Here is a 72,089-nt window from a genome sequence, read left to right as displayed (position 1 = left end):
ACCCTCTTATTCAACAAAAATTAATTTAAAATATATTTTTCAAAGAATTTATTTATTTATTTATTTGTTTATTTATTTGAGAGTATGAGCAAAAGAGAATAGGAATGGAGGAGAGGCAGAGAAGAAGCTGACTCCCTGCTGGACAGGGAGCCCAATGTGGGGCTCAATCCCAGGACTCCAGGACCTGAGTTGAAGGAAGATGCTTAACTGGCTGAGCCACACAGATGCCCCTATAATATTTTAAATTGAAAAACAAAAGCTACTTTTCTTTTTTTTTTAAGATTTTATTTATTCATGAGAGACACAGAGAATGAGAATGAGAGAGAGAGAGAGAGAGAGAGAGAGAGAGGCAGAGACACAGGCAGAGGGAGAAGCAGGTTCCATGCAGGGAGCCCAACATGGGACTCGATCCCAGGACTGCAGGATCATGCCCTGGGCTGAAGGCAGGCACCAAATCACTGAGCTACCCGGGCTGCCAAAAGCTATTTTTCACCCTGGTTATAACTTCTAACTATAAAGGATGTGGGAAATTAAATTATACAGATATACACCTAAAGTTTACTATCTTAAATGGATGTTTGGGAGTTGCCAGATTTCAGATATTACCTTTATTTGTAATGGTATTGTAGTTGTTATTAATGAAGTCCCTCATTAATGAATTCAAGGACTTTTATTAAACAGCTAGCCTGCTTTGTGAACACCATGAATTTTATCTGCTCCTTAGCCATTCCAAATAAATAATATAAGTAAAAGCAAGGTATTTCCAAAGTAATCGCTACTTCAAAATCATCTCCTACATAACCATTCTTTTCCAGAACTAATTGATTCTTCCAGACCTTCTTATATAGAAGTTTTAGTGCTGATTCTATATGAAAAATAATGGTCTCAAGAAATTTGAGTCTCCTTTTTTTCCCAAGTAATATTCTGTTGAAATCTTGATTATTCAAGGTGGGATACAACATAGAGGAGAATCATTATAAACAATTATCTAAAACTAGGATAAAGACTGTCTATTAAAACTTTCTCTGTGTTTGCTAAAAACAGACAAAAAAAAAAAACCAAAAAACTATTGAAGTGCAGAGTGGCTATTTTTGGTTGCTGTCCAGATGGTAGCAGGAGGGATAAAGACTACCTCAGGCAACTTCCCCAACCCTGTCCTGCTGAGAAAGTTTGGATTTGTTTCTTTCCTATGTTCATGATTTGTCTTTACAGAACACAAATAGAAAACCTTTACATGATTTCTCTTTCCAGCCAGGAAATGTCCTGCCATATTATTTCACTATTTTTGTGTGGCTGTTTTTGGCACATTAACAACATGACAAGGATTAAGGACACAACACCCCACAGTATGAATTTAGCAATAGAAATCAGTAAATTTTCAGCTTTTTAACTTACAGTCTATTATTCTTGTACTAATGGATTCTCCTCTTATTAATAGCTATATGTGAATTTCCCTGTCAGGAAGGCCCAGGAAACATTTTGCAGTTGAAAGTTTCAAAATATAATGTTAGGCAGAGATCTTAATTACATTTTAGCTTATTTTTAATGGGATTTTACTACTAATGTATCTAATTGGTTAAATAATTAAAATTAGGGGCACCTGGGTGGCTTAGTGGTTGAGCGTCTGTCTACCTTTGACTCAGGCTGTGATCCCAGAGTCTGGGATCGAGTCCCACTACAGGCTCCTTGGAGGGAGCCTGCTTCTCACTCTGCCTATGTCTCTGCCTCTCTCTGTGTGTCTCTCATGATTAAGTAAATAAAAAATATTACTTTAATTAATTAATTAATTAATTAAAACTAAAACACAGTGGAAAGTCAGTCTCTGGTTCCTATGTACTGGAGCCTATTTTCTGAAATCCAACAACATTCCCACCATAACGCATATAGGCAAGCACTGCTTTCATAGGATTTATGTCTTCTTCCAGAGATCTCTTTTAAGGCATATGCAATAAAACACAAGCATATTTTATAGGTTTATCTCCTTCTTTACACAACCGAACACACGCTTTACATACTATTCTGCATGTTGGAGACCTTCCTACATCAGAACAGAAATATCTTCCCCATTGTATTTGACAGGTGCATAGCATTTTGTTGTATGAGTGTGGATTAATTTATGTAACCAGCACTCGAAAATTGATTACATGGTTGTTTCTAATCTTTTGTTAATATAAATGATGCAACAATGATTAATCTTGTATATGTCATTTCAAGCATGCTATTACTTTCTTCAAGTGAATCTTCAGATAGGAAATGTATTTCCATTAGCAAATGTTAGAGATATTTCCAAATATCTCTATATATTTTCAGTCCTAAGAATTTTATCAATCTGCACATCCACCAGCAATAGCAATATATTAAAGTGCTTCTCTCCCCAGAGCCGTGCAAAGTAAATTAAATGTATTAATAAACATTTACTTTTTTTTTGTCAATTGATTATATCTATCATTCTCAGTTCTATAACAGCCCCAATGCTTTTTTTATGGTATAAAAGAAATTGTAATGCCCTCCTGTACTCTGCTGTAGTGAAATTCACTCTGTACCTATCTACATAATTTCAAAATTAAATCAGTATGCTGCAATAACTCTAATATAAGGAAAAAATAAAATAAATTATTTAAGAAAATGTGTTTCCATAGAAGTATACACATAGGCCTAAAAGAAGTCATAATTAAGTGGTCAGATGTAGGTACTAAGTAGAATTTATGTACTGGCAGAGATGTGATGTTAACTCAGACACCTCCCATGGAGGTGGCATGCCTGATGTAATATTGCAGAATTGTGGACCACTTTTGATAAAGATGCAAAAACAAATTAGGCATTTTTATTGATTCATAAGGTAGCTGTATTACTAAGATGTTCAGTGTAATATGAATCACCTCCTCTCGGTATTTAGTACAAATATAAAACCTGATAGAGGTTACTAATTCACATAATTATAAGCAACTCTTTAAGATATGAATGTCTGGCAAAATTTTGAAAATTGTATGGAACACAACCTTTTTTTTTTCTCCCTTTATGGGACTATAGCTCTGATTTCAGGAAATCTAGCATCAGTGCCACCTATTAGCTAAGATCTGTTGTCCCTTAAATCATTTCACTAACTAAAAATACTCAAAATTTCAATAGTCTCCTTTCATAAATAAAGCTAGTACAATGGATGAAAGTGGTATTTTTGAGGACTTTAAATTCTCTTTCTTTTATTACAAAAGAATTTGGTATTTATTCATATATTTAAAAGCCATTTATTTCCTCTTTGTAACCTGTTATTTTACCACTTTTACTCATATTTATTAAATAGTTGTTATTTTTCTAACCATTTTCCTGATATAATTAAGATTAGCTCTTTGTGTTAGAAGTTGCAAACCTTTCTTAGGTTTTCTTATTTTTAATCCTAAATGGTTTTCTTCTGCTGTTTTTACCCTCTAGGATCTAGGTTTATGTATTTCATTGTTTTCTCTTCTGCTGATTTTTAGATTATTTTGTTGGTATTTTTTTAACTTCTTCAGCAGACTGACTTTATGTTTCATTCTTAATTATTAGAGGAAGTATTACATTTTATAAATTTTCTTTGAGTACATTTTAAGCTGCATGCTAGACGTGTCCATTTTTGAATTTGTGCTAAAGGTCTAAAATCTTGATTCTTATTTCCTCCTCTCTGACTCAAGAATTGCTTAGAAAGCATTTTGAAATTTCCATAAATAAGGATTATTTTGACTTTGTATTTTGTGTGAGTTTCTAATGCCATGCACTGTAGAGACAAAATATTTTGAGTGGCCTGTCCTTTTTTGTAAATTATTTATAATATCTTTATGGTCTAATATATAAGAATGTACCAAACAGCTCTCTAAGATAGATAGATATATGACAGATAGATGATAGGTGACAGATAGATGGATAGATGGATGATAGATGATAGATAGATAGATAGATAGATAGATGATAAATACCTAATTAGTTGTAGTATTTATATAAGTATCATTGTTAATGTACCTCCTCAGAGTTTAGTGTTTATTTTTATTATACATATCAGTCATTATAAACAGTGATCAAAGTAACATGTTTACTCTTCTACATCTTTCCTCCCTCTTTCACTGAAAATTTTCTCAAATAAATAAAATCTTTAAAAAAATTGTAGAACTGAATACAGCTTCAGCAAACTCTACACCCCTATCAAACAGATTATTTTATGTATTAACTTAGAGTCTTAGAAACAAAGAAGAATGAAAAAGAAAAAAATATATATATTTGAAAAACTATAGTCAATTTTTCCTCAACTATGGTATGTGTGTGTGTGTGTGTGTGTGTGTGTGTGTGTGTGTGTTCATAAAGGTTCAATCAACGCAGTGACCTCCAGGCATTTGTAAAATACAAGGAAAATTACTTCTCTCTTCCTTCTAGTTTAATTATTGAAAAGCATAGGTCTTTAAATTAAAAAAAAAATCTGGATTTAAATCTAGCTTATCCGAAACTATTGAGGCCAGAAGATCACCTCTAATCATCTCTAAAGTGAAACATCTGTGAAATGCTAAAAGAAAATAACTCTCAACCTAGACTCTATGGTCAATGAAAATATTCTTTAGGAATAAAGACAAGAATAATGTCTTTAGATAAAATAAAATTAATAAATCTATTGCCTATAGAATTTTATTTATAAAATGTTAAAGGCAAATATTTGTGTTGAAGGAAAATGAAAATCTCCATATGAGACGATGATCTTAGGGAATAATGAAGAGCATCAAAATTGCAAACATCCAGGTATATGTAAAGGACTATTTTTTCTTTAAGCATGTTGTAAACTCTAGCTCATATTTAAAACAAAACCTATATTAATGTTTTTTTGGGATGTTTTAACCTATATAGATGTAATCCTTCTGACATCTAAAACATAAAAAATGAGGTAGGTGATAAATGGACTGAAGTCATTGTAAAGGTCTACGTTTTACTTTCGGTAAAGCAACATTCACTTTAAATAAATTGAAAATCTAAGTGTATATTGTAACTTCTATAGAAATTATGCATGACTTTGATTTTGTCTTCTTTCCTAATAACTGGTAGCTTAAATATTTCAATCCTTTATTCACTCTCTCTCTCCCTTGACTTTTAAATTAAAATAATAAAATATTCTGTTGATTTTATTTAAGCTAGTACAAAATATTTCATTATGATTTTTAGTATTTCAATATTTCTATGTTTTCTGCTAGTCCTTGTCATGTTAGTAATTTTGATCCACTTTTCATCTTCTATAGCTTTGTGTTGAAGGTTTCTTTTTTTTTCGTCTTATTAATCATAACAAATTGGAGCTTGCTGGGTTGAAGAAGTTCCCCAGGAGTGGCTTGAGAGTCTACATGGACTTCCTTATTTCTGCTATATCAGTGGCCATATGGATGATTCTTTATATGCTCATGTTATCCGTGCTCCTTTAGTGCAGCTAGAGCAGAATAAGGAGCAGGTGATTTGGTTTTCCACATCGAGATGCTCATGTGCAGGACAATGAATTTTCGTTGGGGATCACTGAGATGTTCTACTGCTAGGCCCATCCTCTTCCTCCCAGACAGATTGTGCACAAACTCAACCCTCACATGCATTTTTCAGTGTAGGGATTATATATATACATCTCTCAATTCCACTAAAAATAATGTTGACCATGGTTTTTGTTTGTTTTCTTATATTTCTGTTGTTGCTTTTTGTTGTTCTCCAGGAAAGAAAAGGGACAATGCTGACCTTCAGAGTGATGTTTACATGGGAATTCAATACTATTTTACTTTCATAGAAGTGCATTGCCTTTTTTCCCACTTAAATGAAGTTTTTGTTTTGAAAAAATATATAGCATTTTGGTTATTTTGCAATCTGGACCATCTCAAAAGAAACCACCTGTTTTTTGAGGAAAGGTTTATGCCCTAGTTTGAAATAGAACATTGGATTTAATTAGGCATCTTATTTTTAAGACATATACATTGACTCTATTTTAATAAAAAACATGAATATTTATGATGAATTAAACTCTCTTGAATGTTTGCTTCCAGTATGAGGTAAGAACCAATAATAGGTTAAACTGTCCACATTGCAGGAGAAAGAGTTTTTGAATGATTAATAATAGTATATGTTTCTTCATTTTCATTTTGCCTGCTAAACTTTTCCTGGTAGACTAAGGATCAAAATAACTCTTAATTATGAATCAGTCACCTAAATATGGCATTTTAGTTATTTTACCCAACTTACAAGATAAATAAGCCTTATTTTACAGAGTGTGCAAATGCTAGAGGTACAGCTCTATAACACATTTATAATATTTCAAATATATACTTTTTGTTCACATTTACAGCTGTCTCTTTGTAGAAGAGGGATCAATAATCATCTGACTGAGGTTTTAAAAGAGAAAGATAAAGAGCAAAACCCAGGGAAAGCTCACACTAACACATAATTGGAAATAGAATTTGAATGTTTTCCAAACAGACAATTGTAGCTTTCCTTACATGCTGCAGACATTTTCATTAAATAGATTCCTTGGTAATAAATTGTATATTTACAAGGGCTTTGTTTGCTGTGTCCCTTTGAGATGATACATCAAGTTCAGAAGCATCAATGAAAGTGACTTTAATATCCAGGAAAATACTGATGCAGCTGTTTGTTTTCCAACCATGCCAGTGACTCATAAATAACAAAGTAACACAGGCATACCTTGGGCAAAGTGGCTATATTATCCTTTCTATGACTCTAATGCCAGTAAATCAGTTACCGACTTCAGATTTCTTAGAAAATATGCCTGCTAGTTCCAGACAATGTTCAAGTCTAAACAATAACACCAGACACAAAAATCCTTTACAAAACAGGTGATAGTTCCAAGTTGAAGGAAGTTGAACTATTTTTTAAAAGTCATTCTGGATACTTTGAGTGATTTTAAGGTGTTAAGATCTTATTATTTAAGGAAGAAGAATGTTTAATCAGCCTCACCTGGAAAGAGTCAACCAAAATGGAATTAAACAACAGGAGCTATGCCTAAAACATAGAGAAAAGAATGATACCTTGAATTTAATAAGCCACTTTTCAAAGAGGTAAGCATGTTTATATATTTGTCTTTGTAGAATCTCTATTATGTTCGTAGAGGTAGACATTATTACTCAAGGAGAAATAGGTACTTTCATAGTAGTCATAGAGTCCTAAGTAGAGTCTAAACTAAAATATGAATATCAGCCCCCAATCTACTGTCACATTAAGAGTATACTGTATATTTTTAGATAGGTGAAAGTGTACAGCCACTGTCCACATCACTCCAAGGCTGCTTGACTAAGTAGAAAAAAAGTTGCCCATACGGGTTCCCGGAGAGGTTCACCTGCTTGGTTAGCTTTGCAAAAACAACCCTCCATCACCTTTATCAAATCTTCATAATGTACTTCACCCAAAAAGTATATTTCTCAGTTACATTCTTTAGTTTGCATGGCCTTCATAACTTTCTCTCTTTTTACTGTGACTCCTCCATTTCTTCCCCTTATTTTTATAAATATCACGTTGACAAATATCCTATTAGTCACAATTTCACTGCTAATTTTCCAGAAAAAAATGAATAAACTATGTCTCTAAATTTTAAAAAATGATTATGGTGAAAATATAACATTACATAACACAACATAACATATAAAATGAGAAGTTTGTTTTCCAAACATCCCAACATGGCTTTCTGTATTCTGTTATTTCTTTTTATCTGTCCTTGGTGATACGTACTTCCCTCCTTTCTTATTGTTCTTACTATTTTCTTATCTATGGGAAGAATGTTGAATATTAATTATACTTTAATTTGAAAAGTATTTCAACATTTTTCATCTTCCAAAGGTATTTTTTAAGATTTTATTTATTCATGAGAGACAGAGAGAGAGAGAGAGAGGCAGAGGGAGAAGCAGGCTCCATGCAGGGAGCCCGCCATGGGACTCGATCCCAGGTCTCCAGGATCATGCCCTGGGCAGAAAGCAGGCACTAAACCACTGAGCCACCCAGGGATCCCCTCCAAGGATATTTTTTATGACAAGCTTTCACTCCTGCTAAAAAGCTGCATTGATTTCAAGGCGGTTGGGAGAAAGGATTTCAGAATCAAGATGCTTTCCCAGTAATCTTGAACTCAAAGCCCACATTTTTGTGAGTTTAGCTGCCTGAACAGTAGGACTCTTTTCCTATTAGCTGTTCTAGTAGTAAGTACTACTAGAAAGTAGTTTGAAATTATCATGAATAAAGTTATTATAGTGGTGAATATCACCCTCCCTTAAAGAGAAACTTGTTGACCTTAAATATTTAATTTTAAATTAGTCTAAATATACTTTATAACCCAACATCTTATGTTTAAAGCTGCCATTTGTTTCATTTACAACAGCATATGGTTAAAGGAAAAATATTTGTGTGTGTTTCTTTAAGTAGAGTCAGAGCTGATGAGATGATTGGGTTAGGGAGGAGAAGTTAGTTATTGAATTATAAATTCCATAATTGGATCTGTCTGGTTCTCTGTCCTCTGAGTTCAATGCAGGGACATTAAACACTTCCACTCACCCTCTGGATCTGAGTGCTCTGTATCAGTCACATTATCAGCAGGCTTTTTACTGTTCTAAAACACTGAATCTCCGGGTACAGCTTACTATAAAGAAAAACTTTAAAAACACTGAATCTTCATCTATTTCTGTTAAATAAATTATATCATCAAAAGTCCTTTTTTTCTGGTAAGCTTAATATAAAGACATCAATATGCACAGCTGTCACCTTGTAGCTTTCATATTTTTATGTACAAAATCAGAGTGCTTTATCTGTGAGATTATTTCAGAAAGTAGCTATAGAAGATAGACCTACCTAATGAATGTTTTTTTAAAAATTCAAACTTTCCATTGTTAGAGTTTCAACAAAGAGACAAAGAGACAGATTATATATATATATATATATATATATATATATATATATATATATATAATTGGAGTTTTACAGTGTTCAGACATAAAATTTAAATCACATGATGTTTTGCAGTAACAATTGTTAAGGGCATTACTTATAGAAATATAATAGATATCTTTGAAGCTTTCTGTCTCTCTGTCTCTCTCTGTCTCTCTCTCTCTTTTTTTTTTTTTAAATTCATAAGAGACACACAAAGAGAGGCAGAGACATAGGCAGAGGGAGAAGCAGACTCCCTGCAAGGAGTCCCATGCAGGACTGATCCCGGATCCCCGGATCATGCTCTGAGCCGAAGGCAGAGGCTCAACCTCTGAGCCACTCAGCCATCCTGAACCTCTCTTTTAAATATTTCATTTAATTGAATTCTGTAGGAATTTATAACCATTCATATCTATTATCAATATCAGTTTCTAGTGTAGAACAGTATTTTTTTAAAGATTTTATTTATTCATGAGAGGTACACAGAGAGAGAGGCAGAGACATAGGCAGAGAAAGAAGCTGGCTCCCTGAGGGGAGCCCAATGTGGGACTCAAGCCTAGGACCTCAGGATCACAACCTGAGCCAAAGGTAGATACTCAACCACTGAGCCACCCAGGAGTCTCCTAATGTAGAACAGTCTTAAAAATGATAATACCAATTTGTTCTTGTATGTGCCACATGCATTTGATCATTTGTTCCATACTATCTAAATATAGACAGTATTATTCCCATTTCACAGACAGAGAAATTGAGATTCAGAAAAGCAGAGTAAGTTGCCAACATCACATGAAGTGTCTGCTTTGGGTTCATGATTTTCTCTATTGATTTCTTGTTTATAGTTTTATTGATTTCTGCTCTAATTAGTATCTTTCTTTTCTTCTATCTACTTTGAGCTTACATTGCTTTTTTCATCTCATTTTCTGATATGGAACCTAAGATTATCGTCTGTAGATCTTTCTTCTTTTCTAATACAGACATTCAATGCTCTAAATTTGCTTCTAAACAAGGCTTTGACCGCATTTCATGAATTTGGATAAATTGTATTTTTGTTTTCATTATTTTCAAACACTTTTTAAAATTTCTTTTGAGACCTCTCCTTTGACTTGGGTGTTATTTTGAAGTGTATATTTAATCTCCAAATATTTTGGAATTTTCCAGCTATTTTTCCATTTTAATTCTATCATAGACTAAGAACATATGTTATATGATGTCTAATCTATTAAATTTGTTAAGGTATGTTTTACAGCCCCGTCTGTCTCTGTGAATGTTTCACGTGAACTTGAGAAGAATGTGTATTTTACCATTAATAAACAAAGTATTTTATAAATGTCAATTAGATTCCTTTGATTGGTGTTGCTATTCAATTTAACTATATCCTTCCTAATTTTCTGCTATTTGATCTACCAATTACTGATAGAGGTGTTTGAACTGTTCAACTATAATACTGCGTTTGTTTACTGCTTCTTAAAGTAATATTACATTTTGCCTCACATATTTTGATGTTCTGTTGTTAAATGCAAACTAGTTATGGATTAACATGTCTTCGTGGAGAATCAATCACTTTATCATTCTGTTATGCCCTGTTTTCACCCTGATAATTTTCCTCATTTCAAGTCAGCTTTGTCTAAAATTAACATAATTACTACAGGTTCCTTTTGAGTAGTGTTACCATGGTACATTTCTTTTTTTAATTTTTAATCTCTCCGTGTTTTTATATTGACAGTGGATTTCTTACAGCCAATGTATAGTTAGTTTTCTTTTTAGAGCTACCTGAGAATCTCAGTTTCTTAACAAGTATTTTAGATCATTTACATTTAAAATTATTAATATCTACCATACTTTTAGCTATTTCTATTTATCACACTTCTTTGTTTCCTTTTTCTCTTTCTTATTTTTCTGTCTTCTCTAGTTTTAATGAACATTTGATATGATTCCATTTTCTCTCATCTTTTAGCATATCAAGTTTACTTATTTTTCATTTAAGTTTGGTGATTGGCCTAGAGTTTGCAATATACTTTCATAACTAATCTAAGCCCACTTTATTTTTTTTAAGATTTTATTTATTTATTCATGAGAGACACAGAGAGAGAGAGAGAGAGAGAGGCAGAGACACAGGCAGAGGGAGAAAGCAGGCTCCATGCAGGGAGCCCGACGTGGGACTCGATCCTGGTCTCTAGGATCATGCCCTAGGCAGAAGGCGGTGCTAATCTGCTGAGCCACCGGGCTGCCCACTAAGTCCACTTTCAGATAACACTGTGCCACTTCATGGCTGGTAAAGTGACACAGATTATTCCTAATATGTCCCTCCAGTCCCTTATAATATTGCTGTCATTTATTTCATTTGTCCAGAACACACATTATTTCTATTATTATTTTGAACTAATAGTTATCTATTATGTAACTTGACAATGAGGAAAATAAGATTTTATTTTACCTTCATTTATTTCTTTTTGGATACTCTCCTTCCTTATGTAAATCTTGAGTTTCTGATCTACATCATTTTTCATCTAAGAACTTCAGAGAGATGTTTAATATAAGGCAGACCTGCAGGTAACAAATTCTCTCAATTTTTGTTTGAGAAAGTTCCTTTTTCTTCTTCACTGTTGAAGAACAATTTTGCTACATACAGAAGTCTAGATTGGTTTCCACTTTCCACACTTTAAATATTTCACTTTACTGTTTTTTTTGTTTGTATGGTTTCTGATAAGAAATCTGATAAGTTCTTATTTTTTCTCTATAAATAAGGTGGGTTTTTAAAGGGTTTTAAATTTATTTATTCATGAGAGACACGGAGACAGAAGCAGAGACATAGCAGAGGGAGAAATAGGTTCTCTGTGGGGAGCCTGATGCAGGACTTGATCCCAGGACCCCAGGATCACCACCTAGGCCGAAGGCAGACATTCAACCACTGAGCCACTGAGGTGCCCACAAATAAAGTTTTATCTTGCCTTATTCCCCAGTTTCTTGGCTGATTTCCAGATTTTCCTTGTCTTTGGTTTTCTGAGATTTGAATATAATATACCTAACTATAGGTTTGGGAGTATTTACTAAGGTTTAGAATATAGTTCTTTGTTATGTTGATTGTTCTGATAATTCAAAAATTGTACTTTACCCCTGGGCATTATTCAAAATATCAGCTCTCCCCCTCATCATGCTGGTCTCTAATTGCTTACCCTAAAAACCTGATAAAGCTCCTAGAGGTAATACCCACAAAAGTGTGGCACCACCCCTGAGATTGTGCATGCAGGAATTTCTCACAATCAACCAGGTACACACTCAGCCTTTAGCAATTTGTCAGTTATCATTAAAGTGTTTCTTTCTTTTTCTTTCTTTCTTTCTTTCTTTCTTTCTTTCTTTCTTTCTTTCTTCTTTCTTTCTTTCTTTCTTTCTTTCTTTCTTCTTTCTTTCTTTCTTTCTTTCTTTCTTTCTTTCTTTCTTTCTTCTTATTTTAATGATTTTGTTTATTTATATGAGAGAGAGAGAGCAAGAGTAGGGGGAGGAACAGAGGAACAAGCAGACTCCCTGCTAAGCAGAGAACCCGATGCAGGGCAAGATTTCAGGACTCTGAGATCAAGGATTGAATCTAAGGCAGATGCTTAACCAACTGAGCTACCCAGGTGCCCCTTTAAAGTGTTTCTATCAGTTGTTGTCTCCAGCAGTGTCTGTTCCCAGTAAGCTTATCTTAACTATGAGTTCTGTGTATGCCTCTCTCCAGATTTCAAGGCGGCATTATGCCCTGTGACCTCAATTTTCCAATAGATCTAACAAAGAGTATTGAGTTTTAGCTTGTTCACCTTTCTTCTTGTTGTGAGGACAGGAATGATGACTTCCAAGTTCCTTATGTGCTATAGCTGAAACAGGAAGGCTGACCTAGCACTTTTGTTGAGTTTTATAACTGGCTATCAATATTTAGAGATTGAAGACGGTGAGCTATTTTAAGCTGAATCAAGTAGTCATATGATGATAACAAAAATAGTAACACAAAAATTTTCAATTTTTTTCCAAATTATAATTCAAGATTTTTTGTTTATTTCTTTACATTGGTCTTTTCATTTGTTGGTGTGTTTTATTCCTATTAATTTGTATATTCTATGAAAGCAGGATTGCTTCTTCTTATTATCATCATAATAATTAGCATTGGGTAAAATAAACATAGGTTGATCTGAATCAAATTGAAATACATTATGTTGAAATGTATGTGTTGCTCTGATTATTACCTTACCATTTCTTACAAAGATTGATACAGTAAGTAGATCTTTGTTTATTTGTGACAAATATAAAAAATGATGCTTAAGTTACTTTCTTCTATTTCATTAAGAAAAGCTATCATAAACCAAACAGGACTATCTAATTATATTTAACTTCTATATTATTGTGCTTACTCCTTCAATGATTATTAGATTTTCATAGGCTCAAAGAAATCCTTCAAGCTCAATGATATTAAACATATATAATAGGGTTAATGTTTATATTAACCATAAGTATAAATTATCAAATAACTTTTATATGCCCTTATTTGTTTGTACTTTATAAGAAAGAACTTTTTTACTTGTATCATTTAAGGGAGTGGGCATCTTGATGCCCTCAGCTTCCTCACTGCACTTTCATTCTCTGGGAAATGAAAGCAAAAGCTTTTCATATTTTCTTTGTTATTTCATTACCTCTTTTTGACATTTGGCATTTCTTAGTAGTTTCAGCAACAAATCTCAGTTCTTTAAAATAATGAAATCTTCACATATAGGTTATCAAGTATTCTAGAACAAAATGATAGGTTTTTTCTCTCACTCTAAAGAAGTATATATTTTTATTTTGATATATATGCATAATTTATGCATATATATATATTTATGTATATCCTAATTTATGGGACCATAGAATGCATGTATACACATACACCCATTTGGAGTAACATATTTACTTGTACTGGGATATACCTGTGTATTATAGGTATACCTCTTTGGATATAAGGCAATATGCTAGTCTCTGTTATCACAATTCCCAGTCATATTTAACTATGGAGACCACATTTTATTTATACTGATAAGTCTGATGCAATTGAAGGAAACATATTATAGAACTAATGAAATTCAATAACTAGTTTTATGTTCTGAAACTGGGTTATTTTATTTTTTTTCTTTGTGAACAGAGGTAGTTATATACTTTATGTATCTACCTTCGATTCATTTCTAAGCAGTTCAAAAATAGTTTTTTTTTCCTTCCTTTTTCTTTAAAGTTAAAAACAGAATTAATAGCATGTAAAACTTTTCTGAATATTACAAAACAGAAATTATGCATGTGGCCAATTGTGACAGGTGTGTTTGTACAAATACAACCCAAATGCAGCTTTATGAAATCATTTCTTTCTATTAAAATAGAATGCATCAAAAAAGAAAATGAAATATCTAAATCCATCTCTTTCCTCATGATTAACGAATCTAGCCTGTCTCTCATGAAGCACCATCTGTTCTCTCAAGCACATTTATAGATAACGCTTATCAAAACTGGAGGGGATTATGGGGAAGCAAAAAGAAACAACAATACAAGTAGCTTAATGAAATTCTATGACAAACTAGAAAGGAAGAACACATCATCTTTCAAAATAATATCTCTGAGCTTTCAGTAGGCAAAACCAATATTTGCCGAGAAATATTTATATATCTTAAACAGAAAGCAATCCCAGAGTTGCTGATGTAAATAGGACTTGGCCAGAAAGCTGCATTTATGAGGAAATTGAATGATGCTTTATCAATTATACCTAATTTTATATAAAGAAAAGAGTTACTGACAAAGTTAAAATATGAGTTACATTGTTGAAAACTTTCTTATATTACTCTATTGATGTAAATTACAGTTTGCATTGTATTTTCTTTCTCAGTGGATGAGATTCAGAATTGTTCTTTATATCTTGGCTTTGAGTTTCTTTACATCTTTCCATTCTGTAAACTACCTTAATATCTTGATAAGCTAACATAAATATATGACAAGATGTAATGATCTGTTTAAATTCTTAAAACACTACTTTAAGGTTATCACTATCCATCTACATTGTTTCTGTTCTTGCAGTGTCCTCTCATGAGGGAAGACTAGACATACTTACTCTGTGGGATGCGCAACGAATTGTGATCTGAAATTGCTATGAAAGGAAATCTCATGCATGCAGTCTTTGGACTCCCATTATGTCATATTAAAATGGGCTCTGGGCTGGAGCACATCCGTACCAAGAGATTAAGACTCTGAATATCCTGTTGAACTTTTAGTCTTATCTGGGAATATCACTTCCAGTTTCAGACACAATGTATCCTCTTTTTTTCTGTTTAAACTTGTATCATATGGTACCTGACCAGTACCACTCTATCTCTCCCCTGTGGGGAAGACATGGGGGTCCTTCTGCTACAGTATGAAAGGAGTGTGTGCACACCCATGGCCTTGCATCAACTACTGGTAGGGACCCAATGATCATTTGGTCTCATATCCTTTACTGAAGCTGGTCTTGCTCTTTCTCTTCTCTGTGTGGGTAAATCAATGTTCCATCTAGTGTTTGACTATGTTGTGTTTTCCTTGGACTCTAACACCAGGATGCAATGGGTAGAAGTGTTTGACCTTTACAATAAACCATAAATGACACTTGCTTAACACAAATGGTCCAAGGAAGTTTTATTAGTCAATGTATGGATTCTCATTTGCTTTTTTTCCCAGCCTCTTGTGATTGTGGAAACTAGTGTTGAGATAAAGCCTGGTCCGATTGGATTCCAAAGTGATAGCAATGAGTAATCCACCATGTTAATCTATAATGGATATATAACGTGAGCAAGAAATAAACCATGTGGGCTCAGGATACTGACTTTTTTGTGCTTTTTGTTTTTGTTTTTGTTTTTCTTTGTTTAGAGAGAAAGAGCATATGCATGCATGGGAGAGTGAAAGGAGGATGGCAGGTGGGGGTGCGGAGAGGATGAGGGAGAGAAAGAACCCTTAGCAAGCTCCACTTCTAGTGTGGGGCCCCATGTAGGGCTTGATCTCATGACCCTAAGATCATAACCTGAACCAAATTCAAAGTCTGATGCTCAACCAATTGTGCCACTCTTGGGTCCTGTTTTCTTTGGTTTTAACCATTGCTATCTCGAACCTTCATAAATGACATAAGAATAGAGCTTCCCATAGACATATTTGAAACAGTAATTCATAAGGAGCCCCATTTTCCATATTGCTCACTGAGTTCTATACTTGAGTCTTTGTTGTATATGTCATATAAGTTTTGTCAAACACATCAAGTTTATTTTAACCCCATACCCCTAAGCTTGCTCTATCTTTATTTAGAATGTTCTTATTCTGTGTTTCAACAATGCTCAATCTCTCATCTCAGTTCTGTATTCCAAAGCACCTTTCCAGAGGGATTGTTCTTGACCACTCTACTTAAAAAAAAAGGTCCCTTTACCCAGCCACGGTCAGTCACTTCACTTAACATTGTTTAGCTAGGGGATCCCTGGGTGGCTCAGCAGTTTAGCACCTGCCTTTGGATCAGGGTGTGATCCTGGAGACCAGGGATCGACTCCTACATCGGGCTCCCGGCATGGACCCTGCTTCTCCCTCTGCCTGTGTCTCTGGCCTCTCTCTCTTTCTGTGTCTATCATAATTAAATAAAATCTTAAAAAAAAAAAAAACATTGTTTAGCTACTTATGAGTCTTCCATTTGCATTCCACCATGTACTTAACAAGAGAAAGAGATGTCCTCTGGTCTTGTTTAACATTATATGTCCTAGAACAGTTTCTATGAAGTTGATGAAATCCCACATAGACAGACAGACACACATTCATACATTATTGAATGAATAAATGAACAGATTGCTTTGAAAATTAATATATTCACAGTTCATGAAGAAAGCATCACTATAGATGATTCTTATAATTGAGCAGCATCTACAACTTAAAATTAGCACTCTGGCAGAAGGAAAAGAAGACTGTAAGCCTACCAGCAGAGAGGTCAGTCTCTGCCTCAATACTGGCTTAAGACTTCTCTCTTCCCATTCCTCCAAAGAGAACATCTAAATGACAATTTTAAAAATGTTTTATTCTAAGTTTTAGCTGGCCATTATGTAATGGTGAACTTTAGAAAAGGGAAGAATGGGGACACCTGGGTGGCTCAGCGTTTGGGTGACTGCCTTCAGCTTAGGGCAGGATCCCGAGGGCTGAGATCGAGTCCTACATCAGGCTCCTTGTGGGGAGCCTGCTTCACCTCTGCCTGTGTCTCTGCCTCTCTCTCTCTGTGTCTCTCATGAATAAATAAATAAAATATTTTAAAAAGAAAAGGGAAGGGCAGCCAGGGTGGCTCAGCGGGTTTAGCGCCGCCTTCAGTGCAGGGCATGATCCTGGAGACTCAGGATCCAGTCCCACGTCAGGCTCCCTGCATGGAGCCTACTTCTCCTTCTGCCTGTGTCTCTGCCTTTCTCTCTCTCTGTCTCTCATGAATAAATAAATAAAATCTTAAAAAAAAACTGTTTGAGGCTCAGACATCTGTGTTTGACAAGTCCACTAGATAATGCTGATATACACTAACTTTGGAGAACCAAAATCCCAATATTTACTTAGTAAGCATAACTAGAAAATTTAGACCATAAAGATGCAATGAATTTTTAAAATATTTATAAAAGTTGTCTTATATCATGGTAATCAAAATAGATATGCATATACTATGACAACACTGTGGCTTCCAGTATTACAGAGAAAGCTCTTAAGTGAGACGGGTCCTGACAGGGTTGCCACTGGGGACTTGAAGGGTTGGCCTTTTATTGAAAGCCAACTAGGGAACCTAAGTCCTTTACCAACTCAATTGATATTACCATTGAGTAAGGACTAGTGATAACCCCTTCAATGGCTTTACTTTTTGAGTCCCTTAATTTTTGTTGGTCACAAGTTGCTGTTATAACAAGACCTCACCTCTGACACCTGGGCAGGAGGATCTGGTTTGTTTATCTCTAGTTTCCTATCATTTCCACATTTTGGGGGATTTTTGTGAGCCTGACTCCGTGGCCCTCTACCTAGCCTTGCCTGTCCCTTACTCAATGATGTCAATGAAAGATATAAGAACTAAAACAATTATGCTACTGGAACTAATTTGCCATCAAGATGCCTCATTTAAAGACAGTGGGGTTTGTGGAAGAACGTGTATTTAGGAGCATCTACATTAAACCTACTGAGAAAATACTAGCCTTTAGCTTAGAGCTTGGTTACAATGATGGAAAGAAACAATTTAATTGGTCCTTAAAAGCCCCAGAACAGGTAATATGTTAATTTGACATTGTCACAATTTAGGTTGTATCACTTACTTTCCTTTGTAAATGGGAAGACTGAGTCTGTTCAGTGGACCACAAATTTCTAATTTTTTTAAGAAAGTAAAAACCTCAGGCTCAGATCTAGAAAAACACATCTTTTTTTCTTCAGGAATAATTTGATAATTTTGTATTTAAAATTTTGATTTAAAGACTTCTGTTCTAGTCCCTCTTTAAGTTATCTCCACTCTGTACCCCCCTATATCTGTCTCTTAAAACTGAAATATATTAATTCTTTTAGGCAAATTTGAGCTCTTCATTGTATATTAAACTTTTTTTAAGTTTTTTAAATTTATTTCTTCTTGGGAGAAACAAAGAGGCAGAGACATAGGCAGAGGGAGAAGCAGACTCCCTGTGGGGAGCCTGATATGGGACTCAATCCCAGTATCCAGGATTCATGACCTGAGATGAAGGCAGACACTCAAACACTGAGCCTCCCAGGTGCCCCTATATTAAGCCTTCTGACACATTAAGGTTTTTATGCCTTTGGTTATTTTTACTGTTTGTGTGTGTGTGTGTGTGAGTGTTTTAATTGTTCTGTCTTCTAGGCTAATTCTAGTTTTTTGGCATAACACTAGATAGCACTGTTTGCACATCACTTCCCCAAAATTTTAAAAGCACTTGCTATTTGGAAATCTTTATTATTAAATGAATGTATTTCATTTTTACAGTTTTCCATAGATTCCAAAAGTTTTAACTTTTTTTAAAAAAAGATTTATTTTAGAAGGTGAGAGAGGGAGCATGAGCAGGGGAAGAGGCATAGGGAAAGGGAGAGAATCCTGAAGCAGACTCCCACCTGAGCATGGAGCCCAGTTAGGGTCTTGATCCCAGTACCCTGAGATCATGACCTGCACCAAAATTGAGAGTCGTACACTCAATTGACTGAGCCACTAGGGTGCTGCCATCAGTTTTAACTTTTAAATCATTTCCTATGTATGATATATTTCTTCATATTGGTTATAAAGAGTTTGCTGGCAGGTGCTTATATAGCTTTAAATACTAAGTGCTACATCTGAAAAGAGGAAAAGAACTGAGAATTCTTTACATGTAAATTATAATCTTTTATTATTTTCTAAAATATTGTTTATGTGAAAGTTCACAATTCTTTGTGAGGGACTATACTATTGTTCCCTAGATTAAGCATGGTTATCTTTCCAACCTGTGAGATCTTAAAAATTAAAAATAATTTGTGTGACTATTTAAACATTTAAGTCCCATGTTTTCTTTTAGAATATTCACTATAAAGTGAGATGACTAAGTGTTATATTTGAGTATGCCAATTCATGTTTATTAAAATTAGTTTGTCCAAGTGGCAAATCTTATTTCCTTACATATATTGGAGGATTAAATGCACATGAATCAGAAATTAACAAAAAGGAGAAGATGTCTTAAAATGACAATTCATATTATTTTACTGTGCTTTTTGTTGCTGCCAATTTTCTGGTGTTCTTTTTTTGTAACAAAATTACTGAATACATAATGGAATATATCAAGAAACATTTAGAAATATTTTATTTTTTAAATATGTTTTTTCTTCCCTTTTCCTTTTTCTTTTCTTTTTTATTTTATTCCAAAGAATCAAAGGAAGTTGATTTTTAGACATATGAGTTGTTTTTTAAAACACTTTAATATATGTTATACATGTACACATATAAGTATATATATATATACAGTTGAAGAACTAAGACCCAATATTCACTTACATACTGAACTATTATACTTGCAATTTTCCCCCAAAAAATGTTGAATTATCCCTTACAGTCCTGTTAGTAATATAGAACAATTTTTTTTGTTGTTTTCTATGTATAGATGAGAAAAGTGATGTCACAGTTATCTTATTTTCTTTCTCCTAGAGCTAGAAAACTGGCACATAGTCCCAGATCTTCTACCTACAAATGTGGGGCACTCTTGTTCTAAAGTACACCACTTCTCCCCTTAATGTATATATGACTGAAAGCTGTGTTGGGAGAGATTGCACAACCATGGCAACAAGACACTGAATAATCTTGTTTTTTAATCCATTTCTATTTTTGACTGTTAAGGTCAAATCAGAAGCTTGTCTGTAATAAAAATAAAAATATACTTTTTAAAAATATTTATTTATTTTAGAAAGAGAGAGAGAGACAGAACAAGAGCAGAGGGAGAGGCAAAGGGAAAGAATCTCAAGCAGACTCAGCCCTGTGCCTGAAGCCCACACTTGGCACTCTCTTTCACCACCCTGAGATCACAATCTGAGCTAAAATCAAGAGTTGGTTGCTTAAATGAGTCACCCGGGCGCCCCTGTAATAAAGATATAAGTACATTTTTATATCCGAGATATTTTTAGCACAAAATACTGCTGTCATAGGATAAGTCACATCTGATATGTAGATCATCTGCTGAAATTTATGTACTGATATTTAGCACAATAATGGAAATAATTTTTCGGGGGGGGTGCTCAGAGAGAAGAACTGTTAGTTTTTATAAACTTTAACTTTGCCAAGGAAAGGCAAGATACCATACAGCCTTAAACATAATGATTGACTACCTAAATACATGTTTTAGCTCCATCAGTTTGATATTTTTACAGCAATCAATTAAAACAATAATAATAATAAACATTTTGAAATGAAGAGTTTAATTTTAATTATCTCCACATATGTTACCAATAATGTTCTAGATCCTAAGATGTTTCTAATTTTTTCAAAAATGTAGGATAATGCTAATGTTCTCAGTGTCTTACTAAGAAGTTCTATTTAATTCATCTTTGAGTTCAAGAAATATTTATGGTATATAATGTGTGGGGCTGACAGTTCTCAAAATCATAGGTTTGGGGTGAGCTAACTCTTCTGTTTTGTGGGATTTTTGTCTTAACACTATGGTCACAAATAACTTTATCTTGTTTATCTCCATTTTTAAAGGCTCATTTTGCTGAGTTGTTGAGAATAGACTGGAAGACATGAAGGGAAAAGGCAGGAAGACTTATTTGAAGGCTGTAGGAAAGTCAGGTAGAAAGTGACTACCTGAATAGCATGAGAACTAGTCAAGTTTGGGATGTGTTCTGAAGAAGAGTCAGAGTAATTCTTGGAGATTGTGAGAGGAGAAAAATAAGGGAGAACTGAAATTGAGGATGTTAAAGTAGATTTGGGGGAAGGGAAAAGATCTTGGGTTTAGTTTTGCTGTTGTTAACTTTGTGATGCCTACTAAACATCAAAGGAAAGGTAGTAGTGATGAGGGACTAGAAGGCAAACTGAGGACAAAGCATGAGCTGACACCAATATATGCATGACATTCTTCAGGCACACCTGGCTGTCCTAAAACTAAGGAAAGGGAAAAAAAACAAGTGATTAACTAATAGAAATCACAGTTCTACAAGACCTGCATCTCCATCAGTTTACCAATGTCTTAGTTTTTTTAAATAATTTTTAAAATTATTTATTTATTTATTTATTTATTTATTTATTTATTTATTCATGAGAGAGAGAGAGAGAGAGAGAGGCAGAGAGGCAGAGACACAGGCAGAGGGAGAAGCAGGCTCCATGCAGGGATCCTGATGTGGGACTCAATCCTGGGACACCAGGATCCCACCCTGGGCCGAAGGTAGGCGCTAAACCATTGAGCTACCCAGGGGTCCCTACCAATGTCTTAGTGATTTACAAGGAAAAAGCATTCTTATCAATAGCCTAACTTTCAGAGACCCATAGACTCCATTTCCTGGAGCCCTACCATCACTCTTCCCTCCACAGTGATGTGGGAAACAAAGGCAGAAGGAAATGGAAATTTAATTAAATTTCTCTAAAACCTGCAGGCCATTGACAAAACAAACAAACAAACAAACAAACAAAAACACCTGAGATTGGCAGAGTATTAATATTCCTCCAGGAAACTTCCAACTGTCTTAATGTTAATGTCTTACTTAGAGGGAAAGATAACCTTAGCTTGACAATAGCCAGGCGTCTGGTATCCTGGAAGTCTTTAGTGTATCAAAGTCCTTTTGGATGCCTCCTGTGTCTTTACCCCTCTCAACTCCCAAGTATATAATCAGCCACTCCTCATAACCCCAGTGCAGCAGCTATTTCTGCCCACAAGTCTTGTCCCTGGTGCTTTAGTAAAATCACCTTTTGCACCAAAGATGTCTCAATTCTTTCTTGGCCATTGGCTCTCAACCCCAACAACACATTGTTCCTACATCATCAGGGTGGCAGATACAGAACTGGAGTTCAGAAGAGAGATTGGATATATAAATTTGAGAATTATTGGCAGAGATTTTATGCACAACTGTGACATAGCAGGGCATCAAGTGCATGGGGCTATGTAGGAGAGAAAAGAACAAAAACTGAGTCCTAACCCTTGCACCATCCTTAACTCTAGCCCTCAACTATTCAAATGTTTAGAAGTTAAAAGGGACAAAGATTGTCTCTTTCACCAAACTCTACCCATGTCCCCTGAACTTTTCACTAAATCCTGAGTCTTGATCTTTTCAGTTCCTCTCCACATTGTCCAGTTTTAGCAAGAATCCTAATAAGTCAATTGAGTTAGAATCCTTTGCTGTCACTCTCAATATCTAACTGGGTTCTTCATTCTCTTCCATCCCCTGGGTGATGTTTGATCACCTTGGCCTGCCTTCAGAAAAATCCCCTGAATTTGGTTTGGCCAGAATCCCCTCTTAACTCTAATAGATTCCTCTTAGTAATTTTCTATTCAGTGACTCCCACCCTGGTTTGTGGCTATAAATCCCCACTTGTCCATGTTGTATCTGGAATTGAGTGCAATCTCTTTCCCATTGCAAGATCCCACTGCAATGGCACTGTGTCTATTGTGAGGATCCTCCTGAATAAAATCTGCTTTACTATCCTTAACAAGGGTCATTGATACAGGAGAGCAGGTTTCTTGTCTCATGAGGTTGAAGAATGAATCTCACGTATAATGGAGAGTGAGTAAAGCAATAGAAGTTTATTAAGTGAGGATACAGAGAACACTCTCAGAAGTGCAAAGGGTCCCTACAGGGTTACCACTGAGGGCTTTTAGTGGCAGTCTTTTATTGAGAACTGATCAGGAAGCTTGTTGCTTTGAGATTCTTGTGTTGTCTTGGTTTGAGTAAGGACTGGTGATAACATCTTTAATGGCTTACTTCTTCTTTGGGGTCTCATTATTCTTTGTTGGTCACAGATGACTATAATAAAAAAGACACGCTCCCCACCCACACCTGGAGCAGGGTGGTCTGGCTTATTCCCTTATCTCTGGTTTCCTTACACCTCAGCATTTTGGGGATTTTTGTAAGCCTGATTCCACAACCCCCTACCTAGCCTTGCCTAACCCCATTTGTCCCTAACTCATCATGAGTACCGATTTTTAAAATCTCAATAGAAGGGGAGGAACCAGTAAAAATGCTTAGAAGGAGTAACAGTAAAGCAGACAGAAAGCTGACAGGATGTGAAGTCCTGCTAGCCAAGTGAAGGAAATGCATTCAAGAGGATGCAGTGGGACACCTGGGTGGCTCAGTGGTTTCATTCCTGCCTTTGACCCAGGAGTGATCCTGGAGCCCTGGGATTGAGTCCCCCTGCATGGAGCCTGCTTCTCCCTCTGCCTGTGTCTCTGTCTCTCCATCTCTCTCGTTCTCTGGTCTCTCATGAATAAACAAATTTAAAGAAAAAAAAAAAAAAGATGCAGTGAGTGCTATGGAGTATATGTTCATAAAGGCCTGAGAAGAGATGATATAATTTAGTAAAGGAAGGTGAAGAGATTCCTGTGGATTGATGGAAGTGACAGCCAAGTTGCATTAGTTCAAAGAGAATGGGAGAACTGGAGGTAATATGCACTGACCACAAAAGTTTTGTTACAAAGGATAGCAAGTAAGGGATACATAGCGAGGAAAACAGGGCCAAACAAAAAAGTTTTTTAAGATGGAAACTAAGAATTAGCATGTCATATGCTATCAGGAGTGATTCATTAGAGAGTGAAATAAATTATAGTAGAGTAGAAAGTAGGAAGAATTTCTGGAATGCCAAAAATAGTACTACTATAATTTTCAACCATTTTGCAGGTATTAAGGATTGGGCTTTTCCCGTCCCTGTTTTTCTTTTCCAAGTCTCTTAAAGTGGATTAAAAAAAAAATCTAAAATACTATTCTTTTCTCCCAAATAATGTTCTTCAAATTGTTCCAGCTATGTCCTTCATAACTACTGTCTCCTATTTATTTAATTAATGTTCGTTCTTTTATAAGCAAACCTATTTAGAGCATTTTCAGTCCTTTCATTTTCCTTATCAAAAATGCCTCTTCTGACCCTCTTATACAAAGATTCTGCAAAGTGCTATTAATGTGATATAAACTTTAATTTCCCCTATTGACATATTTAATTCCATTTACAAAAAAGAGGGAATAGGTAAAATAAGTGATAAAAATACGTTTTTGATTGGAAAAAGAGTATACTAATAAACTTCCCTCAATCCCTTAAACTGTGTTTATAATTATTTTTAGAAACTATATTAAAAATTGTGTTTTGGAAGAGAATGTTCTAATTTTTAAGTTAGTTAAAGCTATAAAAAAATGTCCTGATAACTTTAATTTCCTTCAAAGAAAATAATTTTTTCATACATAACAGCTTTCAATATTTATTTGAAATGGATTTTAATGCTTTATATTTTTACTCTCTGATATAATAACCAATTTCTTTAATATATATGGAGTGTAATTGATTTCTTCTGTGAAGGAAAATTTAGTTGTTTATGCACATTTTCTCTGTGAAACATAATTTAATTTATACCAAAAATAGTTGTGTGGCTTCTTTTGGATATAAGTGATTGAGCTACATGCCAAAGACACTAGGGGAACATCACTGTTTCAATAGAACGTCACTACACCATTACTTTCAGAGCACTTTGTAAAGTTTTATTTGACAAGAATATGAAGAATTTGTTTTTCTTATACATAGTATATTTTTCCTTTTTTTTTTTTTTTTTTTTTTTGAGAGAGAGAACATAGTGGGAGGAGGTCCAGAGGAAGGGAGAGAGAGAGAGAATCTCCATACTCAGCATAGAGCTTGATGTGGGGCTTGATCTATGACACTGAGATCATGACCTAAGCCAAAATCAAGAGTCAAAAGCTTAACCAACTAAGCCACCCAGACACCCAAATTTCTCAATTCTTAATTTAAAATTTCATCTTTCTTTTAAGGCTCAAAGAACAGGAAAGCTAAAACTTTCCTGGTGAAGAAGGCAGAAGAGGAGGAGAAACAAATTGATCCAGAGTAGGGTAGCATTATCATAGTGTTTGGAAAGAATAAATATTGGGGCAACATGGGCAGTTCAGTCAGTTAAGTGTCAGACCCTTGGTTTCAGTTCAGGTCATGATCTCATGAGGCATGGGATCAAGTCCCATATTGGTCTCCCCTCTCAGCAGAGAGTCTGCTTAAAGATTTTCTCCCTCTGCCCACTTGTGCTCATGCTCTTTCTGTCTCAAATAAATATATAAATCTCTTTAAAAAGCATGTATCATATGTAAAGCTGCAGGTTCAGAAATTAAATAAATATCCAATTCATGGGAAAACTGTTGCTAATGAATTATTATGCTTCTTAAGGAAAACTAGAGAAATATTCCTGGCATGCCTTGTAAAAATATTTTCTTTTAAACAATGGCATTTACCAAATTAACATGAGGCTGAGACAACTTTGAATAAAGGCAATTTTCTAATTGTTATAAAACAGACCAAAAGGCAAGTGGAATAATATTTCTGTCTTCACTGTCATGAATCATAGAGTAATTAATGGATTCTAAATAAAATTAGAAACTTATTAAATGGGATCCCTGGGTGGCTCAGCAGTTTAGTGCCCGCCTTCGGCTCAGGGCATGATCCCAGAGTCCCGGATCAAGTCCCACGTCGGGCTCCCGGCATGTAGCCTGCTTCTCCCTCTGCCTGTGTCTCTCCCTCTCTCTCTCTCTCTCTGTCTGTCTATCATGAATAAATAAATAAGATCTCTTAAAAAAACTTAAAAAAAAGAAACTTAATAAATGATGAGATTGAAAGGCCATACAAGTGTAGATATAGCTTTTGGGAAAGTATCTGATGGAAAGAAAATTGAATTTTTAAAAAGTGATTTGCAACCAACTTTAGAAGACAGCTAATATATGAAGTACTATATATTTTAATATGCCATAATTATGCAGATAATTTGAAAAAAGTGGTATGTCATAGACTGAAATCACAGTATATATTAAAAAATGAAATGCTATTTATCAAAGTTAAATGCAGAAGCATGAAAAGCAGACATCCTACTAGTTTTATATTTTTAAAAATTAATTATGACAATTTTGCATCAATGGAAGAAATTTTTCTAATGTATTTTTCATGTTTCTGTAAGATTGGCAATTTTCAAAACAGTGCTAAGTAAAAAAAAAAAAAAAAATAGAAAATGCATTCTGGGATCCCTGGGTGGCGCAGCGGTTTAGCGCCTGCCTTTGCCCCGGGGCGTGATCCTGGAGACCCGGGATCGAATCCCACATCTGGCTCCCAGTGCATGGAGCCTGCTTCTCCCTCTGCCTGTGTCTCTGCCTCTCTCTCTCTCTCTGTGTGACTCCTAAATAAATAAAAATTAAAAAAAAAAAAAGAAAATGCATTCTGATAAATTATTTTGATTATTAACAGCACTTTGGCCGGATTGTCATTATTTATTCTGGGTTGTCACAAAGGAAAGAATTAATCTCAGGAAATAATTGAAACACAAGATGTGTCAACATATGCTTCTGTTTATACATGTCTATTGAATGGTCAAGTTTTAGGACACTGTTTTCTATCTTTGAATTTTTTTATATATAATTTCTTTACATAGTAATATATCATGGTAAATATCAAAGTAACTCTTTAAAAAATGCTACAAAATAAAAAATGTTGACCTGCTTGGTCTTTTAAAGTAGGAGTGAGAGTTTGTTAAATATAATTTTAAAAAATTATGAAATTGAACACTTTAAAATAATTTGGAGAAAAAGCAAAGAGAAAACTGGAAATATTTTTCTTTGGGAACAAAAATAACATTTTTAAAAAGTTAGTCTTACATGGTTGGTGCACAACTTTTTCTTAATGAAAACAGAAGAAAATTAATATTTGTTTTAATAAGTTGATAAAATATTACTAAATTAAAATTTATGTTCTTAGACAGAAAATTTAGCAAAATTAAACAAGTTTCCCAATTACTATTGACATGAAGTAAGCTAAGTAATGAAGAAATGGACAAATGTTAAGCAAACTTTAAATACATTGTATTAAGCAGAGTTTTCCAGAGAAACTGAACCAATATAATGTGTGAGAATGTGTAAGAGACAGACTTATTTTAAAGAATTGTCTCACACATTGTGGAGACTGCCAAGGTTAGACTGGCAGACTGGAGACCCAGGGCCGAGCCATTTTTGCAGCTCAAGTTGGAAAGTTGTCTTTGGGCAGAATGCTTCTTGCTGGAGCTGGTCTGGGTTTTGTTCTCCTCAGGCCTTGAACTGATTGGATAGAGCCACCCACTTAATGGAAAGCAATCTGTTTTACTTTAAGTCCACCAATTTAAATGTCAGTCTTATTAAAAATGGCTCACAGAAACATCCACAATGATGTTTGACCACATATCTGGGCACCATGGCTTAGCCAAGCTGACACACAAAATTGACCATCACATATGTGATTTGGATATTATCCTAAAGAGTAGATTTTACCAGAATTATACTAAAATCAGTTTCATAAATGATCATTAGCTGTTAGAGTTCACATTAATACTTCATGGGGGAAATCCTAAAGGATTTAGAGATTAAATCAAAACTGAATTCTACGCATTCTATGTATTATAAAAACATAGGCCATGGCCTTTTGCTGGAGAAAAATCTAAAAAATATCTTATTGGAAACTCAAGTCTGGGCCCTTAGATTTGCCCAAAAAACTTGTCTCTTGATTTGTGTGGTATTCTTTCTCTTCAGCAACATTTCCAAATTATCCATCCTACCAACAAACTTTCAGTTTGCCTCCTATTCACGCACATAAAAAAAAAGAAAAAAAAGAAAAAAAAGTGCTGTCTGCTGAAAATGCCTTCATCTCTCTTATGCTGTATCCAAGACTGGATCTATTACATGCCCACGTGATAATGCCTCCTTATTCTTGTAACAATGAGAGAAATTCCATCCTCTTGTTAAAAGCCAAATTCCACATATGTCCCTAGGATTGCATTGACTCCTGCCTTCTCAAGGACCTTGTGCTATTCAGTTTCTTCTCAGGAGTATTTAACTGCTCCCTTTATACTCTTTTCTTCCCATCTATGTTTAAACATATTTGTGGCTCTTGTATAATTATAAAAATAATCCTCCCTTGAACATGCTTTATCACTGTTTGCCCAAATATGTCTTAAAGCTTTAGAAAAGAGTGTACAATTGGTTTTCCAACTTTCTCCCCTCTATCTCAGTCCTATATAGTTAGGACAACTGCCCTGTTGTCCACTGGACATCTCCATCTGTATGTCCTATGGATACATAAAAACAAACTGTACTAAATTGAACAAATCAAATAACTTTCCTACACATCCATTCATCTTTTCCTCATGTTTCATAACTCAGGGAATGGTCTCCCCCTTTACTGGAGCTAATAACTCAACATGAGCTCTCTTCTTTCTTATGTTCGTATCTATCTGAACCCCACATCCCATCAGTTTTGTCCATTAAATATGCCCATCTCAATCTTCATATTCACTACCCTCATACATCACCCCTCTTGTCAGAACTGCTGAATAACTTCCTAACTGACATCATCATCTAATCAAGAGTAGTTTATTACTGGAAATTAAAAAAGAACCATTATTGCTTTCTAATTCCACCTTCACAACACGTTTGTAAGAAAAACTTGTGAGGCAGATAAAAGTTGATACAATGAAATGAGCTTCAGATCAACCACCCTTTTGCGTTCACGCTTATTCATGAAGGAAACTATTAAAGTACAATACAGAGTCTTATCTAGTGCCCCTGAAAAGGCAAAAGACATCCACCAGACTTTCTGGATATGATGGCTTTATGCCTTAAATTAGCTACTTCTCAATGTTAGAGATGGGGTCAGTTGAAGAAAGCTCAACTCTTGGCCAAGATCAGTTCTAAACTAAGCAGTTTTAGAGCTAATCATAGGAGTTCCAAACTAAGCAGATGGTAAAATATCTGGTTTTCTAACTTTTGAATTCATTCTTTATTTTTGACATTTACTCACAAATCATTTTGTCCTTAGTATTTGTCAGAGGCCACCCTGAATGCTTCTGATGAATTATGATAGAATATATACAGTATCTGGGACTTTGTATTTACTGAAAAGTGGGAACATTTGTGTTCCTTGTCAAACATGCTTGGCATCATGGGCCAGTTTACAATTTTTACTTGAGTTGTCAACATCATCCTATAGGCTTTATCATCATCTGTCAGCTGCTTGTTTCTGCCTTAACTCATTAGCCTCACCATGGAGGTTTTCTTGACACATAGACCTATTTCCAGTTCTAGAAGTATTCACAGCTCTGTCTCACCTTCAGGCTTTCATTAATTTTTTCTTCTACTTTGAGCACTCATTTTTTTTTTTCATGAGATTACGCATCTTTCAAGTCTAAGCTTAAGTATAATTTCCACAATATGGTAGAGGTGAAATGTCTTTCTTTTATTCCCATAGTATCCTGTATATTGTCTATCACTGTGCTGATTACCCGCAGTTTTAATTTTGTATTTGTTGGCAGTCCCACTTGCTGGTGAGTGCCATTAGGATAGCATCTTTGTCCTTTGTCTTCATCATACTATCCCCAGTACCTAGCATAATGCCTGACACTGAGTGGATATTCAACAGACATCTCTTGTATAACTTCATGAGAATAGTTTTAGAATGTGAAGTATGATAGAGAAAAGGTCAATGGTAAGTAACCGGAAGAATAGGAACCACCTTTTATGTCAATTTATAGATTTTATTTGTTCATTTTATGGATACTATATTTTATTTTATTTGCTATTAGTGAAATAAATCTGGTGTGCTGATATATTTTCATTCTTGTTGATACTTTCCTTTTTCCTGCTGTCAAGGATTCAATAAGGTCAGTTCATTTAAAATTTAATGCATGAGGTGTCTAATCTCCATATGTTCAGATATTCAGTGAAATATGGTTTGTTTGATTTGCAGATGCCCTGATAGACTCATCTCTTTATTTTTTTAGGTTTATCTTTTTTAGAAAGAAATTCCAAAGCAACATATTTTTACTTTAATAGTGGTATAGAAGATTAGATTATGCAATTTTAAATATAAAAATTTTTAGTATGTATTTTTGCAACTAAGTTCTCATCAGCAAATAAGAAAATATATCTTCATGACCTAATACCTTATTCTAAAAATGGCCTAGATTTTCTGATGCTCAAATTCATTATAAAATAAAAATAGTGAAAAGACTTTTTGCTATGAATACTAAATGCAGGTTAAACTTTTAACTCACTATGAGCAGTAAGTAATCAGGTGACATCTGGTAGAGTCCATTAAAAAAAGATCTCTAGACTTTTTAGTGAATTAAGAAATGGGAGTGAAAAGTCATCAAAATTGAAATTTCTTAGATGATCATTTAATTCAACACATTTACTGAGCATCTTCCTTGTATAAGATATTAAACTTAAGTTTGAAAATACAGGTTTTGGGATCCCTGGGTGGCGCAGCGGTTTGGCGCCTGCCTTTGGCCCGGGGCGTGATTCTGGAGACCCGGGATCGAATCCCACATCGGGCTCCCTGCATGGAGCCTGCTTCTCCCTCTGCCTGTGTCTCTGCCTCTCTGTCTCTCTCTGTGTGACTATCATGAATAAATAAATAAAATCTTAAAAAAAAAAAAAAAATGAAAATACAGGTTTTAAGGAAGACCCAACTATAAAGTTAACTATTCCTATATATGAAATATTGAATTCCTAATTTGCTTTCTAATCATTGTACAGATTATATATGTCTCTTATTAGTACACATATAATATTTAAAAAACTGATAAGTACATGGATTTAAAACTCTATATATGCATTAACTCTTCATCCCATTATCATTTCACCACATTTTTGTTATATATAATTTTATCCAGTGCCATCTTAATGGTAAATTATCTTATAAACTCAGTCTAGAATACTTTTACTTGATGCAAACTCTAGTAAACAATTCCCTAATAGAGAGCACATTTGCAATGTTTCTTCCCCTGACATACTGCATTCCATCTGGTTTTCAGAGTAGGAGTTGTGGAAAAATGCCAGTGCACACTGCTTCTGTCCAAGCAATTCATTGATTTCTTTCATCTTCAGCTAGTTTGGGTAACTTGATGTTGTCCCCATGGCAATGGGTTGTCCTTTCAATCCCCAAGTGATTCCGGTTAAAAGGAAAGCCATTTTTCCCATATGTCAGCTCTAATAAATTAATAAAGGCAATAAGTGTCATGCCATCTGCACTTTAAGTGTGAAGGACATTAATCAGGGTAGGCCTCCCAGCTAGGTGTATCTTTAGTGTGTAGCCACCTGGAACACAAACAATGTCATGGATCAATGGAGGCTATCAACACAGTCAGGAGAAGATATACGTGATCTAGCCATCCTGCATTAGGTTAGTCTGTAGAGATTCCAGTTCATCACAGAGTTCCTTTTGTACTATACTGAACATCCATCCACAATTAATGATTTATATTTGAATAGGCAGCAGATGAGTTCTTGAAAGTTTCAATTAACCAAATAAGAAATTTGCAGGTTAATAATGATGGAAATATAGGAAACAAATGTAATTTAATACCATGTGAAAGGAAAAGTATAACACCAAAGTCAACTTGTGGAAAAATTAATGGTTAAGACTTTGGTTTCATTATACTGAGTTGACATTGTGCATAGTATCTTGATGAAAATGCTGAAATTTCTTTTATTTATTTATTTTTTTGAGAGAGAAAGTGAATGGGGGAGGGACAGAGAGGAGCTTAAGGAGCTTAATCCCATCCAACATGGGGTTAATCTCATGACCCTGAAATTATGATCTGAGCCTAAATCAAGAGTCAGATGCTTAACTGACTGAGCCACCCATGCATTTTAATAGCTAACATTTCTAATGTATGCATTTATAGATTCAAGGGGGTAATGCACCCTGATGTTTATAGTAGCATTATCAAGCATAGCCAAATGGAGAGAGCCCAAATGCCCATCAACCAATGAATGGATGAGGAAGAAGTGGTATATATATATACGATGGAATATTACTCAGCCATCAAAAATGAAATCATTTTACTTGTAATGACATGGATGGGGCTAGAGTGCATTACGCTAAGAGAAATAAGAGAAAGAAAGACAAATACCATAGGATTTCCTCACCTGTGCAATGTTTTTTTTTTTAAGATTTATTTATTTATTCATGAGAAACAGAGACAGAAGCAGAAACAGAGGCCCAATGTGGGACTCCATCCCGGATCCCGGGATCATGCCCTTAGCTGGAGGCAGAAGCTCAACTGCTGAGCCACCCAGGCATCCCTTATTTGTGTGATTTAAGAGAGAAAACTGATAAACATGTGGTAACAGGGATGGAAAAAAAAAGAGAGGGAAATAAATCAGAAGAAACTCTTTAAAAAAAAAAGACTATTTATTTATTTGACAGAGAGAGAGAGAGAGAGAGCACAAGCAGGAAGAGCAGCAGGCAAAGGCCGAGGGACAAGAGACTCCCCACTGAGCAGAGAGCCTGACGTGGGGTTTGATCCCAGGACCCTAGGATCATGACCTAAGCCAAAGGCAGATGCTTAACTGACTGAGCCACCCAGGTGCCCCCAGAAGAGACTCTTAAAAATATAGAACAAACAGGATTGATTGAGAGAGGTAGTTGGGAGGATGAGATAGATGGGTGAAGGATATAAGGAGAGCACTGGTTGTGATGAGCACCATCATATGTAACTGGTAAATGACTGAATTCTATTCCAGAAAACAAAATTGCACTGTATATTAACTAAGTAAAATTTAAATATAAGTAAATACATAATAGTGCTATCAGTTTCCATCTGAGTACTGCTTTAGCTGGGTTCCCACATTCCTTATGTTGTATTTTCACTTTTACTCAGTTCAATGTATTTTTTATTTCTATTGAGGCATTCCTCTTTGACTTGTGGATTAGTTGACAAAATATTATTCAGTTCCCAAGTGTTAGAAGATTTTCCTATTATCTTTCTGTTATTGATATCTAGTTTGATTCTGTTATCAGAAAATGTATTTGATGATTTCAATTCTTTGAAACTTGTTGATAATGGATTTATTGCTCAGGATATGATCCATCTTGGTATATGTCCATAGGTACTTACATTATATCTATTCTGTTTTTTTGATGTTAGCATGTTGGATAAATTCTGATTCTATCCTATTTATTGATGCTACTGTTAAGTTCTATATCCTTCATGATTTTTTGTCTCCTCCTCTCAATTGTTGAGCAAAGGGCATTAACTTCTCCAACCATAATTGTGGAAATGTCTATTTTTTCCCTTTCAGTTGTATAAGCTTTTTGCCTTACATATTTTAGCTCTCCTATTCTATCACCTATTTCTTTGCTGAGGCTGTATGTTTTCATGTATGTTTGTTTCAATCATGTTTATAACTGTTCTTTATTTTAATCATTTTTTGATTACTGCTTTGAACCATTTTCATGTGAATCTAACATCTCTATCATATCTGTGTTGCCTTTTCTGATTTGAGTTGAGAACTTCCTGGTTCTTGGTATGATGAATGATTTATTTAATGAATCCTGGACATTTTCAGTATATTTTGAGACTCTGGATCTCATTTAAATATTCTATTTCAGCTGGACTCTTCTAATACCAGTCTGACAAGGGGAAAGCTACCTCCTCTCGTACTGGAAGGTCAGACTCCCAGCTAGGCATTTGCTAGTGCATTGGAAATGGGAGATATTCCTGCCCTTCTTCCCACATTACACATGCACATGCCCCTTTGGCAAAATAAGTTTTTGTTTGTTGGGGATCATTTTTCTTTTCTTTCTTTTCTTTTCTTTTCTTTTCTTTTCTTTTCTTTTCTTTTCTTTTCTTTTCTTTTCTTTTCTTCTTTCTTTTCTTTTCTTTTTTTCTTTCTTTTCTTTTCTTTTCTTTTCTTTCTTCTTTCTTTTCTTCTTTTCTCTTCTTCTTCTTCTTCTTCTTCTTCTTCTTCTTCTTCTTCTTCTCCTTCTTCTTCTTCTTCTTCTTCTTCTTTCTTCTTCTTCTTCTTCTTCTTCTTCTTCTTCTTCTTCTTCTTCTTCTTCTTCTTCGTTGCTTTCCTTAGCTCTGTTGGGTTACCAGTTTCTCTAGCACCAACTATGGTATATATTTGCTAAAGAGACACCTAGAAATCAACCTAGAAATGACTTCTGTGTCATTCTCAGAGTCCTGACATTTCTAGCTGTTCTACCTTATATGTTCTATTTTTCAGAGTCTTTCATATTTATTTTATATATGACATCCAGGATTTTTACTTGGTTTCAGTGGGAGATGCAGGGAAAAATATTTCTACTCCATCTTCATTGAAGCACAACCTCACTTTATAATTTTTTAAGTTTCATGATATAACAAAACTTATCTTTGGTATGAATGCAATCATTTTTAGTTAATGTTGGATGATAGTTATGATAAAGACAGTGAGGCAGATTTGACTTCTATGATGTCATATCAAAAATATCTTTTGGCAAGTGTGAATATTTAATTAGTATACTACTAAAATGGCACTATCTTCAATTGTCAAATGTAATGTATATATAATTAATTATAAAGTATAATGTAATTACATACAATAATTATCACTTAGATAAAATTGTAGAATAAATGGAAAAGAGTCTAAGATGAACTACATTTCTAGATTGGAAAATGCCTCTAAAAGAAAGAAAAAGATGATGATTCAAGATCATAATCCATAGCCATATAGTCCACATTCATAAACCAGGTATCAATGATTTTGAATGGCTAGAAATAAGTGGTTACTACCACATATTTTAAATGGAAACAAACCTTAATATTTTAAAACTTTCAAGTTCCTATTAGCAATATGTCAGTATATTTATCATTTGTTTTACAAAGAAACTTATTTGGATTATCAGTCATATTTTTTAGCATTCAAGCATTTCAAGTTCCCTCAGGATATGAAACTAAATGAAAGCTTTCTATTTTTGCAGAGAAATGCCAAAGTTTTTATAATGAGGACATTTTTCATTTATGTACTTCTTATGATACCTTAAAAATGATGAAAGGACAATTATGGGTTTATTTAACAGTGCATTTCATACAATTTTATTTGAAAATTTTTGATTTCAAGATATATCATTACCTCTGTACAAAGTATCAATGATTCTAAATCATGTGTCCAATATGTAAAAAATAATTGGCCTTTTAAACTTATTTCTCCATAGATAAGGTTTCTGGGTGGCTTGGTCAGTTAAGTGTCTGAATCTTGATTTTGCTTCAGGTCATGATCTCAGGATTGTGAAATCAAACCTCATGTTGGGCTCCTTGCTGGGCATGAAACTGGTTTAGCGTTCTTTCTCTCTCTCCCTCTCTTTTGTTCTGCACCCCTGCCCCCATTCTTTCTCCCTCTCTCTTTCAAAAACAATAAAATAAATAAGATAAAATAAACTTGTGTTTCCACAGAAATAAAAATAATAGCATATCAGGGCATTGTTATAAACTAATTTTTTATCAACTGTGGTCATTGAGTATTTTTTTTCTCCAATAAAGACTATAAAGATTAAAAAAAAATGACCTAGCATCTTATAGGCTGAAATGTCTATGGAAAGTAATTTTTATGACAAATAGAAGTGATAAACTGGGATAATTCAATTATGTTTGTATATTATATATCACTTATATTAATAATAATGGCTGTTGAAGTGGCAAGGAGGAAAAAAGTCATCATTATTTTAACAGTACATCATAAATAAATGCAACTTAGAAAAAATTTTAATTTTAGTTCCTGAATTACTTTTATGAAATATTGGTTTCTTTTCAAGTATAGAATGGAGGAAAGAAGAAGGAGATGTTTTTCTTTGAAACACTTAGGTACAGAGTAACACTGTATCATACACATAAATATTTGGAAAAAATTAATAGCAAAGTAAAGGTCATTTTTAAGACAAAATTAATGGGAAAAACATTTCATTTATATAGTTCCATGTTAGTATTAATAGGAATATAAAGTGGCTTTGTTTTAAACAAAGTTCTTTGTTATTAGCTAAAATAATTTGTTTTTATTTATGATAATAAAATGATTCTTCAGTACTATTTTAAAAATTATTTATTTGAGATAGAGAGAAAAAAAGAGGGAGAGCACAGAGGAAGAGTAAGAGGGAGAAGCAGACTTTTAAGAGGGCAGCCCAACATGGGGCTCCACCCCAGAACCTTGGGATCATGACCTGAGCCAAAGGCAGATGCTTGACCAACTGAGCTACCCAGATGCCCCAGCTGGCTGGCTTCAGTGCTTTTGCTTTGAAAGCATTTTAAATTTATAATTCTTGTGAAACAAATTTGAGTGAGATAAAGGGCAGATATTTCTTCTGACATCTAAATCACTTAATTAATCATTCTAAATTTTTCACCTATCCAAATTTATTGGTATCTTTAAAAGTTACCAAGCCATGAAATTGAAGACATTTGGAAGTTCACTAACTGTCCAGAAAGTTTCCCTGAAACTTTGGAGGTTTTTAGCAGCCATTAATTGAAGTACTTATTCACAGATTTCTTTCTGTTACTTGATAAACTCATTTGATGCTCCAAGATAGAAGATGGAGGATGTGAGTAACTTAAGTCATGACGGTCTATGTATATAAAAGACACATACATATCTCAGCTCTTCCTATTGCTACTATGATATATAGATATTCTTATTTGTTTGTATCTGTGTTTTTATTTTCAGTGGAAATAATCTTTAAGTGTTGACATTCTTTTGGTTTCTATTCTTGACCATGTCACTTCTTTCCTTCTAGACAGTCTCCATGGATCATAATGTTACTTGTTATGGCTCTGGCTATCACTAATAGACTGATGACTCTCCAGCTCTTTAGTGCCTTCTCAGATTTCTTATAGACGGCTTTCAGCCAGCTACAAAAGAATTCCACTTGGACTCATAAGTACATCAGACTCAGATGTCCAAATATGACAATCATTTTACAAATTCTTATTGACTTATTATGTTATCCTCCTCACATAGCTCTTTTGCTGTCTCTACTGTCAGGCTATCACTAGCTGTACATTAAGACTACAGTAGTGAAAAGAAAACAGTCTTAAGCTGTACCACTGGTTCAAGTTCTGACTCCACCACTTACTAACTCACATGACCTTGAACAATTTATTTAAACGTTCTGATTCAAGTTTTTCATTTATAATATGAAGTAATAGAGATACACACATTACCTACCTTATAGTATTTTTTTTTATTTTATTTATTTATGATAGTCACACACACACAGAGAGAGAAAGAGGCAGAGACATAGGCAGAGGGAGAAGCAGGCTCCATGCACTGGGAGCCCAACGTGGGATTCGATCCCGGGCCTCCAGGATCGCGCCCTGGGCCAAAGGCAGGCGCCAAACCGCTGCGCCACCCAGGGATCCCACCTTATAGTATTTTTGTGGATATTAATAGCTTTTATCTGTACAATACTTCAAATAGTTTCATATATGTGTTAGCTATCAGCTATTATTACTATTATTTCTTGTCTGGATGACTAAAATAACATCATATTCTTACCTGTTGATTCCATGCCACTTCAGATCCATTTTACAGAATATTACCAGAATAGTTTCTTACAGTGAAATCTGACCATTCCACTTTCCTGCTTAAACTATTTATATGACCTTCAGTTATGATACAATTCTTTGAGAAGCCTACAATCCCTTTGGTGAACTGGCTCATGAATGTTTATTAGATTTGACTCCCGTCATTCTTTGGGCTATTCTGGGAAGCAGACTCTAAAGTGGAGTTCAGTGTTTAAGAGGTTCATTAGGAATTGCTCTCAGGATCAACATCTGTTAGGGTAGACACAGAAATGAGATTGAGCAGAAAGAAGTTGACCTGTGATACAATCACAGAGGAGGAGTCAGTTGAATTTACTGGAAATTCTGAAACTGAAATGATCTTCCTAGTTACCTATGCCAAATGAAGTTAGGAGGATGAGCATTTACACCCTGATGTCTCAGAATTAACGGTTGTGGGGCATGGGTTCTGTTGCTATCACTTATAATCACAGAGCAAAGAAATTCCTTCTAAATAAACAACTTACTCTAATATAATACAGAAGAGAAAGAATTTTTCCCATTGTATCCCCTTACCTCACTTTTAGGAAGATGGAAAAGAAAGTAATCATCTTTGGGCTGGTTCCTGATGCAAAACTTGGTAAAAATTCTCAATTTGGGAAGCCTGAATCTTTCATTTACAAACAAAATAATTACAGATAGGGTGTTATTAAGTATTTTACCTTATGGATAGAGGGAATCAAGAATCAGGATCCTTTATCTTTGCCATTGATATTATGAATCATGCAAACATTTTAATAATATAGTGTATATATGATCCTGTAGTGTCATTAGTGCATGCCATAGATCAAGAAAGCAATATTGTATTCGAGTAGTCAAGACATCTTCTCTTCTGCTGGATGAGAATCACCCAAAACTCTTTGTTAAACAGGGAAGCAAAAGGAGAAGCACATGAATTATTAACTTAAAATGCTGTTTTGCCAATTCTTCCTTGACTTGATATATCCACTTAGAAGTAGCTACAAAACTGCATGGTTTCAGTTTCAGGTTCTCTCACTAAGTAAGAAAATATTAAAGCCCTCCTACCTAAATCCTGCTAAACATACATTTTGGTATTAATTTTTCAATCCTTTTTTTTAAATAAAAAAAAATTTGTGAAACCGTAGATGACAATTTCTCAGAAAATAATTTCACTTGGCATGTGTTCAAATTATAAAACTACCTCCATTGTGCTAGAGCCAATTATAAACTATAACATGCAGTTTACTAAAATAATTATTGTGGTAAGTGAGATTCTTTTTCAGAAATACTCACCATTCTTCTCTACTTCCATGGAAAAAGGGTATATCACATTTTTTCATTTTGAGGCTTGGCCAAGTAACTTACTTGCTTTGCCATCAGAATGGGTGGGGTATTCTTGCCCTTTCAAGCTGAGCTTAGGTATTTAATTTATTTGGGCCAATGGGATTTTTAGCAGACATAATTTCTTGAAATATGTTTGAGTTTTACGTGTGCATTTGTCTTCCTTTGTCACCACAACAAAAAGAATGGGCCTGGGTTAACCTGCTGTCTCAAGGAAAACATGGGAGACATCTGTAACAGACCCACATTCAGAAAAGTGCAGTTTAGGTCAATCTGCCCCTGAACATTTTACGGACTAGTGAACTATGTAGATACTTGCATTTCGCTGAGATTTTGTGATTATTATCATTTAACATTTTTTATGACAATAGCTCACTCATAAAGTCAAACTTAGACTTTTCTGACCAAACTTTACAGTGTACATTTCTACCACAACTTTAAAAAAACTTATTTAAAAGTTAGTCACAGTATATTTAAAGAATATAAGTCTTCTGTATGTATTACACTCCAATTTCATATCAATCTTTTTAGAGAACTGCAATTTTACTCAGACACTATTGATGATCACCTAGATGTCATTGCTTTATATAAAATCAGAAAATAAATGCATGCATACTAGATATAATGATTTATAATAAAAGTAGATGTGCTAGCTGCTGATCCATAAATTACTTATTTACATTCTGTGCTTTGAGAACATATATTTTTTTTCTATTCCTCTTATCATCCTCCTGTCCCTCTTATTGTCCACCATTGTTTTCTTTACTTCAACACTACTTTAGTTTATCCCATGTAATTTTATTTAAAAATTTTTAAATTTGAATTAGTAATTATAGAAATAGTGATTGGATATTCTGTACATTGGAGTTAAAAAAAAATAACCCACAAGCTAAAAAAAAAAAAAAAGAAAAAAGAAAAGAAAACAGCAAAGATTAAATACATAAGGGATTCTGATAACTATCGTGTAAAGGAGGAAATAAATGCTTAAGTGCAGCTTCGGACCAGCTTTGTAGCTTAATCAGTATGTGAACTTACTTATCATTAACGTTGTTTTCATCATGCTATGCCCTGGAAAGTATGTCACTTAAGCCTAATTATGTAGATTTATACTGAACATTGCTTAAGTAAATGACATAATTATTTAATAAAATAAACATAGCTCAGTGTTAAGTTTCTCTGAATCCATTTTTAAAAATAGTCATAATATAGGACTAGTTTGTGGAGCCTGTCAAATCTAGGCTATTTGAGCTTTTGGCATCAAAGCAGAAATGGATCAAAACACTATTCAAGGATATACAAAATCCATTACAAATTTAGCAATATTGAAAATCTGATCATCCAAATATTAAAATATAAGTTGTGGCAAGTCTCCTTCATTATTCAATGACTCCTTGAGACTTCTGAAAAAGTGCTTAATTACCACATGGTTATTTAATTTTGTAATGTTATGTAATAATAACATAAATATGCATTCTCAAAAAGTCTAAATATGGAAACCTGTTGATTATACTAAACTATTTTTCTGTTAAAATTAGTTACCCATGAAATACTATTAAAAAAACACAAGAAAATACATTCTTGTCCTCTATCAATACCAAGGGCAATTGTTTGTTTTATTTATGTCAAATGATACTGGAATATTGCTATCAGAATTAATTTAGAATAATTCAGAAGCTTCTTCTTAGCAGCCTGAAATATAGAATAATGATAAGATGCAATGTTCAAATAAAATATTTTTCATTTTTATTTTGTACCTCCTTCTATGAGATAAAGGAATGTCTTTATGAGATTTTTTTCACTGGTACAAGTTGGTTTTGTCTCATGTCTGCTCAGTGTGATATAAGTCCATTTTAACACTGACACATTTGAGGGAATACTAGGAGTGGAAAGGGAGAGAGGAAGTCAAGGATATAAAATTTAATAGCTTGTGACATGATGCATACTAATGTAATTCTTTCTGGCCTTCTTCACCAGCCAACTACTAGGCCATAAAGGAAAAGGAAGACGGGTGCTATTTCCATCACCAGGTTCATGTGGGCAGTTTTTATTAATTTCCCTAAGAATTTTGTGGAGTCAAAGAGTTCCATGAAAACATCATCTAATTGTCTAGACTTATAATTAAGAATGAGTGATACAAATTAGAATTTGAATAAAGAGTAAAGTTTTTGTAGGCAATGAGTAAGCTTCTCTTGTATATTAGAAGATGAGTATTATGTTAGAAACCCAACTTACATATTTGAGTGCTTTTTGATAGTTGTACTATGAACCTATTAATTCATCAAGTTTCACAAGTAATCGTCAACCCTTAAATTAAGTTAAAATGATCAATTCTATTGTTCAAGGAGACAAATCTAAAAAATGTGTTTCAGAATCTTTGTCAAAATTGGTCACACAAAATTATACAGTGTCTAATCAACAGATTATATTTTACTACTACTTCTCATTTCTGATTCCATCCTATATTCTCTATTGCACAATAGAATAATATAGTAAATTCTACTCTCTCTAATTATGTGAAAATATCATTGCAAGAAATAACAATATCATTATAACAACATGTAAATGTAATGCATTTGAGTTTCCAGAAATTAAAATATGTCAGTATGCTATGCTTTGTTTTGTATCCTCATCTTGGTACTACTTACCATTTATTATGAAAAGGTTGACTGACACACTTGCATTATTTCAGTTTCCTAGAGTCTTTCCTCTAATAGACCCTCATTCAACAACTCCAATTGGAAATAGAAATCCATCCTTGGATCAAACCATGAAACTCTTAAATAAATTCATTAATCTTTATTATAATTTGTAGTGTTCTTGTTTACTTTATGCACTAGATTCCAAGCATCTTGCAGGCAGGGACCAAATCTTATTCACAAGCATATGCCCTGTGCTGACACATCATCCAACAAATAATAAATACTCCATAAACTTTTGATATATGAATGGATCTCTTGACAACTGAGTGCAGCTGGTGGTAATTAAAAATTAGAAATCATCTTTGTTTTATGAGTAAATTGGATAAATTTGCCACTTATTTTCCCTGATGTGTATTTCAACTCTACTTTTATTGTCTTATTTTTTACTTCATTATTTCTATCTTCTTTTCAAAACACAAGGAAAAAACTTCAATAAATTAAAAGCAACAATTTAAAATATTTCAAATGTAGCACTATTTGATTTTAAATACTAGACCAAATACTGACTATAAATCCTTTGGGTTGTTAACTAACCAACATGTATATGGGCTCCATCTTCAAGGAGATGTGAGTATTTACCTATGGATCTTCAATGTGGTATGATTAAAGAGGATGTTGTAAGTGGGTTAAGGCTGGAAATAAGGTTAGGGAAAATGTAGGTACCCACAAAGTTTGTTAATAGAAGGTTGTGTACTTTATCTTTTTAAGTTATCTCCATGCTCAGCATGGAGTCTAATGTGGGACTTGAACTCACGACCCTGAGATCAAGACCTGAGCTAAAATAAAGATTCCAGCAGTCAAATGACTGAGCCACCCAGGCACCTCAGGATGTGTATGCCATCTTGTGAGTCATTGTATGGCTTTTGCTAAGATGGGGGTGTTAAGATTTACATTTTTGAAAAATTATTTTAGTAGCAATAGTACAAGATAGGAGCCAGAAGGAAGTCTCAAGACCAGTTAAAATGCATTGCTGCAACTCACAGAAATGGCAACAAGGACTGAATTAAGGGGGCAGAGTTACAAATGAAGAGTTGCCAAAGGTAAGAGCTACTTAGCAAATTAAATAAAATGAAAATAGTGAACATTTGGATGTGGGAAGTGAGTAATTGGAAAGAATTTAAGATTCTGTAGAGAGTGACTGGAGGGATAGTTATTCTCATAAAGATAAGTAAGAGAAGCAGATTTTATGACATGTTATGATCTCAGTCATTTACATTTAAATCACAATAATTTTTTTGGCATGAGTTAATTGAAGAAAAAGATCAAAAGAGTAAATTTGACCAGGAGCAGGGCAGGTGGTTGGGTACAATGCCTAGAAATAAAAACTAATCACTAAAAATTAGCCATTTATAATGTGTAGACAACTTATATTCCTTTCTACAGATTAAAATAAACTAATTAGAGCAATTTTGCATCTATTCTTCATGAACTGAAAGGGTCTTTGTTCTGATCTCTCAAAAGATAATACAGTCTAGCCTTTGGAGCTGTCTAAAATATAGTTGAGGGTTATTTTTAGTCAACACATTAGACACATTGCTGTAGTTTGCATTTCTCATCAAAGAAAATGAATAGGCAATAAATACAAAGTACAAAAACTGCCATGAAAAGGAAGATTAATAAGGAAAGATTGTCATTTACTTTCAAATCCAGTGGCTCATTTTAAACGGAGCTCAAAAGTACTAGCGTCATAGTATTGGAATTAGGCAACATAATACATTACCTTACTACTATCCTTTCATTTGGCCATATGTTTTCTTTGTATTCTAGTATGTACTTAATAAAAATAGATAAATAGAAATTATATTAAGCCCTTAAAACAAAATCTGAATCTGAAATTTCTATGTTGTAAGTCTTCTAAAATTAGTATTAGTGATATCTACCCTTAGCAAATTAATATAATATTCTTTCAATATTATCTGATTCTTTAAAATTAGAAAATTTTAAATGGGAATTTTACTTAAAATATTTTATCATTAAATATATTTTTTTTACTTTATTGCAATGTAATTGACATAGAAAAATTGAACACATTTGATAAGTACATAGTGATGAATTTGGAAATATGCATACAATCATGATATTATTGCCACAATCAAGGTACTAAACGTATCTATCATTTCCAAAAATTTCAAGTGTTCTTTTGTTGTTTTTGAGGTTTTTGGTGGTAAAAACATGAGATCTATCCTTAATTTATTTTAAGGTGTACAATTATAAACTGTAGATACTACATTGCCGAGTAGATACCCAGAACTTACTCATCTTGTATACTGAAACTTTAAACCCACTGAGCAGCAATTTCCCACTTCCCCCTACCCTGGCAACTACCATTCTACTCTCTGCTTCTATGAGTTTTAATATTGTAATATTTCGTATAAGTGGGATCAAGCAGTATTTGTCTGTAACTAGCTTATTTTACTTCACATAATGTCTTCTATGTTCAATCATATTGTCATGAATGGCAGGACTCCCTTCTTTGTTTAATGCTGAATAGTATTCCATTATATGTATATACCACATTTTTTTAAATCTGTTTCTTTCTGAGTAGACATTTAGGTTGTCTCCATGTCTTGGCTATTGTGAATAATGCTGCAGTGAACATGAAGTACAGAAAATCTTGAGATTCTGATTTCAATTCTTTTGCATACATACATAGAAGTAGGATTGTTGGTTCCTATGATGGGTCTATTTTTAATTTTTGAATCATCTTCATCCTTTTTTTCCATAGTGGCTGAACTATTTTGTCTTCCTCCCATCCTTGACCTTTGCCCTTCTGGTAAAACACATCCTAACAAGTATGAAGTAATATCTTATTGTGGCTTTGATGGGCACTTTCCTGGTGATTACTGATGTTGGGCTCTTTTTCTTACATGTCAACCATTTGTATGTCTTGTTTGGAGAATTGCTTCCTTAAACATAAGATTGTCCATTTTTCTAATTGGGTTATTTGGGTTTTTCGTTGTTTTTAGTTGTTTTTTGTTTTGCTATTGAGTTGTATGAGTTCCTTATGTATTTTGGATATTAACCCCTTATCAGATAGGTAGTTCACAAATATTTTCTCACATTCCATAGGCTGCCTTCACTCTTGTTTCCTTTGTTATGCTGAAACTTTTTAGTTTGATGTAGTCTTACTTGTTTATTTTTGGGTTAGTTGTCTGTACTTTTGATGTCAAATCAAATAAATCATGGCAAGATTGATGTCTAGAACTTTTTATTTTATGGTTCCTTCGTGGAGTTTTATTGTTTCAAATCTTATGTTTAGGATGTGAATTTATTTGAGTTGATTTTTGTGTATGATGAAAGTCAAAGAGTTCAATTTCATTCCTTTGCATGCAGATACACAATTTTATCAGCACCATTGTTGAAAATACTTAGCATTTCTCCCACATGTATTATTGGCACCCACACTGAAGATCAGTTGACGCTGTATGAGTGAGTTTATCTCTGAGCACTCTATAAAATTTCTCAATGTTGTTTCTTACCAGAGTGATTGTCTGCAAAATAACTTAAGGAATTTGAAGGAAGATTGGGATAGTTTATCCAGTTTGCTTGTTTAAAAAAAAAAAAAAAAAAAGTCCATCTAATTTTTAGAACCGGGGCTTGAGATAGTACAATGGTAGTACTCTTTATCAAATTATCACCTATAGTCCCCTGCAATGCAGTAGTCAATGAGAATGAGCCTTTGAGAGACTAAGTTGCCACTGCCATCAAAACCTATGAAAAGTATATCAAACTCAACTTTTTCATCACACGTCTGTTTCTTAGCCCTGCTTTCTGAACAAAGCAACCTTATCAAAGGCCTGGATTATATCTATGATGGTTGAGCCTGGTTATTATTTCTACTGTCACCTCAACTACACTTTGCAGATCCCTGCAGATGACATTAACTGGCAAAGAGCCTAGGTGCCTATATTGCCTGCTGTTAGGGAATCCCAGTGACTCTGGAGAGGCCAGAGAATGTGACACAGACTCGGGGGGGGGCAATAACATTCCATGCAAGACTGGAGGTAGACAGATGATATATTCTCTTTATTTCCCTTAGATGGATTTTTCTGAAATGCAAGAGTTCAGATGCCTCTATCAAGCCTCATCTCAACCAGACTGAGTAGTTATGCTTTCTGTAAATCTCCAATGGGTACCGTAACACTCCTAGCCATATTTTCTCTCCTTACTTTTCTGCTCACTCCAGTCCTGAGATTGTGCTCTTCAATAAAATTTTAGTACAATAAGATTTGCTTCAGGATATGTTTTTTAGGGGACCCAGATAAGGACAAAGAGAATGAGAAACTCAGATACCCTGGGATGGGATATTTGCTCTAATATTCCACAAGAATTTGGAGTTTGTGCTGAACTTCTGGGCTGAAAACGGGAACATTTTGAGTATGCTCATATGATGTTCATTCTCCTGCAGGTGTAAGGCTTAGATGGGCTGAAAACCAAACACTGTTATCTTTTAGAATGTCAAATTTCAATAGCAGTTGAATTCATAGCTTTGAGCTTCATGTAAAATCATAAGCCATTGAGTCAGAGAAAATGAATAGATGGAATGTGTGTCCGTAAGTAGCTGAAAGACTCAGAGAACACTTACCAGACCATCTGCAATGAGCCTCTCCTGCCAGTGGAAGTGGCCCATCCCCTCTATTTAGAATGTCTGCCTTGCTTTCACTTTAACGATCTTTAGTGACTTCACAAGTGGAGTTTGAGGGAGTTACTTTCCCAAAGATGAACCAGAATGCAAGATTATATGTGACCTATGTAAATAATCATCAAAATTTTTTTTTGGTTCTGTTCCCAGGAATGACTGCTTGTTCCACCATGGGGATAAAACCACCCTCCAAATGAGGACCTCCATGAAGCAATGGGAACATGAACCGGGTTATGGAAAGGAGAGTGAAACAATTTAATATCCAAATTAAAATACTTTTGAGACTGTAAAGAGGCATCTAAAATAATTCAAATTATATTATTTCTGAAATACTTCTTTGTTAATTAAAAAAAGTTAAATAAGTGGCCCTACAGAATATTGTTCAAAAATTCTCTTGAATATGAAATTCTTTCTAAAAGCAACACATATACGCAAACCAACATATACACACTTGCATTAAAGCAACATTAATAATTTCTCTATATAGTGTATATAGACATTAAAAATATTTTGGTACCTCCATAAGGTATCTATTCCATGTTTTAATATATTTCTTAGCAATATATTTTTCATAATATGCTACTAGTGTTATTTTTATTTGTTCTTCTTTCAGAATTTTAGTATTCTTAATGATTTAGTAATGTAACCAGTGATATTTTTCAAAGTTGCATCATAGTTGATAAATTTGAAACTTCTTTAAATTTCTCTATATACAATCCTATTTTTAATCAAGAAAATGCTTACTCTACAGGCACCAAGGTATAGCAACTGCAGGCAAATTCTCTAAATAAGAGAGTATTTTCAACTCTACTTTCTTTTTTCCACTTATTGTGTGTGTGTGTGTTTGTGTGTGTGTACATTGATACTCATACACATATGCACACATCATCCAATATATTTTTCATAGGTACCATCATTTTCCTTTTTTCAAGAGAACTTTCTTTAGCAAATTTGAAAGCACTCCCTAATTTAGATGCTGCAAGCTTATAGGCTTCCTCAATTTTATTACAATCTATTACAGAATATAAATTTGCCCTATTAAGAATAAGAGCTTTTCTAAAAAGTACTCTCATCAGACGATACATTACAAAGCTAATACAGTATTTCAAAATAAATCCTTTATACAATTTGAGCTCTCATTGTATAATTTATTCAGATTTTCCCATGCTTGTTTAAAGGGAAATTTTTCAATACCTTCCTGTTTGAAATCTTTGTTTTCAATCATTGGCATTTATTAAATAATTCAAAAGCTCAATGTTTATTTTGTTCAATTTGATTTTCTAATTTGATTACAGATTTCCAAATGGTATTTTGAAAGTAATGATAAAAATGGGAGAATCTATCTGCAAAAAAGTTCAATAATATTGTAGGACTTTTAAGTTGATATGTATATACAGCATCTCTTTACATTATCAGATATACCTAAGACTGTGTACGACTATGCTGAAGCCTTTTTTAATGATTTTTTTTAGTATTTATTATCAACTTCATTACAAACATGTTATAGCTCATTTACTGTCACCATATATGTTTGCATATATGTACATACACACACATATATATTTATATAAATGACAGTATTATGTCTATATCACCATCAATTGCAAATAAATTTCTTTCATCTGTTTCTTAATTCAGTGTAGACGACCTCACCATTACAAATGCTAAATTTTGCATTTATACTATAAATTCAAAAAAATTCCATTTTTAATACTTATTTGCTTTATAAATTTCCTAAATCTCTTTTTTGATTCCATGGATTAGCTTCTTTAGTAATAATTTGTAAATACTTCCTTTTCACTTAATGAGATCAACTCATTAACCAATTTTCTTAACATTTATAACTTTTGTATAACATTTATATCATGCTTAAGAAAACTTGAATCTGGGGGACCTGGGTGACTCAGTGACTAGCATCTGCCTTTTGGCTCAGCTCATGATCCCAGGTCTTGGGATTAAGTCCCACATGAGGCTCCCCTCAGGAAGCCAGCTTTTCTCTCTGCCTATATTTTTGCCTCTCTCTCTCTGTCTCTCATGAATAAATAAATAAAACATTTAAAAAAGCATTTTTAATTAAAAATGAATAAAAAATGTGTAAAATTATTAACCTGACATAGTGAAATGATATATTTCATTTGATGTAGATGAAACTCAGGTTTCCAATGTAATATATAAATATGCCTTCAGCAACTATATGCATCAAAAATTTCTCTGAACATAAAATTTCTTTTCTTCCCTTTCTTTATCTTCCCCTTTTTTTCCCCACTTTTTGTCCATTGGCCCATTCATGTTGTAAATAGAATCCTAAATTAAATTTGCCTCATTATCAAATATATAAAATACAAGTAAATGTAAATAAATTTACATTTGACAATTTTCCCTTCCCCAAGAAATATTTTTTCCAGGCTTGTAAATATATTATAATACATTTTTCAAATATATTGAAATATATGTTGTCAAATTTATTAAAACATAATTTTTAAAATTTCCCAGTCTTTAGTAATATCCTCTTCTCATTTACAACACTACATCATGACTTCTTCCTTCCTCTTTTCTCTTTTTCTTCCTTCCTTCTTTCCCTCCCTCCTTTCTCTTTCCTTTCTTCCTTTCCTGATTTACCCAAATCTAGTCTATCTTTGTGCTCTTCTGCAGAAAAATCATGTAGTGAGTCTATTATTTAAGTTAATAATACAATTCTATGTTTAATTGTAAAATCTTTGCTGTCTAAATTTAGTCTTTAGTTGGCCGTTTTTCTAACTCTTATACCAAAAACTTATGTTTTTAAAAGATTTGTTAAATGTATACCACATGAAAAACACTATATTAGGTGCTGAGGATTTCACAGACTTTTTTCATCATTCACTACAATTTTTCAAATAGATGCTACTTCTTTTTCTGCAGATTTTATGTCTTCTTATTGTCATATGCTTAATGACTACAGCTTATTAGTGACTATTGTATGCAAGGTATGTTTATCCTTGGTTGCCCTGGGAAATGGAAAATTAGTTCTTAATGTTTTATTAAATATACGTCTTTCAGGGTACTGATACCAAAATATATTGTTGCAAAATAAAAGTGTATTTATGATAATAAAATAAACAAATAGTTGTAGATTGACAAGTTACAAGAAATGATAAAAGCACTGTAGCAATATCATTCATACTACTTTATACAAGTTCTATGGCAAAAATGCCTACACACTCTTCTCTGTTGGTATTTCACATGCGTGTGAAAGACTCTCCATATTTCCTGTTGACCCTGCTAATTGGCAGGTTGGTGGCTTGGTCACAAGCCATGGTACAGTAAGCAGAGGCATCAAGTGACCGACAAGGACTGCAATAACAAGTATATCTCCCACACCACTTAAATCCCAAAAAGGTAGCCTTCCTCGTTTTGACTCAGTCTAATTTATCAATGATGCCCTTCTTGCTCTCCTTGAAGGGGAAGTGTTAGTTACTTTGCATCAGGGAAGTTATTACTGGATGTCTTTCAAATTTAACACTCTGTTAGCAAAGTGTCTTGTGCAGCACTAGACAAAACCATAACAGAGGAAATACAACAGAACCTCAATAAACCCCTATCAGCTCAGGTAACACAACATTTAATAACAGTACTATTTTTAAAACCTGGAATAAATATTGTGTTATAATGATGTCAGGATGATAAGTGTAAATGATGATTGTGTTGAGAAAACTGGCATATATAGTCATCCTATTAGTAAAGGGTAGAAATAAAAATTAATAGTATAGCCTGCCTTTTAACTAAGTTCAGAAACAAAATCTTCACCTACTTCATGTATTTTTATATACTGTATCATGAACCACTTTACTGTGTATACATTTATATAATTCAATTTCCCCTTTTTCCCCATGCTTTCTGTCCACTATTTTATATAGATATCTTGGTTGAGATTAACTTTTTGGTTCAACCCATTAGTCAGGAAATATCAAAATGATGATGTCATCCAACATTCTGGAACATGGAATGATTCTTGAAGAAATAGATGCAGTAACTGATGAGAATTTTGGTTATTCTACTTCTGAGATAAGAATGTTTCTTGTTATTCAAATAAAGAGTTGCATATATTTACATGTAGAAAAGATTTACATGGTGTTTCATAGTCAGTTGAATGGACACTAGCCCATTTATTATTATTATATTTTGTCATTGAAATTTCTGAATACCTCATCCTTTGTTAGGTTAATATCTAACCCGTGAGACTTAGGCATGGAAAGTCGATCAACTTATCATGATAGACATTAAAAATAGCAAATATTTGCTTTACTGGGCTTCTTTGCACTTAGAATGCCTACACAGGTCCTAGGCTTCCCTAACTGGATACACCTGTCTAGATTTTAAAACAGCATTCGATGGTTGAAAGAAACTGGAAAAATAAAGATTTCTTATTAGCACCAGTGGTCCCTGTGGCAAACTGGATTTCCTGCAGAACCAGCACAAGCTCTGTTGGGAACTTGGGCTGGAGTGTCTAAATTCAGTCTTAGCCTGAGGCTATCTTGCATCTATCAGTTCTGAATGCACATTTGCTTATTGTTCTTTACTGGATGTTTTTCATGTCTGGTTCTCTGGCCCACCTGGCTACAGGTGATATACTCAGTGTTATTTAAATACAGCCTTTTTTTTCTCAATGACACAGAAGTGATTCTGGTTGCATCAAACTAAGAATCCAAACAGTACCTAACCCATTAATGATTCCTAGGGATAAGACTCAGGAATACATGAAGACATTTGTTCGTAATTCACAAACAATATTGCAAAGTCATTTTGTCCTTTGAAAACTCCTTCATGACATTTTTATCTTGTTACAGGCTTAGAAAAGAGTAGTATCTTTTGTTTGCTAGAGTCAGTCATCTTTTGAAATGTAATCTTATTAATTATAGGCCTTTGCATCAATGTGGAGTCACAAATAAGCAAAAAGAGTAATGCTGGTCTTTACTGTTAATTATTCTTATGAGTCTAGGAACAGGAGCTTTACTTTCCATATCATAGACAAATTTTCACAGAAATTCTCCCTAGACATTGTTTCTTCTCTCCTAAGTTCACACGGAGGCCACCAGGAGAATCTCAAAACTCTGTTACACTTGTAGTTGTCTCTCTTGGGCCACCTGCCGACTACCCTCCATACACTAGAATAGCTTTAGGTGGGGCAGGTGTTTCTGATGACTTAGCACCTGAATTTCTTCTGGAAGTGTTGGTCTTATTCATTCAGTAAGAATTTCTGGTGAACAAAATCTTCAACATTTTATGTAAAAAGATATTAGCACTCTCTGGGTAGTATCAGCACTAGTGTTTTTCCCATTCCAGCAGGAAAAAATAAAAAATAAAAAGGTGTCTAGCCTAAGAACTACTGACTAGCAAAGAGAGAGATTGGACTGTGAACCAGGTATGATGCAGCCATTCTGATTGATAAGTAACCATGAATTCAACTATCTGTCCTTCATGTCTAAGGCAATTGAAGGGAGTTATCATAATCCCTTGTAGTGGCAGAGAAGTCCACTGCAAATAAATTCCTATCATTGAAATTACAGTCACTATTGTTGCTGGGGTCTCCTTAGTTTCCCCTACTGCTCAAATTAGCTAATAATATTATTATGTAACCTATCACTTCTTCATAAGAAATGCAAAGATCTTGCCAAGAACCAGACTCTACGAAAAGAGCTACCTCCATCTTCAAGACAAGAAATTCATAAAAATTTGTTATTTTTTTTGTTCCATGCATGAAACTGGTTTAAAATAAGTGGCAAAAACTGTACAGGGATATATTTTCTTTTCTTTCCTTTTCCTTTTTGATTGTTCTAGCTCTAGTGATTAGACTGTTTGCTAACCAAATTCTCTATTCATTCCATGCTGGCTTTTCTACTCAGCAACAATGTTCACAAGTTTTAAGGACAAATGTCATTTTCGGATATTTTTAGATTAGAATTGATTAGAGCACTATTACATTTATAAATGAATTACCATTGGACCATGGCCAGTCTCCTGGCATCAATTGGTGTGACCTTTTGCAAAGCAAATCTGTCATTAACCTTCTAGTCCAGACTTGTGGGTTAGGCAACCTGTCATAACCATTTGCAAACATGAAATGTAGTATTTAATTTAACAAGAGCCAGTATAAAGTTATATCCAGATAGATAAGTTGCATAAGAATAAGAATGACAGATTAAAATCAGGTGACATTTAATAAACACAAAATTTGATGTTACAATGCCTGTATTCATAGCAACTGTATCCTTGTAACAGTCACTCTAGTGTATAGTGATTCTGTGAGTACCAGCTTGTAAGTGGAAAGTAAAACAGAAAATATTGAGGAATTTTACTTGCAAAGTTAATACTGTTAATGTATAATAGTCACAGATGAATAAGCTAAAATGTGAGGCTAGAAGGAGTGAGCTAATTTAAATTTACTTATGTGAATATAAATGAATATTCATATTTTCAAATACTGACCTCTTGGTGGATTAAAAGGGTCCCATAATTTTATTTGGCAGTATCTTCTTGTTCTAAACTATTATATATAAACTTTTAAAATTTTCATGATGTATAATGTTTCCTTGTTCATAAATCCATTTTAGGATTTTTAATTGTTTATTAACACTTGAATATAAACACATTAGTATTTTACCTTTCTTAGGATTTTATTGTTTTTCTCACTCATATATTGAAAACATAATTCAGAGTGAATTGAATTATCATCTGCTATCATTTTATTTTATTATACCAAAGAAAAATAGTCATCTGTGATGATTAATTTTATGTATTAATTTGGCCATGGAGTACCCAGATGAACATTATCTGAGTGTGTCTGTGGGGGTGTTTTGGAATGAAATTAACTAATGTTAGAATCAGTGGACTCAGTAACTTGCCCTTCCCCATATGGGTGACCATCATCCAATCCATTGAAGTCATGAATAGCACAAAAGACAGAGGAAGGAGAAACTTAACATTTTTTAACCTGCTTTGCTATTTGAGCAGGGACATAATTTTTCATCATTTTCTGATCTTGGATTGGATTTACATCACCAGCTCTCCTGATTCTCAGTCCAAAGGCCTGGGGTCAAATCACACGACCATCTTCCCTGGGTCTCCAATTTATGATGGCAGATCAGCGAAACATACAGCATACACCAATGTTATCATTTTGCATGTATTTTATTTCTGATATAAGTTTAAAATTGTTAAAGATTATTTTGAAACTTACACAAAGTAAAAGAAGTGTGTAATGACTCTACATACCACACAAAGCTTCAACAATTACCAATATTCTAATATTTTATTTCATCATATAGTCATTTTAAAGCAATATTTAACACTTACTAAATTAAAAATACATCTGGCTATGGAATATCACTTTTCTTTACATATATAAAAATCAGTGCATAATCTATCAAACATTGATCTAGTTTTTAACTGCATGCACTTTCAAATAATTGCGTGTTGCTATTCTTCCTTCTAAAGGGGCAAGTGTTTTATATGTAGAGAACTGATACATGTATATTGCTGAATACTTAATTCTCCACACATATAGCCATATGTATGTTTAAATCACAAAATGAAGAAGTCACTGATGGATTCCAGATGGATCCATATAGACTATAAATTATGCATAGAAAAGGAAGTGACTATGGAGAACTAGAGTTGCTGGAGAATGAAAAAGATTTGAAGAAAATACAGAATTTGAATGTGAATAAGATGTAGCTGTTGCTCTCATGAACTGCCAGGATGTTTCAGTATGGAAAGACTAGTCAGCTGCTGGGGATGCTGGCAGCTGATACCTTTCAACTGTCAGTCATCTCCGGAAATTGCCCTACTCTGAAAGCTTCATCTGGCCAAAGGCCAGATTGCATTTCTGAAGAAGTCAAAATCTCATGACTAGTGTAAGGCCCCACTCCCTCACCACAATGTGGGATTACCTCCAATAAACATCTGAACTTCAGTGCATTTGGGACACTGGCTGAAGTCTGCTGAGTCTGCAACAGAGCCCACTTTCTCCTTTGCTCTATCCTGCTTCCCTTGCCTTCATTCCAAAGACATCCCAAGAGCTCCCAAAGAAACAACCTGCCTATGAATAAGCAATTCAAGTGTATTTCCAGGATAATTTACAACATCAAGATTGAAAGCAGTCAGGGAACATCAAGCAGATGGTCTTCAAAGAAAAAAATTAGGGCAAGATGGTTTCTAGGGTTCTTGGGGGATAAAGGAATATACTGAGCTCAAAACTAGGGCTTTTTCATAAAAAGTGTTTCCCACTGTAAAATTCATGAATCATCTGCATCACCTCCTCACCCCTCCCAAGTCTCCTTGTGTGTGCATGCATGTGCATATTCGGCATGGGAGAGATGTAGTTGGACCTTGGATCTTCATTTGTAATAAGTCCTCTGGGAGAGTCTATGCATTCTAATTTGTCACAGATTGATAATACACAAAACAGGGAGGGAAGGCTATGTCTGGAGTCCATCGGATATTCTGGGAGACTTCTTACAATATGATTTACTTATGTATGCATTCATTTATTTACTGATATTTATGATATATTTATTTTCTTTTTCCCTTTCCATTACTATTTTGATTGAGGTTATGCATTACATAAGAACTTAGTGTAGGGCAGCCAGGTGGCTCAGCAGTTTAGCACTGCCTTCAGCCCATGGTATGATCCTGGAGACCTAGGATCGAGTTCCATGTCTGGCTACCTGCATGGAGCCTGCTTCTCCCTCTGTGTCTCTGCCCCTCTCTCATGAATAAATAAATAAAATCTTTATAAAAAAAGAACTTAGTGTAAATGTCACCAAACCACAAGAAGCTACATCTACAATCCAAAGCAGAGGTCTGCATAATGTCTAGATATGGATGTAAAAATGGATGGATTTTTTGTCTCCCTTTATTGAAGAAAGGATGAGACTATCTTTGTGTATGATTTATAATAGCTTCATGTTGCAGGGAGGAGAGGTATAATGCAATTGTTATATGAGAGCTAAACAAGGAATTCAAAGTGGGTGCTGAATTAGTCAGCTTTCTCCAGAGACACAGAACCAATAAGATAGATGGATAGATAGATAGATAGATAGATAGATAGATAGATAGATAGATAGATGATAGATAGACACATACCTATTATATATAACGTATGTATAATATAGAACACTATTATTATTATTATTATTATTATTATTATTATTATTATTTTCATTATAAGGAACTGGCTCATGTGACTATAGAAGCTAAGAAGTCTCATGATCTTCTATCTGTGGAAAGGCTGGTGGTGCACACTGAAAGCCTAAGAGCCAGAGAGCCAATGGTGTAGATTCCAGTCTGAGTCTGAAGCCTAACAGGAGCACTCAGGGCAAGATGAGATTAATGTCCCATGAAGTAGGGCAGAGAGCAAATTCAGCGTTCCTCTGCTTTTTTCTATTCAATCCTTAGTGGACTAGATTATCCTCATCCACATTGAGGATGACAATTCATTTTACTCAGTCTACCACTTCAAATGCTAATGTCTTCTGGAAACACTCTCACAGGCATATCCAGAAACTATGTCTAATCAGATATGTGTGCATCCATGATTCACTCAAGTTGACACATAAAATTAAATACTGCAGGTGCTGAGTAGCAAGTTAGATGGACTGTGCTGTCCTTGTGCCTTTTCGCCTCAGAGCCATTCCTTATCCTTGTGCTACTTACTACTCTATATTCCAGAGGAGCCAACTCTGGTCACTGAACTTCCCCAGCTTCCATGTCAGTTAGCTGTAAGCCACCTTTCACTAACGGGAAGAAAAAAAAGAGGGAAGCCAGATTCTTTCTCCCACTACTTCTCTGCCTTTGGGAGAATCCAGATTTCCACTAGCTTCCTAGGAACCCACCCCTGTGTATCTACTACAAGGAAAGCTGGGGTCTTGGGCAGCAGTTATAAAACTTTGTCACTCAACTCTAGGGTCAGAATACATTCCTCCCCTGTTAATCTCTGATATGCCTTGCCAATCTGTCTTGTATTCTTAGCCCTTATATCACCTATATAATCAGCTTCCTGCATTGAAACTTCTCCATATTAAGTACATATATTGGTTTCTGCTTTTGTGATTAAGACTTGTATAATATATCACCACACAATTGAGAGAAACATTTAAACCAGGCCAAACACTGTTGAATAAGGTAAACTACTCATATTGTAATAAAGACAAAACAAAAAGAAACAAACCAACAACAAAAACAAAAGAAAACATGGATTAAAAATATTTAGTTCTCTTATTCTGGAACTTCAGAAGATCCAATATGATGGAAGGGTAATTCACCCAAAGTAGGTCCATGCAGCCACATTTTATTTCCTTTAATCTCAAAAATCTTCCAATTTCTCTAACATCAGTTTTTATTGATTTAATAACATAAAAATAATGCATTTGTTTGTAACCTCTATAATATTTGACACGATAGGGATATTTTTAAGCTCTGGAGATCAGAGCTCAATGAGTTCTCACATAATACCAAAATATCAGCACTAGGGCTGAGATGACTTTCACATTTTTTCTTTAATTATTTGGAAAATAATTACTTAAGTACTAGCAGTTTTAAAAACATCATTTCTGCCCCTCTAAAAGAACACAAACCAATGAAAAGACAGGCAAATAAACCAATATGCCAAAGACATTTTAAAATCCCCAATTTGGAAGAATTTGTTGATTATCTGTATATTTATTTAAGCTATAAATCAATAATAGTAAAATAGTTATAAATTATCCATAAAAAAGTTTTCCTAAACTTAATGAAATAATGTACTTAACTGTATAAAAATTAAAGATGGAATTTATATAAATTGATGACACATTCTCTCCTCAACTAAACAATTGACTTCCTTTGTGAAATTAGGTAGTCTAAAGATTCTTGTGGTAGGGATATTTCAAGGTAGATATTTTTTTGAAGGAAGGTTTGAATTCAGTGTCAATGATAAAATCAATGACAAATGATGATAAAGTAGGCCTACATTAAACTGGATATAAATGTATAAATAGAATTGTTATCATATAAGTTGTTTAAACTTTAGCTATATTTTCTTAAATTTTCTGTGTGTTTTAGTGTATATGTGTAATCTAATTTGCTGAACTCATTATTATTTGTGGGAGGTTTTTGGTAAGGAATCCATCTACTGTCATTTCATTATGGAAATAATAAGGAAGAGGAGGGGATCCCTGGGTGGCGCAGCGGTTTAGCGCCTGCCTTTGGCCCAGGGCGTGATCCTGGAGACCTGGGATCGAGTCCCATGTCGGGCTCCCAGTGCATGGAGCCTGCTTCTCCCTCTGCCTGTGTCTCTGCTTCTCTCTCTCTCTCTGTGACTATCATAAATAAATTTAAAAAAGAATAAGGAAGAAGAAAAATAATATATACAACTTCAAACATTTTCTCATATTTTAATACATTTTTTTGTGAAATTTCTCCATTTGAGAGTTTAATTTTTTGGATATAATTGTTTTCTTGTGGCATTGAAATGTTTATAGAGAAGTATTTGTGAAATAAAAATAATTAAATAGGCTTCTTTTTTTTAAAAGTGAGCAATATAAAGGAGATGATAAATTTGAATTTTCAAACTGATCCAATATCTCCAGTCATAACCAAGAGATAGATGCAACATTTCATCAAATAAAAAGGTAAAAGAAAAATAAGCTGCAGCAATAAACTTTTGATCAAGGCCATGACTGGAAGTATTTTGATGCATGTTTTTAAGCTATCTTAGATTTATAAGCAAATTAATAGTTAGCAGTTGAATACTACTGTCAGTTGAGGATGTCACTAATAAAATACACAAACAGAATAGCAGGCAAAGAAGGCTCCAATTACTACCTTATGAATCATTTATTTGAGTTCAGATAAAATTAGTATATTTTACATTATCTATTGTCGCTAAAAGAATTGCTTGTATTTGACAGAACAGAAAGGGAAAGATAACATCTGCAGGTATTAAAATTAATCAAGTGTGCTATTCCTGGTTTTATTGACACAGTCTTTTAAGATGTTGTCCCTTGAAACTCTTTTCTGGCAAGATGCTTTAAGAAGTATGAATTCCATAGTCAAACATGTTTAGAATGTTCTGTATAATAAATCACTATGTTTGTGTTTTAAAGGTTTAGAGGCAATGATAAATCCTGTATTAAAGAAATTATTTGTGCTTAACCAATGGTATACAACTTTATCTGAAATAAAACCTTGGTTTTGTCACTTGCCAACATTATAAAAGCTAGTTTTTGAAATATTTATTTACAGATCCTGATTTGCCATATTTTGCTCGTGATTTACTTTTTTTTTTCCTAAATAGCTAATTCATATTTCTCATATAACAATGAGAGTAAAATTTAGTTTGTGGCATCTATAATTAATTAGAACAAGCAAATTTATCTTTCCTGAAACAAAGAGAGCTGAAGAGCTGGTGTCAAAAACTAATATATGGAATTATTTTTAAGGACACATTTGGCTGGGACACTTGAAGTATAATGTATAGATATCTAAAAGCTTGAAACGCCATGACATGCAAACAGTCTTTTGCAAAGATGAAGTGCTTCACTTCAACTCATTTCAGTTTGGCTGAAATGCCGCCTTCCACGGGAAATACTGAAATGACATAATTGAACGGAATAGAAGACTTTGGCTAGTGCGAATTTCATAAGAGTTGAATAAGTTACTTCATTCTGCTTTCGTTTAGTCATTATTCTTTCAAGTTATGCTCTTAGACTGGAAATATTCACTTAAAAACCTGCTGGGTTTTCACTACTTCCTTGAAAACTGAGTGTATGTAACATATAATCAATTCATTATTTGAGATAAAATCTGGACTTTAAAAAAAGTTATTAAGTTTTTGTTAAAGAGGAGAACTTATCTAAAAATAATTTAAAAGTCTGCCTGGTTTTGCCTGTCACTGATAGTACAAAGGTAGTGTGAAAATGGAGCAGTTGAGTTTCAGTGTAAGTGAATGTTATAACTTTTTGAATTATGAGGAATAAAACAGCTTTAAGAGTTTTTCCCTGCTCTCATCTGCTCTCTCCTTTTATTTTTATTTCTCCCTTTGTTCCCAGTATTGTTCTCTGAGAAGAATGGAAGCTATGTCAATGGTGTTGAATTAGGGATCCAAGAGCATGATTCTATGAAAACAGCCCTTTAGAAATGTCAGTTTTATTAGGGCAAACCTATTTCCAAGTAATAGACCTAGCACCTAAAATTCAGGAGTGCCACATAGCAAATAGATGAGAGAAAATAAAATTGTGAGAGATTAAGATTTATAGGCGAATAATTTTCTCCCTGATTTGTGTTGTATTGTCTTGAGCTATAGTATTGTCTGTATGGTTGCAGGTAATTTCAGCAGCAGATTTATGTCTTCATCTAATTTAAAACGTATGCCTTCATAAAATGCCCACTTTCTTTATCTTCCTATAAAGAGTGTCATTTTCTCCACTTCTTTATGAAGGAGTGAGTAAAAAATAGTGTCTTTCTCAAAATATATGTATATTTAAGAACACTGCAGTCCAGACAGGGCAGAAAAATTCATAATAAAATCATGGAGATAACATCCAATCCATCAGTGAACATGAGTTATATTTGTGCTTTTGGATGATTTCAAACTATATGATGCAACTGAAATAGTTCAACTGAACTCCGGTTCTGGTTCTATCCCATCTTTAGACCACATTCTCCTATGTGTAATACGGAAACTATTCTAGGAATATCTGATAGTTCTATAGGCCTCTTCTATCTTTGACATCCCATGACTCTCATTTGGGTTATGAGCCACCTGAAGCCAAGTACTTACAGTAGAATGTTTCACTTAGAGGAAAATTTTCTGATGTATGATTAATTGTCCATGAAAAGGCATGGAATTTCAAATTCTTATGTACATCTGGCCCCAACCACATATGCACACACACACACACATTCATAGACACAGTCACAGTCACAAATGCACACATAAAGAATTTATAGGGACAACACAAAGAATTCCAAAAAGTTAGGACTACATATTACACAGTTGAGCACAGGAGGCAAACTGTGAATGCTGTCCTGGGAGTAACACACAAGCCATCTTAAGCCATGAAAACTAACTATTTCTTAAAATTCCAACTCTCCATTTCAAACTTAGCATTTTAAATTCAACTTACAGAGAATTAATATGTACTTTTCATTTTCACTAAAATCCACAAATTATCCTTTGCCATTGTATAGTGAACTCCCAAAACTTCACCAAATGTGAATTAAAATATCCTGACACTTAAGATGAGCCCTTGATTAAACTTTAATCTTTGTACTGGCTATAGAATGTTGTTGATCAAATTCCACCATTGTCTTACTAGTTATACATAAAAAGAGGCAAGCCCATGTAGCCATTTGGAGATCTCTTAAAGTAATATATAGTTATATTAATAATTATGATGATTTTATCATTTATCATTAATAATGTATTGGTACTATTGTATACATTGTGTATTTATTAATTTCCTCACTAATAGTTGTAAAGTACAGGCATCCCATTTTAACAAAGAAGAAGCTAAAGCATGGAGATATGAGTTAACTTGCATGACACCACATAGCAGGAAGACATACATTTCAATACAACCTCTTTGTCCAGATACACTACTGTCACATCTCCTGGCTAGAGATGAATGGATTTGAACTTAGTCACATTCAATGCATTGAATGTTTCAAAGTCAGTTTTTTTAGGTGGATTAAACTGGATATTTTTCTATACCTAATTGCAGATTGTTACAAAAAGTGATTGCCATTGGATGCATTGATTTTGGAGGTCTTCAGCTTTGTTAAATTATTGCATTTGTGATGGCAGTGAAAAAACCTGATCACAATTTTAGATAACAGAAATGACAGCAAGATGCATCATTTCATTCAAGCTAGTCTTGTGATAATATGCTTTTGATGTTTATCAATGTTATTAAGTTATTATGTTAAAAAAATCAACCATGTTAAATGAATATAACAAAACTAAGTACTTTGCATCCTCTCTCTCATGTCAACATCATCCTAAAAGGCAAGCACTATTGATAATTTTATCTATTCTACTATAATTTAACTCCAATTATTTAAATACTAAGTTCATACCCATGTCTCTTGAACAAGCAATAAAGATATTATCCATTATGCACTTCCTATTATGGTATATGGAAATTTAGCTTTGCTAAATTCTCTCTCCTCTTCCCCCAATAATCATTCATTCAGGCAATAATTCAAAAGTTAGTAATTAACACTTACTCACTGCCACTCACTTTTCTGGGACATGGGAATAGTATCTTGGAAATAAATTTCTATTGGGAAAAGGCAGGCATAAATAAACAAATCAATATGTAAAATAATGATATGTGCTAATAAGAAAAATAAAGTGAGATAAGGAAATATAGAGTAAAAAAAATAAAAAAAAAGGAAATATAGAGTAATGAGTTGGTTGGTTAGAAAATACTTCTTTCATAAACTTACATTTGAACAGAAATCTGATAAGATGAGGAGAGATCAATGTGGACCTCAAGAGAAATGAATTCCAGGCAAAAAGAACAAAAATTGAACCCTTTAAGGCAGGAATGTGGTTGGTATTTTATAAAATTGATTAAGAGACTAAGAAAGCCGTGCCAATACTATAAAAGGGCAAGTGGTAGAGCTTAACATTAGAGACCAGACTATAATATTAGGGATCAGATCACACAGGATTCAGTAGGGCTTTCAGTACTGCCAGGGAAACATACAGGAATATTCCCTGCCCCAACCACCCTGACACCTCCTCCACCATTCTTACATCAGATGACCTTGATTTCTACATTTGAAAATTGAAATCAGGATCCCTGGGTGGCGCAGTGGTTTGGCGCCTGCCTTTGGCCTGGGGCGCGATCCTGGAGACCCGGGATCGAATCCCACGTCAGGCTCCCGGTACATGGAGCCTGCTTCTCCCTTTGCCTGTGTCTCTGCCCCCCCGCCCTCTCTCTGTGTGACTATCATAAATAAATAAAGAAAAAAAAAAGAAAATTGAAATCAATCAATCCCTCTATCAGATAATCCTTTAACCATTTGCTTAGTAGGATATGAAATTTCATTGTTCCCACAATATTTAAATCCTCTAATTATTTACTAGTTTATCACTTCTTTCTTAATCAGATTCTTCTCTAGCAGCTCTTCTCTTTCTGTCCTACATCAGTAGCTTTTACTCTCTACTAATTATTATCATAAGCACACAAATAAGCTCTTATTTCTCCCATCTTAAATATAAAAAACAGGGATCCCTGGGTGGCGCAGCGGATTGGCGCCTGCCTTTGGCCCAGGGCGGGATCCTGGAGACCCGGGATCGAATCCCACATCGGGCTCCCAGTGCATGGAGCCTGCTTCTCCCTCTGCCTGTGTCTCTGCCTCTCTCTCTCTCTCTCTCTGTGACTATCATAAATAAATAAAAATTTAAAAAAAAATTTAAAATATAAAAAACATTAACCACAATAACAATATATATATAGTAATATGAACTTGTAAAATATATGTGTGTTTGTGTGTGTGTGTCTAGTGGAAATAGTATAAGGTCTCATTTAACAAAGACACCAGAGCACACCTGATTAAATCTCATCATATCCTTGCCAAGGACCAAACACCGCCCACAGCAGACCAGGAGAGCCTTTGCAGATGACTGGCCTGAAGGATAGAGTGGTCAGAACACAGCATCAGATAGCAGAGACATTCCCTGAGGGGCAAGACCTTGGACACTATGTGACTTCTTCTTCATAAAGCCTTCACTCTCAGGAACAGGAAACATCATGGGTTTTTCTAACACAGAGAAGAAGGCAGAGACTTAGACAAAATGCCAAGATGGAGGAATTCATCCCAAATGAACACAAGATAAGGTCACAGCGAAGGATCTAAGCAAAACAGATATAAGTAACATGCTTGATGGAAAATTTAAAGCAACAATCATAAGGATACTCACTGGGCATTAGAAAAGAATGGAAGACTTCAGAGAAGCCCTTATCACAGAGATAAAGAGTTAAAAATTAATCAGGGAACGCCTGATGGCTTAGTGGTTGAGCATCTGCCTTTGGCTCAGATCATGATCCTAGAGTCCTGGGATCAAGTCTCACATCCGGGTCCCCGCAGGGAACCTCCTTCTCTCTCTGCCTATGTCTCTGCCTCTTTCTGTGTGTCTCTCATGAATGAGTAAATGGAATCTTTAAAAAAATTACAACAAAAACAATCAGTCAGAAATGAAAAATGTCATATTTCACATCAAGCCTTCAAAACAGGCTTGATACAATGAACACAGGATGGAAGAAGCAGATGAACAAATAAATTATATAGATGTCAAAATAATGGAAAATAATGAAGCTGAATAAGAGAGAGAAAGAATTATGGAACACAAGAATAGACTTAGAGAACTCAGTGAATCCATCAAACATACTAATATTCATATTGTAGGAGTCCCAGAAGAGGAAGAAGAGAGAAAAGGGGACAGAAAATTTATTTTAGGAAATCGTAGCTGAAAACTTCCCTAATCTGGGGAAGGAAACAGATATCTAGATCCAGAGACACAGAGAACTCCCATCAAAATCAAAAACAGGACCTGGGATATAACGTAAATAAACTTACAAGATATAGTGATAAAGAGAAAACCCTAAAAACAACAGGACAGAAGAAGTCCCTAACTTACAAAGGAAGACCTATAAAGCTAGCTACCAATCTGTTAACAGAAACTTGGCAAGGCAGAAGAGAAACTCATGATATATTCAATATGCTGAATGGGAAAAATATGTAGCCAAGAATACTCTATCCAGCAAGGCTGTCATCCAGGATATAAGGAGAAATAGAGTTTCCTAGACAAACAAAAACTAAAGGAGATTGTGACCACTAAGCCAGTCCTGCGAGAAATATCAAAGAGGACTCTGAGTGGAAAAGAAAGAACAAAAGTGACAAAAACAAGAAAGGAACAGAGAAAATCTCCAGAAAAGACAAAACAAGTAATAAAGTGGCACTAAATATATATCTATCAATAATTACTCTGAATGTAAATGAACTAAATGCTCCCATCAAAAGACAGGGTATCAGAAAAAAACAAGACACTTCTATATGTTGCCTACAAGAGACTCCTTTTAGACCTAAAGACACTGGCAAATCAAAAGTGAGAGGATGGAGAAGCATTTCTCATGCAAATGGATGTCAAAAGAAAGCCAGAGTAGTCATACTTATATTGAATAACTAGACTAAAGACTGTAAGGGCCCTATATTATAATAAAGGGGACAATCCAACAAGGAGATGTTGTAAATATTTATGCACCCAACTTGGGAACACCAAATATAAAAAAAACAATTAATAAAAAACATAAGGAATTCATTGATAATACTACAATAATAGTAGGGGACTTTAGCACCCATTTACATGAATGAACAGATCATCTAAGCAGAGAATCAACAAGGAAACAATGGCTTTGAATGACATACTGGATCAGATGTACTTAACAGATATATTCAGAACAGTCCATCCTGAAGCAGCAGAAAACACATTCTTTTCAACTGTACATAGGACATTATCCAGAATAGATTACATACTAGGTCACAATCAGACCTCAACAAGTACAATAAGAGTGAGATCATATCATGCTTATTTTCTGACCACAATGCTTTGCAACTTGAAGTTACCACAAGAAAAAATTTGGAAAGACCACAACACGTGGAGGTTAAACATTGTACTACTAAACAATGTACGAGTCAACCAGAAAATCAGAGAAGAAATTAAAAAATACATGGAAACAAATGAAAATTAAACCACTACAGTTCAAAACCTTTGGGATGCAGCAAAAGCAGTCATAGTAGGGAAGCAAATCACAATACAGGCCTATCTCAAGAAACAAGAAAAATCTTAAAAAAAAAAAAAAAAAAAAAAACTGATCTTACATCCAAAGAACCAAAGAATAACAAATGAAGCTTATAGCCAGCAGAAGAAGGGAAATAATAAAGAATGGAGCAGAAACAAATGAGATTGAAATTTAAAAAAAGCAATAAAACAGATCAATGAAAGCAGGAGCTGGTTCTTTGAAAGAATTAATAAAATCAATAAAACCCTAACCAGGCTTATCAAAAAGAAAAGAGAAAGGGCCCAAATAAATAAAATCACAAATGAGAGAGGAGAAATACAAATACCACAGAAATGGAAACAATATTAAGAGAATATTACAAAAAACTGTATATCAACAAATTGGACAACCTCGAAGAAATGTACACATTTGTAAAGTTGAAGGTCTCAGTGTGACCCCCAGGGAGTGAGATAAAGAGAGCAAGGGCTCAGAACTAATCTCTGGGACACTTTTAAAAAGTTGTATTATGTGAAATTATGGTAATCCAACAAAGGAAATAAAGAGGATGGCTGTTGTATTAGAAGAACCAAGAGAAGGAAAGAGAGCCATCAACTATGTCAAATGGTACTGATAGATCAAGTGAGATGCAAAGAATAAGCCATACACTGTGAAAGAAAGCTTTTCCGGCTAGTGGTGAAGACAAAGGCCTCATTCCAGCTGGTTAGGAGTGAGGAGACAAAGGGAAAGAGACAACAGATTCTTACCAAGTTTTGCAATGAAGAGAAGTTGAGAAATGATACAGCAGGAAGAGTATGTGAGTTTGAGGAATATTTCCTTTTTTTGTGTGTTTTAATTTGGACGTTGTTCGCATGTGCATGTATCCAAAAAAAAAAAAAAGTAGTAAAAGGAGGGCAAATAATTCTACAGGGTATAAAAATGAAATAATTTTGAGTTAAAGTATGATATTCAGAGAGGATGGCAAGAGTGGAACTTACATAGATGCATCATGGTTGTCAAATATTTTGTATGAAAAAGAAAGGCAAGTGTGGGGGAGAGCTTTATATATTACTATGTTAATAGTAATATCCCACCCACAATTCTTTCTTAATTAATGATCAGTGTTTATACTTATAGCAGGATAAAAATAGCAGGAAATTGGAAATATTTATTGAGAAACTGGCCTAATATTAATCTGAAATTCTGCATTTAGCTGATAGAAGATGATGCAGAAATATAAAAGTTGTTGTGCCAGAACTTGTTAGAATAGTCTAAAATCTACAAGTGGGAGTTAAGAAATCAAGTGATGTGAGACAGAAGGACAATTTTAGAAGTATAGGAATTCTTTTTTTTTTTTTTTTTTTTTTACCATTCCCAGAAGAGTCAGCATAGGATTGCCCAACTTTTAGCTCTGAAGGCAAGGAAAGAACCTCTCCCAATAAGCACATTTAAGGAAATTGTTATAGATAAATAAAAATAGATTAAATAGATAAAATGGAATGAAATGGTTATGTATCATGAGATTTGCTTCTTCAATACAATAAATTATTTTTATAGCTACAATAAATTTGCTGTTGCTTTGTCTGAGTCATTGCTTTATTTCTTTATACAACTTTAATTCCTGACATTTATAATAGACTCATTTTTTCTTTTTCTTTTTCTTAAACATTTATTTATTTATTTGAGAGAGAGAGAGAGAGCACATGAGCAGGAGGGAAGAACAGAAGGAGACAGAAAGGCAGACCCCCCCGCCCGAGCAGAGAGCCCCACTCATGGCTGGATCCTCGGACCCTGACATCATGACCTGAGGCGAAGGCAGATACTTAGCCGACTGAGCCACCCAGGTACTTCAGTAATAGACTTATTTTGTTTTCATCAGCTTGTCCTTTGTCATCATGAACGAGTCTTCTTTCGCACTCCAAGAGTAGTCCCATAAACTTTTCCAGAGATCAGTTCTCTCCTACACACAGTCCTGAATGCTCGGTCCCCCAGCTCTGGTAGTCACTGCTTCCTTGGTAGGTGCCAATCCTGACCTTCTGTGCACTCCTGTTGCTCCTCAACTGGACAGAATGTCCTATATCATATTATTTCTTCTTTTAAAATTTAGTTTCTCTTTTGGTAAAACACACCCTCCAATGTCTCTTGGAGTATGACTGCATTGTAGATGAATTATCTGACATGGAATGCTTGAAAAAGTCTTCATCTGCCCTTCCCCAATTGTGTTATATTGTGGCTGTGTATGAATTTTGGGTTAAAAATTATGTTCCCTCAGAATGCTGGAAAGCATTCCAACATTTAACCCTCAGCTGCTGTTGAGGAGTTTGATGTCATGCCAATCTTATTTCAAAACTTGCATATGAACCATGATTTCCTCTCTTTGAGACTCTTTGTATCTTCCATTTACTTTAAGTATTATGGAAATTTGTTATGATATGGTTGAAATTTTGTGGAGGCAAACCAACTGGCATTTGTGGGTAGCCCCTTTGTCAGTATAAAGGTTTGGTTTTCCTCAAATCTGCAATATCAGTTTTCAATCTATCTTAATTTATCCATATTTAATATTATAATTATTACCAGCTTCATCAAAAGTAGATATTTTTTTCTTCAAATTCTTGCTTGTCAGTTATTTTTTTGAACATGCCTTGAACTGAAAACACATAAAATAGAACATGAAATCAAAAAATCTATATCTTGAAGGATCTTTATATCAGCTCAGAGATTTCAAAGTAATCTGTTAACGATTTAGCCATGACCATACTAAGTTTAGCGTTCACTGGGTTATGACCTACCTCTTTTCTTTACCATGTGATTCTGCTCTTCCCTCTCCTCTCTTCTCTTTCCATAATATATGATCTCAACTGACACAGAGCTTTTACTATTTCTATTAATGTGCATCACTCAAATATATACATGTCTTGAAAATCTAAATGTCCACATATTTGATATTTAACTAAGTTATGTTTTTGTTCTAGATATAATGTATCTATTTATTTACTATTTCCTGTATTTAATTGCAATAATGCTTCCTTTTTAAATAGTTGCTTTTTGACCTTTTAATACTCTTTTACCCCATTATTCTCTCAGCCCCTTCACAACTACTAAATCCATTTATCTTTTCTCAAATTACTGAGCCCTGAAGGAAGTGAAACACTATTATGATAATTTGTCTGTATTTGTTCCATTAAAGAGCACATAAAAATCTCTAACTATAAACATATTATTTCTACTTAATACACTAGGTTGCTCAAAGAAACCTTTATTTACCAATTTCCCATTAGAAGTTGGCTTTGTAAATGAATGTATCTTACTTGGTGGGCAATTTTGCACTTTGGTAAAATAATTGTTGTAATTTTAAAAAGCAACATTTTGACACAAAAAAATGTATTGTAGAAACAGAGGCAAATTAAATATTAATATATATTATATTCCCACAAGCCAGAAATATTTGTTATAAACTTCAACAATTTGTTTTCTCTTCCAGATGCCACTTAATACTCTGTATCAAAAATGCTCAACTCTCATTACTCAAGTTGTTCTCTTTTATTCTTTCTTAGGTCAGTTGCTCATATATTTAATTTTAAGCACATTTAAATTTGATAATATAAGTACTCCCATGTTTTCCTGCATACATAGAGACATTGAATTAGGTCGAGTTGGTAGTTTCAAAATTCAAACCCTTGATATATCGACAAGCAGAGCAGAATGATTGAGACTGGGGGATTTCAAGGGACATTTCTTTTTGTGATTACCTATTTTTTTTTAATTTAATTAATTTATTTATTTATGATAGTCACAGAGAGAAAGAGAGAGAGGCAGAGACACAGGCAGAGGGAGAAGCAGGCTCCATGCACCGGGAGCCCGACGTGGGATTCGATCCCGGGTCTCCAGGATCGCGCCCTGGGCCAAAGGCAGGCGCCAAACCGCTGCGCCACCCAGGGATCCCGTGATTACCTATTTATCTGATTTTTTAATGCTTCTATTATGTCTTTCCTGAAAATCTAACTTTTTGGACTCTCCCTATATGTTTCTCAAATTCTTCAATGATAGTCATATAATCTCAAAAGTTACTCCTGACCCTGTCATCCTAGAAATTGCTTCTTCCTTGTAAAAGTCTTGGTCTTATAATATTATATTTATTCATCCTGTTCATACCACCAGCTACATTATTGAAAATTTTGCTTATCCATCCAACATTTCTGTATTCAGATTATATGTTTATCTATTAGAAGCCATACCTACAGAGCAGATAATTCATTTTAGCTGTCCAAGGTGCTCACTAAAATCATTGCTCCCTGAAGGTGTCAGACCATCAAATCAACCACAGAATGAGACCAATATGTCTAGTAATCTATTATCAACAAATAAATGATCACAAATTTTAAGATTTTTTTAAAGATTTTACTTATTTATTCATGAGAGACATACAGAGAGAGAGAGGCAGAGACACAGGTAGAGGGAGAAGCAGGCTCCATGCAGGGAGCCCCACGTGGGACTTGATCCCGGGACTCCAGGATCAGGCCCTGGGCTGAAGGCGGTGCTAACCTGCTGAGCCACCCGGGCCACCCAAATTTTAAGGTTTAATAAAAAGACGTACTGTTAAAAAAAAAAAAAAAAAAAAAAAAAAAACTTTAAATACACAAAAAAAGGTGTATATAGGCACTTTTAATATTTTTATTTTTGGCAATATACAAATCATTTTGTGATCTGACCTCCACTACCTTTTATTCACATTCATAGCCACTTCATTTCAATTGTACTTCAAGACAATTCCATTTGACATCAGCTTTTTCTGCCTATAATTTATCCTATCCCCTGTCCACAATATTTAGGTTTCTGTTTAAATACTTTATTCTGAGGGAAAACTTTACTGACATCAAATATATAATTGGTTTTCCTGCTTTATTTTTCCATTGGTTCTTATAACTTCATTTTTCAACCTGACTTTTTGTATGCAATTGCTCATGCACTTGCACATATTACATTGCATATTAGACAATCTGGACACTAGAAAAGCTGAGCCGTAAATCTTCCCTCAGTCCCTGCAACATTATACTTTTTGGAGTCAAATATTAAGATAAATTGAGGATAACCACAGCTTTGAATATTTTTAAAATTTTTAATTTTGTCTATGATTTTTCATTTTACTTTCCTTTTTGTAATTTGGAAATTTAGTGAGTAATAAAGATTGTAAAATATTACCTAATAAATATAGTTTATTAGCATATAAAAAAATCCAAAGAAAATTGAAATGTTTAATTTATAATTTTATCATTATTCTTTTTTTTAAAGCAATAGTTTCAGATTAGTCTAACTATCATGATTATTGTCATCAAATAGCACATGACATGGGGAAAGAAACATCTTTTGTTTATAAGCTGCTTATTTGTCAAATTCAAAACTTGAACAAAATTTTTCTTTATTTTTCATATATAAGATTCTGGAATATAAGATTCTATTCCTTTAAAATTATTAACTATTGGGGGACTTGAGTAGCTCAGTCAGTTAAGCATCAGACTCTTTGTTTCAGCTTAGGTCATGATTTCATGGGTCAATGATGGAGCCTGGGGATTGAGCCCCACATCAGACTCCACGCTAAGTGGGGTATCTGCTTGAATTGTCTCTCTGCCTCTCCCTTTTTCAAATAAATAAATTAATCTTTAAAAAATAAAATAAAATTACTAACTATTGAGTATCAATTTAGTGCTATGTACTGTGTTAGTCAAACATAGAGATGAAAAGATAAAGCTGTTTATTTGGAGTTTACAATTTAGTTAGAGTAAAAGATGTGGCAGCTGATCAAAATTACATAAAAGGCACAATATCAATATGGGGAAAGAGAAAGTCTTTGCAGGCTTGATTTGTCTGAGAATTCTGTTCCATTTTACTACTTTCCATTTCTGTTCATCTCTATTTTAGTTTCTAAATATTTATTCAATGTTCTCTTGTGCTCTTTCTGCCATGTTAGGACACCATGAGATACACAAAATGAATAAAATGTAGTTCCTTTCCCCCAAGAATCTTTCTAGGTTTCCATTTTTACAAATGACTAGAATATAGAGAAGATAATATATACACAATATAGTAGAGGTAGAAGCAAAGTGCAGTAGCAATGCTAGAGAGTATAATTCAATTATGATTAGGGGATTAAAAAAGTCTCATGTGAGAAATAGCACTTGAATTGATCCTTAGAATTGTGTAGGAACTCAACAACTATAGTTTAAGGGACAGTTGTTGTATACAGGAGAAATATCATTAGTTAGCAAAAGAATGCTAGGTACTGAGTGGCTAAAATTTATATTTTGGTGTCATATTGTAGGAATGTGCTTGAAAGGAATGCCTGGTAAGAGGTGGTAAAAACCTAATGCCATTTTGATTGTCCACTTTTGGAAATAAAGAATGGCCAAAGATTCCTAAGCAGCCAAGTTATTTTATCTCACTGTGTTTTATGAGATTATTTAAGAAGGTTCAGAAGAGTTTTAAATTTTTTTTTCCATATGTCATTTATTCAGTATTGTTTATATAAAATAGAAACAATAGTAAAAAGTCCTAACAACTTGGAAATTACATTTCAATGCAAAGTGTAAAAAAATCATATAAATAGCATAATATAATACATTACAATAAGAAATAAGATGAC

This window comes from Canis lupus, chromosome 30 (genome assembly GCF_048164855.1).
Source record: "Canis lupus baileyi chromosome 30, mCanLup2.hap1, whole genome shotgun sequence".
Taxonomy (NCBI): domain Eukaryota; kingdom Metazoa; phylum Chordata; class Mammalia; order Carnivora; family Canidae; genus Canis; species Canis lupus.
This window is presented reverse-complemented; position numbering follows the sequence as displayed.